Below are 72,089 nucleotides of genomic sequence, written 5' to 3' on the forward strand. Positions count from 1 at the left end.
CTTGAAAATGAGAGGTAACTCAATGTATTACTTCCTGGTAAAACATTTTTATAAATAAGTCTCACTGCTGCAAAAGTGGTGCAAAGTCTGTGCAAAATAATTGTACCCAATTTATCATATATTTATAAGGGAAAACTCCAATTGCATTCAATGGAATTCTTTACCTAGAAGAATATGGCTCCGTTTTTTATTTTGCACTGGTTTTGCAGCTAGAAGACCCCTTTGTGTCATTGTTACTGGTAACAAGTGGCAGCGCTGTTGTATAAGGACAATGTTAAGTCGGAATTGCCATATTATAGGGTTAGAGTTCCAATTGCATAATTACAAGGATTCTGGCATGTAAAGCTGGTGTAGGTATTTTGTTCTAAACTTAGGAAATCAGTGGGATTTCTTTGCTATACACATCTCCAATACAGAAAAGCTTAACACATGCACATTATAACCAACCTACTCCATTGCATCAGTTCTGGTTCTCAAAGTCACCAATATAAGTTGGTTACAGGCTTAAAAATACTTTGGCCAAAGAATTTTGACTAAATGACCCTTACTTATGAGAAAACTCAAGTATTAAACTATATAATTTATCATCATATTGGATGTAGAATTGGGGCTTATTGTATTTTGTTGTATACATTGGGTCACAATCCCAGTAGCACAAATGTATATAGTGTGGTGGGTTTGGGTTCTAAACCTGCAGGGGTTGTGTGTGTTCCGCCATTACAAATGCACAATTATAGAATGCATTGAGAATAACAGACAAGAAGCACACAGCTGAAATCTCATGATGGCATTTAGGCAGGTTGGCAATACTGCATGCATAGGTCAGTTTACAGAGAAGATTACATAAATATTTTATGTATGTAAGAAAAACAACTTAATTGTCGGAATCATGTTCATACAAAATACCTGTACATAAAGAATATATCAAACTGTACAACATAAAAATATATTTATCCAAGGGGAATACAGTTTTCATTGACAAATTCCAGCATCATAAGTCTTGTGGTCCAATGTTTGTAACTAAGCACTATACAGTGCATAGATGTTTATTTCCAACACAGATAGTTTGTGCAGAATCGCGACGTTGGTATCAACATATTTAATGTTGTCAGTTTCTTTATTAAATTATTCTCCCGAGATATACAGACTTGGGGTATTTGTCCTTGAGACGAGGCCACTGAACAATAAAGTAGTCGGAGAAGTGGTAGAGAAATCTTCCAGACAGGGACAAACTTTCCACGCGACAGATGCTTTCTACATAGACAATGATTACTTTCTTTATACCAAAGATTCCAAGGAGAAGTGCAGACAAACAAACAGGAACACACGTCCCGGGACCGTTACATAAGACCTAGGAGAAAAAAAGAAAGAAAAAACGTGTTAAGTCAAAATAGGATATAAACTCTTAAAGCTTAGTATGAGAGGTCACTTCTCTATTACCAATCAATAGTCCGGTGGGACATTCTTGTATCACATTTGTTGCGTGAGAGAGAGAGAGAGAGAGAGAGAGAGAGAGAGAGAGGGCGCGAGAGAGAGAGGGCACGAGAGAGAGAGGGCACGAGAGAGAGAGGGCGCGAGAGAGAGAAGGCACGAGAGAGAGAGAGAGAGGGCGCGAGCGAGAGAGAGAGAGGGCGCGAGAGAGAGGGCGCGAGAGAGAGAGAGAGAGGGCGCGCGAGAGAGAGAAGGCGCGCGAGAGAGAGAGAGGGCGCGCGAGAGAGAGGGCGCGCGAGAGAGAGGGCGCGCGAGAGAGAGAGAGGGCGCGCGAGAGAGAGAGAGGGCGCGCGAGAGAGAGAGATAGAGGGCGCGCGAGAGAGAGGGCGCGCGAGAGAGAGAGAGGGCGCGCGAGAGAGAGAGAGGGCGCGCGAGAGAGAGAGATAGAGGGCGCGCGAGAGAGAGAGGGCGCGCGAGAGAGAGAGGGCGCGCGAGAGAGAGAGGGCGCGAGAGAGAGAGAGGGCGCGAGAGAGAGAGAGGGCGCAAGAGAGAGAGAGGGCGCGAGAGAGAGAGAGAGGGCGCGAGAGAGAGAGAGAGAGGGCGCGAGAGAGAGAGAGAGAGGGCGCGAGAGAGAGAGAGAGAGGGCGCGAGAGAGAGAGAGAGAGGGCGCGAGAGAGAGAGAGAGAGGGCGCGAGAGAGAGAGAGAGAGGGCGCGAGAGAGAGAGAGAGAGGGCGCGAGAGAGAGAGGGCGCGAGAGAGAGAGAGAGAGGGCGCGAGAGAGAGAGAGAGAGGGCGCGAGAGAGAGGGCGCGAGAGAGAGAGAGAGAGGGCGCGAGAGAGAGAGGGCGAGACAGGGAGAGAGAGAGAGAGAGGGCGAGAGAGAGGACGAGAGAGAGGACGAGAGAGGGGGAGAGAGAGAGAGAGGGAGAGAGAGGGAGAGAGAGAGAGAGGGCGAGGGCGAGAGAGGGCGAGAGAGAGAGACGCCGATAGATATTTTTATAGCTGTACAAACTCCCCATCCAAAGCACACCAAGAAGTTCTGTTTTGTATAGAACACCTATTGTTATTGTTGGGGGTTTTAATCATGAGATCATAGCTAAATAAAATAAGAATTCTTCAGTGATTCCTAAATTGGAGTCATTTGTGTTGCGTTATAGGAAATTCAATGTGTCCATATTTCAAGGGCTCTGCAAAAATGATTCTATACCAATATTTCTGTGATATTGAAAACTATTTGAGAATTTCCATTGAAGTTTTTGCTTAGAGTAAAAATGAAAAATAATTCTGTACCAAGCTTTAAGAATTTGATAATCCCAGCCCCTTCATCAGTTTCCTATTCATCTAAATATACCCACTGGCAAAGCAGCTAATGGTAGTTCCAGGAATAAGCGAGTTAACGTGCCTATTCTAGCATTCCCCAACAAGTGGACGGTGGCTTCAAAGCATACTATATGCCAGGGGTGCGCAAAGTTTTTAACCTGCGCCCTCTCCCCCCGCCTGCTTACCTCCCGGGTCGCGCCCCTCCTCCTCGGCGTCAAATGACGTAGCGGGGTCATTGATGTCATATTGCCATAGCAACGAGACGTCACCCAACCCCGGGCGTCATTTTATGCCGTTACTACAACTACACGTCGCCAAAGACCAGGTAGGAGAAGCTGCAGAAGCCTTGCGTGGTTCCCCACCCCGCCCCAGCATTTAAATGCCTTGGGGAGAGCGCGGGACCTCTGCAGCAGCCGCGCCCCCCCACTTTACGTACCTCTGCTATATGCTGTCATAAGAGTCAATCTAGGCGTTTGTAAGAATCCTCATAAGAGAGATAGATGATCCTTATAATGAGATGTGCAAAAACATTCACTGCCTTTTAATAGATCAGGAAAATAAACTAAGCACACAGAAAAAAAACAACTATTGTGAATTTTACGCACAGAACAACATTTACCCCAAAGTTTATGAATATATAGGCAATTTCCCAACCCCAAAATTGACACATTTTGCATTATTGGCTCTCAAGCTTTTTAGATTGTAGACCCTCTGCCAGAAAAAATGTTCCATGACCAAATTAATACAGGTTATTGCCTACTCAGACTAGTGCTAACAAAACCATTTGACCAATCCCAGTTTAGTATTCTGAGCTCATGTGGGTACTGTGCACTTAGTAAGCCCCCAACGTACACATCAGTGTGTGTAGGCAATGCGAGTGGTACAACGGACAATCACCATGGGAGCTTCCAAAGTCGAACCGCACAACGTCTTGCAGAGGTATACGCAAAGCTTTGTGGGTTATGACTTTAGTTGCCAATTACGGCGATCGTTTCTGAACAACCCACGCTGAGGTGATGTTTGGTGCCTTACCAAGCGTGCAGGCCCACCACGGCCTCATAAACCCACTATACCGCTTGGGAATCCACCATTATATTTGTTTAGGGCGAGCCCCTTGCCGATACCTCGCAAAACCTTAGGAGTTTGTGAACCACCAGTAGGGAATCACTGGTCTAGAACTAGGTTATTTCAACTGCACGTTTGGGAATCCCAATATTATTGGTAAAAATGTTGTATGACAGCAGCAGCTATAAAAAAGTAGGATGTTCAAACATTTTTTTGTGCAAAACAAAAACAGAGACTGAAAGGTATGTTCATGTTTTTGTTTTCTTTAACAACCTTCTAAATAATTGGACATTACAGGTATAATGCCATTTCCCCTTGTACTTATCGGATTCTTTCAAAGTACTGTGGCCACATTACTCCTATAGCTGTATTACAACTAGGCATTTTATCCCCACGAATTATTAAACTGGTTACTTAAATTGGATGTTGAAAAACAGATCAATACGTGGAGGCTGTCTCAAACTGTCTCAAACTAGTAATTAAGATAATAGCAGCTAACCCACTTCCTTCTCCATTTTACACGCTTGCTGATTACTAACCAAGGTGTGGTTCGGAACAGTAAATCTGTGCTGAGCTAAATTCTAGCTCCCCAATAATATTATAATTATTCTGATGACAGCATTACAAAGTAGGTTGGGGAGATTAGAATCTAAAGCCCTGTAATACTTTGTCACTTTCTTGGAAGGTGATAAAAATGTCTGAGAAAGTCATAAGAGCTGCCACGGACACGGCTGTAGTACTGTACTATAATCCGGGAGCACTATTCAGGGTCCTTCATCAGTTATCTGATGAAAGGACCCAGAGAGGTTCGAAAGGTTGTAACATAACTACTTATTGGTCCAATAAAAGGTATTTATACCACCTACTCTCCCTCTCTCCTTTGTTACTACAAGGAGTGAATGCATTCTGCCGTCAATTTACAGGGTTGTTCGATAGTCTCCAAGAGTAATGTGGTTGAAAGAGAACTTTCCCCTATTTTTGGGGCAAGAGGGGAGGGATCAGGGCCACAATGCCTTGGAGCTGAAGTGTCTGTGGCACCTTGGGCACACTAGACATTTTAGCACTGAAAAAGTTAAATAATCATCATTTCAATTAGTAGGACGCTGGAGAGGCAGCTCTGTGGTAATCAGAAAGATAGATAGGGAAAAGCAGGCACCAACAGTACAGGACAAACGAAAAAATGAAAGAACATCCAAAGAGCGTGTGCCCATTAAAAAGAATTATTTAATGGATTCCAGCAAAAAACAACCACATAACGGGGTACAGAGCCCCCCACCAACGCTTTTCGAGCATGAGCTCTTATCAAGGTAATGACACTGCCTTTGAAGCAAATGAACCTGAATTCAGTTATCTTTCTTTGTAACCTTGGCAAGGCACACCATCTTCCTGCGCATAAGGCACCAAAATTAGATTGTAAACTCTACGGGGCAAAGATTTATTGTGCTTGCAAAATTCTATGTAAAGCACATACACCGTCATTTAATAAAAATAATATCTGCCATTATCATATTCCTAAAAAAAAATTCTTACAGTTATGGGTACTGTTGATAGGAGATGGCAATATATACACAAGGGTCCCCAGCACACAATTAAGAAGAAAAACAGACCAAATGTCAATGAGGAAGTCAAAGATGTATTGAAAATAGTAGCAGCTACAAAGTCAGCCCTAATACAAGGTCTGGAGAGTACATCTCATGGAGCAAAACAACAACATGGAGGGAGAGATGGGGTGGAGGGGAAACAAGGGGAATGAAACAATAAAAAACAACGAGAGGGGGAAAAAACGTACAACACACGTACAGACCAAGGTGATAAAAATATAGGGGGCGACGTTTCAGAGACTCATAAGCCCCTTCTTCATGCCCGTTCCCACAGACTGAAGCAGTCTATAGTACTTCCCTAATTTACACACTTCCAGCCAAACACCTCTCAACTAAACAGGGTAAGTATTACTGAATGGAGCTAATAGACCTAGTCTAGGCAATCGCAGTCAGCCTGTCCTATAGAGATAAGAACATATGCAGTGACTCAAAAGTATCTAAGGCCTCGTCCAGGGTGGCGCTGAGCGGGCGGGTGCGCTCATGCTGGCCGCGATTAAACACATTGCGGCAATGTGTGTGGCCAGCGTGAGCAAGCGCCTGCTCGGCGCTTAGAGCAAGCAAATTTGATTTTGCTGCTCGCAAGCGCATCATGTGAGCGGTTCGCCCAACCAGAGCGAACCAGCTCCGTGACGTCGTGGCTGCGCACCCCAGACGAGCGCGCGCCTAGCCAACTACGAAAAACCCGGCCAAGCAGGGTGCAGCGCACGGGCGCCAGCGCGCCCATTCCCTGCCTGGCCGAGGCCTTAGCATACAGCCTGTGTTAGTAGGCTACAAGCATTGCTAAATCCTATGCATCAAAGTAAATAACTAGTCACCAAATGGTAGCAAAAACTACACTGTATATTGATAGAGCATAAGGATGAACATGAGACAGCTATAAGGACGTAGATATAAGTAAACAAGGCAAAAATTGAACAATACGAATCCTCTGCTGTGGTAGAGCTGTGGCTCTATCAATATAGTGTAGTTTTTGTTACCATTTGGTGACTAGTTAGTTACTTTGATACATAGGATTTTGCAATGCTTGTAGCCTGCTAACACAGGCTGTATGCTTAACAAAAACAATACAAACCGGCGCCTACAAAGGTATCCAAAATCAGTCTGATTAAAGTCCAAGTGCAAATATATTTATAGCGTTTAATTTTTTATCAATTGTGTGTTTTATTTTGGATTAAATTAGCTCTTCTTTTTCAGCCTTGCTTTCTACTGTCTATTGTTGTTAGTGGTGTTTTGTCCTGTGTTTGTGGTACATGTTTGTTTGATCCACAGTATTACACTATTATCTCTTTTCTTTATTCCACATATCACGAGTCAAGTGGCAGTGGACTCATTCAAGTTTGGAATCACAGAAGTTCAAGTGCATCATTGAAACAGTTATTTCACTTGGACTTTAATCAGACTGATTTTGGACACCTTTGTAGGGGCCGGTTTATATTGTTTTTGTTGTGGTTTTGTTTGACTTAGTTTTGGGTCAATTATTCCTGGCAGTCTTGCCCAGTAATTACTGGGTATATTTGAGTGTTAGATTATTAGCTTTCACTACACACTATATATATTATTTAGCTTTTAGCGCTATTTGCACCAATCTTTTTCTTCAGGCTGTATGCTTAGATACTTTTGAGTCGCTGCATATGTTCTTATCTCTATAGGATAGGCTGACTGACATTGCCTAGACTAGGTCTATTAGGTTCATTCAGTAATACTTACCCTGTTTAGTTGAGAGGTGTTTAGTTGAGAGGTGTTTGGCTGGAAGTGTGTAAATTAGGGAAGTACCATAGACTGCTTCAGTCTGTGGGAACAGGCATTTGAGGCCCGAAACATCGCCCCCCCCCCCCCCCTATATTTTTATCACCTTGGACTGTATGTGCTGGGGAGATATATATATATATATATATATATATATATATCTGACTCCTCTGGGGGGTTAGAGGTTCCTCCCTGCTCCTGTGCACCTTATCACCTAGCACACAACTTTTTGTTGATTGGAGATGGAATCGGAGCTCATAAGACATTCAATAGCAAATAAGTGGTTTAATGAATCGCTGGATTAATTTTTCTGCCCACACACTGAAATGGGTAAGGAGCATTTAGAGTCTACAATAAAAACTTGAAAGAAAACAACATCTAAAGAGGGGAGCATTCCAGAAATACAGCTGTAGTTGTTGCTACAGAACGGTCAAGAGTCGAAAATCCATCATTTAACAAATTCCTTTTTATTTCTAAACTCTGTTTAACATGCTGCGTAAATGCTGCCAGAAGACATCCAAGAATTTATCTGTTTCACCAGTAATCGCACTATATTCTATATAAGGAAAAGTACATCTAATGGTGATCTCATTTTACACGCAAAACATGTGCAACTCAGACTTCAGTGTTCTGTAGTTAAATACCTCAGCAGTATTCTTATTTCCGAAATATGGGTGATTTGCCTACATATTAAAAAAAAGCCCACTACTCCAATAAAAGTCTGAGGATTGATAGACTGACGTGGTACAATATATGTGAATGTGTGCCCATGTATCTTCCTTTGCTTGTACTGTTGAGAGATATGGTCAGTGTAATTACATCCACTGTTGGTACAGTCTGTCACAGTGACTTATGCGCATTTATGTCAAATCTGCATCAGCCAGATGAATAAATGAAAGCGATCTGCACTGACTGACAGGAGTTAATAGAAAAGCGATCTGGATTTGGTTGAAAATAAAATGAATGAATGACCTGCATCAGTTAGCACGAAAGAATGGATGAAAGAGTTTAGTACATGGGGAGGGGGCAAAGGAGTGATAGCATTGCACAGTCACACGTCATTACATTTACCATGAGTGCACAATGGGTGAATGAATGCAAGGGTTTTGGATTAACCTAATAGTGCGTCTAAAACCTCTCTACAGGGAACCCCTTCCATGTCATCGTTTCAGCAACCATTCAACAATATGCTAAATGTATGCAAGTGTTCCTGCTAATTCACTGGTTATTCCCAAATCCTGGACTGGTTGGGCTTCTCTATGTCTGAGAAACACATACAGTAGGTCAGGAGTGGCCAACTCCAGTCCTAAAGGGCCACCAACAGGTCAGGAATGTTGACATGTTTTTGGAGAACGATTGCTGCAGCATAATATTGACTGACTGTATTTTGTGAGCAGGGTCCGTTGCTGAGCCAATATTGAAAATAAACCTAGTTATCTATGTAAAGCCCCTAATTTGTATTCAGCATTTCTGAACCAAAGTTGTGAGCACGTCAGACCTACCCCAACGGTTTCAGAGTCCTTACCCATAAGCTACACCAGGGGTGGCCAACTCCAGTCGTCAAGGGCCACCCACAGGCCCGGTATTAGGGATATCCCTGCTTCAGCACAGGTAGCTCAATCATTCTGACTGAGCCACCGATTGTGCCACCTGTGCTGAAGCAGGGATATCCCTAATACTTGGCCTGTTGGTGGCCATCCCCTGACGTAGGTGAACACTAGAAAGATTCTAAATAGGGTAAATGAGGTAAAAGTAATGGTAATGTGTATTAACACCTTCAATGACTTAACAGAGCACCCTGCACTTCATGGGCGAAAAAAAAATCCCAGCATTGACATCTATGGCGAGAATGAGAAATCAGGAGCCTTATGAGATATACTGCGCTGATACAGGTCACGCATAGCCAACAGGGCAGTAAACAACGATCTACTGGATGACCTAATGTCACAAAGAATTGTAAAGATCAGCTGAAATGTATCCTATACAGCGGTTTAAAGAATGCAGAAAGCATGGGAGAACTTATATTTAACTTTGTACTGATGAAACTCAATTCGGAGTATGACCTACACATTCATTATTTTTGGCACTCAAATTATACATTTATTACCCTTAATGAATGACATCTGTGGTTCTGGGAAATAAGTCAACTTTTCAGCCATGAAAAGGATTCTGTTTGCCTACCACACGGTTTTATGACTTCTATTCATTGTACAGTCTCACAGCATTTCCAAATCATGGTATTTTAAGGGCTCTATGGATTGACCAACGCTTCTATTTTAGCTCGGGCCGTGCAGCAGTCTACAAGGAGGTCTTCAAATGTATGTATGATTTGGAGCAAGTGGAAAAGTCTTGGGGGAAGGGAAATAAGAAAAAAAGGAACAACATAACACATTGGTATCATTCCAGACTGCCTGTTATTAAACCAACCGTGATGGCAAGCTGCAAGTTATTTGTACAACAAAGGCGCACGCACAATACAAAACAATAGAATATTGTGGGATTTATGTTTTCCCCATATATGTTCGCTTTTGATGTAATGCTGTATGGGTAATATTTAGGATATCAATAATTGGCTCACGTAGGTTTATGATTGCCTTAAATTGATTGTGGATTACACTGTAGACCACGGGTAGCCACCTTCAGTCATCTAGGGCCACCAACAGGTCATGTTTTAAGCATCCCAGCTTAAGCACAGGTGGCTTAAGCAGTGGCTCAGTCAAATTGACTGAGCCACTGATTAGGCCACCTGTGCTGAAGCAGGGAGATCTCCAATACCTGGCCTGCTGGTGGCTCTTGAGGACCGGAGTTGGTGACTCCTGCTGTAGACTGAACAACATGTAAAGTTAATAGGGTTATTAAAAGTTTAAAAATAAGATCTTAGCCCTGGACGGGCATTGATAATTTATAAGAATAGTAATAAAGCGTACAAAATAATAACGGGTATTGTCCCTTCTAAATATATAAAAATGGGAACATGTATAATTACTGAAATTTTGAAGTCACCGTGGAATGTAGTCGCAATGTGCACTATTTGTATTATTTTATACATTTGTGTGTGTATATCTATAAATTCCTGTGTGACTAAGTGGGATGTACTTTATGGCGTCTAAAATGATACTTGGGATTGACTTGAACAGGTGTATAATGGGAATAAGAAAGATCACTAGGTTTGCAGAGGGATGTCATTTTTTATTTACCCGACGAAGGGGTTAAACTCCCCGAAACGTTGTGGAATAGAGTTTTTTGCCAATAAATAGGCAACACAGATACTAAATGTTTGAGAATGTTTTATTTGCTGTGCGGCGGATAAAACGACACACATACACACACAACTTTGGTTTACTGCTTAAAAGGTAAACACAATTATCGTTGCCTGTTTTATTGCATTTTAGAGTCACATTTTGTCCTCAATTAAATCACAAACTTCCTTAACAATTTAGCTTAGTTCAAAGCTTTACTAGCCGCATTGATCCAGCAGAAGTGTAGAATTGTTGCGAGACTTTTCAATGCACCGACAACCAATGACAGTGTCTGGACATTTTGCAACTCTGCCGGTCTCTGCTTTGAGTACACTGATTTCATGTGTTGCCTGATAAATTTCACACGTTTGTTTAGTGCACGACACTGCAGATTTGGCATCTTCAATGACACTTCAAAAAGGGGTTAAAAGTGCATTTATGACATTATCGCATGTGTCAAGTAGCCCATGAAAACAACTTGCAGAAATAGTTTGCTTATGCAGTCATAGCAAGGCCTGAAAAAACAGGCACAAATAGCCAATATCCTGAACTGAAGAAAAGTCCATACATTTGGAGCTTAATTGCATATTTGTTGAATGTGCATATAATATATGCATGTCATCAATTAAATAAAATAGGCATTTCCTGGTTCATTCTGCATGAATGTTTCATTAGTATATATTGTGCTAAGAAGTCTGTGAATCTGCTTTTGGTTGAGTCAAGTAATTTTTTTCCCTTTTCTTTATTGTTGAATATGTCTGACTGTATGTATCTTCCCCGCCCCCCTTTTTTTTGTAATCACTACAGAGAATAAACTAATCTGCAGTTTTACTGGTAATTACACATAGCAAAGGCTTATTTACTTAAAGCAGCGATACTACTTCTCCCCCCCCCCTTCTTTTTATATGTAAAGTATGTGTCAATGTATAAGTCTACATTGTTACCTAAACTGGCGATCGTTTGGTGCTCGTTATAAATCTGTAAAAATCCTGATTGTTTGCCTAACGTAATGGCTGCCTTTTAGTTTCAATCAAACCTTCAGTGTAACTCAGCAGCGACAATCTATCCTTATATTACCAAGGTAACAATCTAATGTTACAGTTTACAGCTCAAACGGCTGAGAACATTTGCAACAAATTATCACAAACAGGAAAGTATAGCAAAGGCCTTGCATTGTTTGGGAAGTGGACTAAAACCCGCTGTAGAAATCAAAAGATGCTTTAAAAACATTAAAAATGGCATTAAGAGATGAATATGAAAAACAAACCGGTCACTATTATCCAACTACAGAACCGATTAAAAAAAACCAAAAAAACCCCATAACATTTCACATGTTTTGTTGCTTTAACACTTAATAAATGTCCTAAATGCACCGAAATGTAGTCAGTGTTTATAGCAGGTTTTAGCGGACTTCAGAAAAGAACTCCCGCAACACATACGTTTTTAAAAAAGTCAGCTACATCTTGTACTTATTTATAACACTTTGACATTTGTACATCACCTTTGCTTCAAAGACGTGAGGAACAGAAGTACAAAGTAAGGTCTGTTACATTTTTAACATTTTTTTAATAATAAGGAACATATGTTTCAGCTTTGCTCTTTTATACACGGTCTGCCAAAAGACATACAAAAATTCATTTCAGTATCACCAGTAATCTCTCTGCATTCTATATAAGGAAAAGTACATCTAATGGTGATCTCATTTTACATACAAAATATGTGCAAAATAAGACTTCCGGGGAAGTGTTTTGTAGTTTAGTAGCTCAGCAATCACTTTTAGTCTAGACCAGGGGTGACCAACTCCAGTCTTCAAGGGTCACCAACAGGTCAGGCTTTCAGGATATCCCACTTAAGCACAGGAGGCTCAATTAGTGCCTCAGTCGTTGATTGACCAACCTGTGCTGAGGCAGGGATGTCCTGAAAACCTGACATGTTGGTGGCCACACCTGGCCTAGGTAATGTCAGGATGTTGACAACTCTGCTGCAGCTCAAAGTGTATTTGGAAATTCTGATTAAAAGATTTAGTAAAGAACAGATTAAAATCCTATATTCATGCAGCTCACAATGTTGCTTAATGTAGGAAATGAACAATGTCAATGCAATCTTAACTGCTGTCTATACGTAGGAATATCAGGTAAGGTGAGTGATGTATGGCTGCCAGGGTTTTAAACCTTTTCTTCATTTGCACAGTACCACTGGAATACCATAAAATCATTCACTTTACTGATATTCCCCTACTGAAGTGGAAGGACGGGCACCTGCTGATCAAGATGGGAATTGTGAGTGCTCATATTTTCTCTCCATATATGTAGGACTAAAACAGAAGTTAGAACTACAGTGTTACACTCATCTGACATGAATGGTTTTTAGAACACAGCCTTTCAGCAGCCTTCCTGTTATTGTTACATTTAAAAACCTAGATCAGTGTTTTTCAACAGGGGTCCCTAGGAACCCTTGGGTTCCCCGGGCATCCCTAAAAAGGTTCCCAGCAATTTTCAGGTCATTTGAAAATTGTACCAAATACAGAAGAATTTTTCAATGCATCGGATTTCAGACGTGCTGTTGGAGAGGGTTGGGGTTCCTTACAATGCATCTGATCTCAGACACGCTATTAGAAAGCGTTGGGGTTCCTCAGAATTTCACACAGGTTTCCTTCACCAAAAAAAAGGTTGGAAACCACTGATCTAGATCCTAAATTATGAAAACAATACCCAACAGCAGAAGAAAGAAATACACAGATCTTAAAAATAATTAGGGCTTTTGTTATCTGAGGAAACAGTGCAGCAGGGAGTCCAAAGCTACTGTAAATCTTGGCTTCGCTATACTGTATCGCAAAGAAAAGCTTTAATGGACCTAATGTTTAACAGGCTCTGGCAGGGATAATTGGAGTAGAACCCCCGAAATGGATCAATGGAGAAGTACAAATAACCCTTTGGGTGCCCAATGCCTACATCATGGGGATTGGCACTCCAGGGGCCCCGTTACAAAGTAAGAATCTATTTGCTCAGTTTTGTAGGGGAGATCCACAGGAATGCAGAATGCGATCCATCAGGAAGAGAAATGGAAGGACTCGTCCATTCAGTCAACAGCACTCTGGTGCTACGGCTCACCCGGCACTCAAAGGGTTAAATGTATATTTTGATCTGGACCTGGTGCTCCCCTTTCCAGGGCCACGGTTTCTGGGGAACCCATCATACTCCTCCAGGAACCGCACTACCCCAACTTAGTCAATAAGGGCCAACGGGGCACAAGCATCAAGCACTGGTACTAGTTATGTCACCCATTCTGGCGTTCTCCTATTCAACTGGAACGGGCACGATAACCCGTAACTGGTGCTTGATGAATGTGGCCCTATGTCCTCTATCCAATGTAGTGTGTGTGAAGCTTTCTTCTCCATGCAAGGAAAGATTTAAGCCTCATTCTTTCAAGAACACTTCCCTAACAATGAGAAAACAGCTGCACATCATCTTCAATTGGTGCTAAAATCCCCCACTCAATATAGTGGGAAGCAAGTTAGCACACAACTAATGATTCACTAACTTCCATTCCAGTGCATTACCCTTATTGTGGTCATATAGAAGAGGGTGGGTGGGGGAGGGGGTGAAATCCAAACTGCTGCCCAAAATTCGAACTCTCCAATCAAATAAGTCGAATGCTGCAAGGTCAACTCTAGGACCGATATCATTAACCCCTTCTCTGCCACACATTGCAAAGCGAGATTAAAGAAGGTGTTTAAAATGTAACTACAGTGTTGTCACCTGGAAGGTACAATACTCATCTAAGGGTCCCGAAATTATCCAAAGATGTTTACTTAGCTCTGTTGACGGCACAATGTCTAATGCCTCTATTTAGTTTGCCATGTGGCATCCAAGGGCTGGTAGAGCGTTCAACTATTCAAATTAATGAGACTAAAATCTCCTACAGATTTGGGAACCAGCTTCATGGCATCCTGAAGGACAGATCAATGTCACTTGCAGTCTGTAGTTAATTCTGTAAAACATACTTGTGTTTGTAAAGTAATTCTAGGCAATGATATGTTTTTGCCTTCAAATAGCTAACCAACGGTGTACCTCGCTGAGTCCCACAGAGACGGTGAGTGAGCAGTATTAAGGGATGCAAATGTGCATTCTGACATCAAGATGATGCCAAGATTTAATTATGCTTCCCGCTGTGTCTATTTATTAAGGTAATTTATGTCAACTTTGCATTACTGACGAGGCATTATTGAGGCACTTAGCAGAGGAGTTGTTGGCACGATGCTAAAATAACAGGTATCAAAGTTTCCGCCTGTAACTATAGTGGATTACATTTTTTATTGCATCAGTTTCATACTGCAACATTGCAGGTGGTGCCCCAAAGAGATCAGCTTCAGATGTAAAATAAATAAACACGTTTCAAACATTTGTATGAACTGACGCTAGAAAAATCCTTTAACCACAACAAATTGCAATGCCCCACAGAGTATTTCTTAGGTACAGCAGCAATTCTTTTTAAAGCACCTAAAATAAAATGGCAGGAATTGAGTTTATTCTACATAGATTTTACTAGTGTAACCGCTCTGATGCGACCAGGACATGCATGAAGCACAGATCTGCAAACAGAAAAATAAGAGAGACATTATTTCTCCCCCATATTTAATCCAGCTATGGAAAAAGGAAGCAAAGCATCCACGTATAGTTGGAGTTTCACTTTCCATATAACCATTAAAAAAATGACTTTACTTTATTTTTAACCCTCCCGGTAATGCCTTGCTGTCTCTCGTCCCTTCTACCGCACCGTACTCTTTCCTCCATCATGCCCTGCTCCTCTTTCCACTCCCTGCCTTACTGTCTGCTCCTCTCTACACTCGTACTGAGTCTGCACACTACACTCCCTCCACTAATCGGTCTCCTCCCTCTACTCAACTTGCCGTCTCTCCTGTTTGCACTACCTCCTGCTCCATGTGCACTGCTCTCCATTCCCTACTCGTCATCATCCCTCTGTCTCCTCCCCTCCTTGCCATCTTTGTCTCCTCCTCTACTTGCTGTCTATCTCCTCTCCCCATTGCCGTCTCTCCTCCCCTCCCTCATACGCTGCTCCTCTGCGCTCCCTGCTCCTCTCTGTGCACTCTTCTCTCCTCAGCCTCCTCCTCATCTTGCTGTCTTTCCTTCCCCATGTGCACTGTTCTCCGCTGTCTGTCTCCACCCCCATCATGCTCTAAACCTCTTTGCAATCTCCTCCTCTCTCTTTGCACTCCCTGCCTAACTGTATACGCTCCTCTCTGTGCATACTACACTCCATCCTCTCCTCTTCTTGCTCTCCACTGCCATTAACATTCCCCCCGCCTGTGTTTCTTGGGCGAGTGAGAGGTTGCTCAATCTATCACGGGAGGGGGGGGGGGGGGGGGGCGGGAGATGATGCATGTCTGTAGTGTGTGTATGTGTGTCCGACAGTGTGCTTTTTCCACTTTACAAAGACAATACAGTACATGGAATTATATTAATACAATAAGCGCCAAGTTAGAAAATAGAAAAGAAAATCGCTGCCCCGGAGAGCTTACAATCTACAATCATTTAGTATTTTTTTTATATATCATTATTATTGTTGTTTATTTTCAGATGTTTCATATTACACATTAACCTATTTTCATTCATTAATATTAGCACCATATTATTTTAATTGTAACTTTTATATATTCTTATATTTACATTATTTTCACATACATTTTTCTAATTACACAGCATTCATTTAATAGATTATTAATATATTATTCATGATATATGCACGTTTTATAACATTATACCACATATATTTTGTTTGTTTGTCCTTGTTTTTTCCATCTCAGACTCTAATTTTGTTATTTTTGTGATGATTCACCATGTGTTATTTATATTTGTTTTACATTTTTGTATCTGTAATTCGTGGTATGTTACCAGTCAAAATACTAATATGAATGGTCAGTAAAGTGAATATATACAAAAGTGTCTATTAGTTCCGCGGGCCTTCTCATGATTGGCCAAATTTCATTCCCTAGTTACTTCAGTCTATTTAAAACCCACTTCCTGGCATTGCTTTCATCAATATACCCTTGAGAAAAATCACTGTACAAGCAACGAAACGTGTTGGGTAAACGTCAATGGACACAAGTGACATCAATACACCATGGAGTGTGCATCTACTCTCTCCTATAGATTTGTCCTTCGGATGTGGTGCATCCTCAAGAAAGCTTATTGAAGTATTTAAACTTTATACTTATTACTTTATATGTTTTGTCAATTGGATGTAGCATTGGGCACCACTGTCTTTTGTTTGTATACATTGGCCACGCTCAGTAGCACTCTTTTTGACAGAGACATATAGATAAAAAATATGGTGGGTGTTGGAGTTAGAGCATGCTGGTAATGTGTGTGTTCCTCAAGAAAGCTGCCAGAAGACTCCATTATTCATCTATTTGTACATTTTTATATATATTGGAGGGGATTATTGGATTTATTTTTTCTCTTACATTCCCATTCCCCACTATTTCTCTCCCGTGGCCCATTTTTCATGTTGTCATATTTGTCACTATATTTAGCATACACTTGGTTCACTCATTGACTTATGTGCTTTATTGACACCGATTTTGGCCTTTATATTAATAGTGATCTATATAGCTTATTTGCATCACAGATGCACATTTACTATTTGTGATAAATAAAAACACACATACACGTGTGTGTGTGTGTGTGTGTATGTGTGTGTGTGTGTGTGTGTATGTGTATACACAATTTTGTTTTAGGGGGAAGGGGCAACGGGGAGAGAGAGCACTGCACTTTCACACAATGTTAAAATGGATAAAGTCTGATGACATTTGCACAATAAGCCATTTTTAAAGGACAGGTTTTCAAAGTGATCAAAGAAAAGGAACAGAACACATGGAACTAAGAATCATTATGAATAATGTATCACAAGTGCTTTAGAGCCCTGTAAAACATTGCAATGAAACATGTTACAGGCACTACAGCTAACGAAGGAATGTAGCATCATAGAAGTTACCATAATGAACAGTGGTTAAAATGTATTCTCATAGGTGCATCTACAGTACTGTACTTGCTTTCCTCCCAATAGAGACAATGATATCAGTGTGTTTAGAAAGCTAGCTCCAAACAGAAATGCTTGTGGACTTGCAGGGAAAATCTAATTTTCATTCACCTGACAAAAGGAGGTGCGACCCCAGAAACAATATAAATAAAGAACATGAAGCACAGCAAAGTTTAATGTGATTACTTTGTGCGGCAAAGACCACTTTCTATTGCTGGGAAATCTAATTTTGGAAATTTGCATAGTGAAGAGAAGGAACAGCTCAATGAGTAAAGACACAGAGTTTGAAACAATGACACAGAGTTTGAATCAGGGGACCCTGGGCAAGTCACATTATCTCCCTGTGCCTCAGGCACTCAAATCATAGATTGTCAGCTCATCTGGGCAGGGACTATGTCTATAAAAACTCCTTTGTCCTGTGTACTGCGCACTGTACTATGGGAGAAAAGTGCTATATAAAAAAAAATAATCAAGTAATTATTATTACTATTTTAAGATTATAAAGCCAGTATAAATAGAAGATAAAAACAAAACCAGCTCTAATGCCCCCAACATTTTTTCATTATTTAGCATTAGAAAACAAAAGAAATACACGTGACCTACTATTTCTGAAAAAACACACGTTTTAAGTGCAGAAGTGAAGTTTTATATTCATGTAACTAGCGTAAGTCACAGCAGCAGATCTATGCTTACAAAAAGGCAGTCAACCTTGGCAGTCACATGTTTCCGTAGGCAGAGAGGAATCCAACACCTGATTCTTGGGAATGTACAACCACATATAATAAATGTGTTTGAAAAATGAAGCAACGCTTTGTAGCAAGGCAAACCGTACGAGTATTTTTGGTACGCCTAAAAGGTTGTGTGCTCAGGCACTGCTTTTTCAAAGTGCAATTCTCAAAAATACATTAAAAATAAATAAATAACAATACATTTTCTTACGCTATCTTAAAAAAAAAGAAATACAAATAGTAATCATTGTAAGCACTGTGCAATAACTAACGACTTCCAGCATTCCAGAGATAACTGCTTATAGTGCAAAGTTGTAGTAGCCGCGTTGATCCAGATGAGGTGTAGACATGTTGTATGTGTTTTTAATGGTACACTTCGCGAGTTGTCCATAGATGAAAAGGTATCAAGACCCATAGGAACATAAATCTTATGTGTATGGTCACATATGGCACCGCACATGAATAAGAGACTTGTGTTTCAAAAACTTTGTACCCTATATCTTCTCTATGAAGAACGTACTAAGAGGTATCAATTCACAACCTACAACTTCTCAAGTACAAATATGGCTACATGAACTACATCAAAACAATACTTGGCTCTTTTAAAGAAGCAATCCAAGCTGCTGCCCCCTCCCCCCCTCCATTTAAATATGTGCATCAATACAATCCACAATAAGTAATCATTGAAGATTCAGCTTGGGGGTTCACTAAATGGCTGTCAGTGCAGCAGAAGAGGACCAAAGATGCAAAGTTCTGTGGGGAAGAACATGTGACCAGGCAGTAACCAGATAAAATGTGTGCACTGCTAGAGAGAGGGCAGGGCCTGTTCCAGAAGAGGAAGGGGATGTGACTTTGTAAGTGGTTGCTATAGAAACAAAAAATGCTTGTTACATTAAAAATGTAATTCAGTTGTTAAGAAAAAAAATGCAAGTAGTTTCTCATAGTACAAAACTGATTAAAAAAAAACAAAAAAAAAAACCCGTAGGATATTGCTTGCTCTGCAGCTTTAAGGACGTAGAAATGAACAGTTTCTGTCGTTTTCAGGGTATGTGCAGCAAAAAGGACCGAGAATACAGAGACATGTCTACCAATTTATTTTGCAGTCATTATTTTACATTCAAACAAGGAGGTTCATGGAATACTACAAGCACATCCTGGCTTCACTTCATCAGGACAGCACCCCAAAGGATGTACAGTAGATGCCAGGACACACAACTAGCCATAGAGCAGCCCCATTAGTTTTACATTTAAAAAGGTGTCATTACCGGACTATTAAGAGGCATTTCCCTTAAACATTTTGGCAGCTTTGTTTAACAAGATGTGGATTTGCATTAAAAGAAACTATAGCTTGTTGCCTACCAAGTCCTTTCAGCGGCACAGAGGTTAAACAAAATTGCCTTCATTAAAAATACTACTATAAAAACTTCTGAAGCTTTTTAAAGGGGATCTGGCAAAACCTGTGAAACGGACTCTTAAGTTTTAAGTTTAAAAAGTGGGAGCGTACAATATTTAGAACATTCTGGGAAGACCAAGCTTGAAATCGCTTTGTAACAACTGTTTAACGTAATTGCTTACACCCTGAATCCACTTGGCAACCAACACAAAAATACGTAGCACTTTTATTTGTAGTAATAGCTGCAATTATTATTATTTAAAAAAAAAAGGATAAAGGCAGAAAATGGCAGCAGAGATGTAGACCGTCACACCTACTCCTCGCCCCAAAATATGAACCAATTGAAAAAGGAATTGGAGAAATATGGTATTCGCTGTGCAATTTTCCACGTTTCCTTTTCGAAACCGGACAACATTCAGAGTGAAGCTAGAAGCAGACAGACAGGCAGGTCGGGTGAAAGAGTACCTTACTACAGGATTAGGATTTAAATCTACAAGAAATAAATATGAACAAGTCGAAATTGTGTATGAATATTTACAACTTTGTATTCAAATGTTACTAGAAAATCTTGAAGAAATTGGAATTTGTTCCACAGCTCAATAAACTGCAGTTCTGTAAGCAGACTGTCATATGATAAAAAGATAGCCTTGTTACCCAGTGTTAGAAACAAAAAAAAAAAAATAGAGCAAGCCAATCACTTGATTCCCCGCGCAGTAAAGACAAAAACGCTGTCAACGTAATACACCGTGACAAATTTATTTCTCTCAAAATGTGTAGGGCAAGGTTGAATTTAGCCATAAACTGTACTTTTACTCGTGCTAAAAAGCATGTCAATTAAATCAGCAATCAACTAGTAAAGATATAGCTCAGGGGTGGCCTACTCCAGTCCTCAAGGGCCACCAACAGGTCAGGTTTTAAGGAAATCCCTGCTTCAGCACAGGTGGCTCAGCCAGTCACGATGGTTCCTATTGGCTCCCAAGTCGCAGGAGATTTAAACCCCCCATATTGCATTACCCAGCCTGGGATGCTAACGGACGCGTCTTCTGAGGTACGCATCTTGTGAATCAGAGGCCCCCCGGAGCTGAAACTAATGTGCTTCAGCTCTAGAGACCACCTGCTTCATACCTAGAACTTTTTCACCCTTAGCATGCATTTTACCAGCACATAAAAAAGGTCAAAATCTCTCAGGAACTTGAAGCTAGGAACAGCATGGTTCAGTTCCAGGGGAAGCTCCTGGTTCCGATATAAATATTTGTCCTAGAGAATAATATGGTTTCTGGGGTAAGCCTCAGTTTTCGAGCCTATAGAAAGGCATATATTTTTTTAAATTGTATTTTACTTACACGGATAAAATAAAGTTATAATGCTTGAGAACTTGGCGGTTCCAAGAGCTGAACTTCCGTATTTAACAAGTTCAGATAATATGTAAAAAAAAATAAAAAATTAAACAAAAAAAAAAAACGGCAAGATATTGCTACTTTTAGATCCATCTTGTTCTCGAAGAGGCCACGGGAAGGTGGAAAGCATCTAAATACTCTGCATCTTTCTACAATGTACCATGACCAGTTTCGAGGGCATGACCTGCGAGGCTGCTTCTAGCTTTTTATCTGCAGAAGGGTTTCATAAGACTGAAGATTAAACAGAAATGTAGTACTGTTTCAGGACAATGACTACACTTGTACTTTTTAAATAACACACACTTGTCTCCTCCAGAACACGACTGTGCTGGGAATAGCACAGTAGATAATTATTACCCACCACACCGGAGACCGAGATTTTCCAAATGTCAGTACACAGAACAAGTTGCCATTATCGCTCTGCTGCAACAACTGGATTTTTCCAGCGTGCTCTTTATGCAACAAAGGTCTCATACAGCACATAATAATCAGAATTTTATTTACTCGATCACTACAGCTAAAGAGAGACCGAAAGAAAGCCAGCCAGCTTTGATTTAGTCAGTTCTTTATACCATTATACGTACTTGATAGTATTAGTATGGGCTGAAAGAGTAGCTCAGTGGTAATGTTACTGCCTTTGCCGTGGTCCAAATCCCAGCGTCAACTCCGTGTGACCTTGGGCAAGTCATTTTATCTCCCTGGGCCTTAGGTACCAAAAGAAGAATGTAAAATTGTAGCCTAAAAAATTGTATGCACATAGGCAGGAAGACATTCAGCTCTCACTATTGGTATTTGTTATATTGCTCTCGTAGCCGGGAGTTTTTCTTCTCATGCTTTTGTATTCATGTTTTGCAGCACAGTAATCTTCACTACAGATGAAAGAAAACGTGTACCTGATGAAGGCTAACCTCAAAGTGGGGTGCTCTTTTCTCCGTGTATCACATCACTCTGCATAAAAAAAGGCAGTTTTGCCAATCTTCTTATTTTGAGTGCTGCAGGTCACTTTGTCCCTGTATACTTCTGGATGGTCTCACGGACCGCCCTCCCACCTGTACTAGCACCGCTCCTAAAATGTAGCCAGTAGGCGAGTGCCCACCAGACCCTATCCATTCCAAAATTCTAAAAATTGTCAATTTTTACCAAAACTCATATTAATAGTAAATGTCTCCTTCATTTTGCCATTTGTGGCACAACTTTTGCAAAAAAAATTACTTAAGCCAGCAAATAAAAATAAAACCTGAAATTAAGCTTTTTATTACTAATTGGACTTCAAAACCAGTTTTGCAAAACTTTTCTACTTTGTGCATATGTCAAACATTTTTTTTTTTAAAATTCAGCATAAACATTTGCAAACAGAACTGGGATAACTTCATTGACTTCAACCTTTACATTACAACCACTGCTTACTTACAATATTATTTACACATTGTCTTAAGCACATTCATGTTTTAATAAATAATTTTAAAATTTAAATTATAATTATTACAGACAAAACCAGACAAATCCTTTCCCCTAGACCAGTGTTTTTCAACGGCGGTTCCTAAGAACCATTGATGTTTCCCGGACATCCCTAAAGGGTTCCCTGCAATTTGAAAACTGTACCAAATACAGAATTATTTACAATGCATCTGATCACAGAGTCGCAATTAGAGAGGGTCGGGGTTCCTTACAATGCATCTGATCTCAGACACTATTAGAGAGGGTTAATGTTCCTCAGAATTTCACAATATAATTATACAGTTCCTTAACCAAAAAAAGGTTGGAAGCCATTGCCTTACACATACAAAAGCGAGACAGTCATGCAAACACAAATATCACAGCTGTTTTTGTTCTGTGAGCCTTTTCATGCAATATTCTGAAGTTTTGTTACATAAAACTGAAGGAATTTATTAAACGAGACAAATATGCAGGCTCTAGGTTTAACTCACCTTCTCAAACATGACCTCAGCACAGCTTCAAATCTGTGTCAGGTTTACCATAACAAGTACATATATTATAATATATTGGAAAATCCCCAGATTTGTGGAATTAGAAAGGCGTATGACACCATGAATACAAGACACTTTTAAAGTGGCCTAAACATGAAAATGTCATCAAATGTCATATTGCAGGGGAGAGGGGGGAATTACACTAATACGGAAAGGTAGTGGACACAGCTACTGTACCACACAGTCTTTGGCTTCTTACTCCATTGTTAAGGAAAGGATTACTCGGGCTGTGAGCCAGTGTCAATCTTCCCTCTGCCCAGGCAGCTATTTTCTTGCACTAGAAGCACAAGTGATTGACTTCCCTGGATTCTTATACTTGAAATTTTAGAAAGCCTCATCCCTGGATTACTGGCTTGTGCAGTCCAGTCCCACATGGCGCTCCCATTTATGACATCACTGTCAGAACCTGTGTTTGCTTTCGAAGTCAACAGAGAGCTGCAATGAGGTCAGAGGTTGCTACCACAATAAAACAAACTTCACAGCTTTAAGGAACAGTTCTAATCCTCTGTGTATGCAGATGTATGGCGTAACCAATGTCAGAGAACAGATGTCCATATGACTTCAGCAATGGAATTCACGTTAATCACATAAGTGTCCTTCTAGCACAGGGGTGGTTAACTCCAGTCCTCCAGGATATCCCTGCTTCAGCACAGGTAACTGAAGCAATGGCTCAGACGAAGATCTGGCCTCTTGGTGGCCCTAGAGGACTGGAGTAGCTCACCCCTGTCCTAGCACCAAAGGGATTCATTATCTCGAGGTGTGAATGTGCACATAAATGTTCCTCATCATTGCTGTACAGTGGAATGGTTTGTATCACCCTAGTATAATTTATGTCTATTTTTAGAGCTCTATAGAGAGGAAGCTGCTTTTTTTTTTGTATATACTATTCACAAATTCTTTGTTTACCGCTAAGCTATTCAATCTAAAAGGTAACAGGAATCCCTGTATTTCTTCTCTAAAAACACTTTTACCTTTTAAAAACAGGTGTGAGCAGACAAAAGTTGCTCAGAATAAAAAAAATATCACGAGACAACAGTCTGCTACTTGACTCAAATGTGTAAAGTACATCAGCAACACAAAACAGATGCCAAGCAGGGCTTTTAGGTGAATGCTAAATTAATTATGCTGGCTGCCTGAAACCTCACTTCCCTTCATCTTGGCCAAGAAACTCAGGAGCCCAGGATGCAGTGATTTGTCAGGGGGCTTAATCAGAGCCCACGTTAGTGCAGTTATCTCCTATCAGATATATCTAAATATAAATGAGAGAGAGAGAAGTTTTAATAAAAAAGGTAAAAATTAGAAGGCAATAGGAATCACTCTCACAAGTGGAAGACATTGCGCATTTGATATATAACCTGATAGCAGGTGTAGGCAGCAGTCAGTTCTCTACAGCAGGCCGCAGGGAGCGGATGGTTCTGAAGTTATCAATACTCTGCATCTGGTGATCCACTGGTGGTAATAATGTCAAAGAGTTTACCCCCCACGCTGAATAACCACTCAGTGTGGACTTTCACTTTGATATTCCCCGCACTTTGTGAGTGTGATTCCAATAGCCTTCTAATTTTAACCTTTATATTAAAACTGCATACTATGGAGCATGTGCTGCTTAGTATTGTAGATGGCAATTTGCATGTGGTTAGTCCAATGAGAAGCTGCTATGTCTGCAAAATTCCGTATTCCAAGGTTTCCTTTTTGGAACTTATTTACGATTTCTGACACTTTTGCTATTTGAAAGATTTTTTTATTGTATATTACCCATATTGATTTTTTTCATACCAAGGAATTATTTTAATAATTGTTTCACTCATTTGGGTTAGATTGTGTGTGTATGTGTGTGTATGTGTGTGTGTGTGTGTATGTGTATGTGTGTGTATATGTATGTGTGTGTGTATATGTATGTGTGTGTGTATATGTATGTGTGTGTGTATATGTATGTGTGTGTATGTATGTGTGTGTATGTATGTGTGTGTATGTATGTGTGTGTATGTATGTGTGTGTATGTATGTGTATGTATGTATGTGTATGTGTGTGTATGTATGTGTGTATGTACTGCTGCGGCCCCTTTTATTCTTCTACATCCCCGAATTTTTTCGGGGATGATTTCCGAATGTCACGCACTTTGCCGCGTTCATGCCGCATTCATGCCGAGACAGCGCTAATAGCGCTAATACAATGAAACCGCCCGCAGCGCCTAAAAATACCGGAACATGCCGCATCAACACTGCATCTGCTCGCAGTTTTAAAAGTCGCGCTGAAACGGCCGCACGAGGCTGAAGGCGGCCGCCACTGTATGTGTGTGTGTGTGTGTGTGTGTGTATGTGTGTATCTATTTCTGACAGCAAAAGCACTGACCCCATAAATTGTATGTTAACATTACAAATGCACAGCCTACCTCCAAACACACAAGTACAGAGGCTCATCATTTATGCCCTTTCATTTTCCAAGGTATTTTGAAGGCGATTAATGGGCTTATTCTATATAAATTGAATGGGTCGTTTTCAGCCAAAATTCCCCATTTACTTTAATGGGGAATTTCAGATTAAAAAAAGCTTGATCATCCGCTGTGGCTTATATAGAACAAAGCCCTCAGCTGTACCTTCTATATACTGTACCATGAAGACACTAAGGATTTTCATTTGTCTTTAACGAATTAGCCCCCAAGCAGCAACGCTGCTTCCACATCTTTGCTATCAGAGACCTGTGACACAATGCAGCTCCCGTAGCACCAAAAGGATACACTGTCCTCTCTCTTTATGCAACACCTTACAATGGAATCAGGGCACGGCACAAGTGTGCAGGTGCATTTGTAACATGCATCCTCCTTCGCAGCTCTCCCCACATTCACAGAAGCACTAAACTACATATTTACTTACTCTCACAATGAAAATATTTGAACAGTAATGTGTCCCACAGACACTCACTCACCCCCACAATTCCACCATTTGGTAGCATTTCTGAACACAGCCGCCAAACACGCTCCCAGAGTGCGGGATCAGAAAGTAGCGTTGAGACTTATACATACCAAATCTGGCTGCAGCCAGGCAGTCAGTGGGAGTGAGTAGAATATGGAGTGTAAGGTGGTCAGAAGGGACGAGCTCCAGGACTGTCCGACCTCACGGCTCCTCGGAATGCGGTGAATAGAATACTGCAAAGAATATATAAACGGTTAATGAGTGGACCAAGGGATAGAGTAGCAATGTAATACATTGTATTGGTGCAGCATACAGTACACTGCACAAGTCTCGGTGTAGCATACAGCAGGGGTGCGCAAACTTCTTGAGCTGCGCCCCCCCTGCCAGACAGCCGCAGCGTTCGCGCCCTCCCCCTTTCCAAGAACTCGTGACGTTACATGACCCGCGGCGCCATTTGACGACGTGACCACGACGCGTCACATGACCCCGTGGCGTCGCAATGCGTCGCCGAATACCGGGCAGAGAGCAGGTAAGGGAGTTACAGAGGTCTCACGCCTCTCCCGGCATTTCATTTAAATGCCATGGGGAAGAGCGCGGGGCCTCGGTAACCGCCACCCCCCATGAAATTCTCGCGCCCCCCAGTTTGTGCACCGCTGCCATACAGTACACTGCACATGTGTAGCATACAGTACACTGCACAGGTCTTGGTGTAGCATACAGTACACTGCACAGGTCTTGGTGTAGCATACAGTACACTGCACAGGTCTTGGTGTAGCATACAGAGCACTGCACAGGTCTTGGTGTAGCATACAGTACACTGCACAGGTCTTGGTGTAGCATACAGTACACTGCACAGGTCTTGGTGTAGCATACAGAGCACTGCACAGGTCTTGGTGTAGCATACAGTACACTGCACAGGTCTTGGTGTAGCATACAGAGCACTGCACAGGTCTTGGTGTAGCATACAGTACACTGCACGGGTCTTGGTGTAGTGCTCCACCCTGTGGTGAACAGAAGGCAGTTCTGAAATCCAAAATAACAGAAGTAGAATTTGGGTTCAGAATCTATAATAATTTCAGTAAAATAGGTAATCACAATATATGTCTTAGTAATGCAGGTCACTATCCAAAATACTGTAAGAAAAGTTTGGTTAAATTGTTCAGAAGTGATTGAAATATTAAAATAAGAGTATTTATTAGTATTTAGAGTATTAAAATAGAGTATTTTGAAAAATTAATTGTGTTAATTTCTTCAGTTATTCCAGGAAACGGGCAATTAAAAAAAAATATTTAAAATCAATTCAAACAAAGATACAGAAGAAGAGATCTAAGAAAGAGAATTCTGCAACCCAGAGGTAGTACATGTCTAGCTCCGTCCTCAAGGGTCAGTAAATGGTTTTCAGGATCCATGCAATACATAATTAATGCTAGTTTAATTAGTGAACTATTGATCACGAAGACCACTTGCTGAGGTATATATTGCTATATTGCCTTGAAAGGCTGGATTGTGCACAAAATACGAAACGTGAACACACTAGCTGTAGGAGGTATTGATGTATACAGTATATAGCGTCATTTAATACTGTACCTTCGCTCTTCAATGCATCGCTGGCTCCTTGGGAAGTGGAAGGTGTAGCATAAAATAGAAGGGGCAGATTCATGAAAATACGAGAAGAGTGATCTAAATCCCCAATGCTATTATGTTCCACACAGCACACTTGAGTGGTCTATGTATGAAGCAGTGGGTTTGCGTTTAAATATTTGCGTCTAAACAAACGATCATTTTGTCTGACTAGTAACATACGTAAGAGTATTTCTACCGTTGTAAAATTTGGCCGATACATGCTGCTATTCTTAAACTGCGCCAAAAATCTCTGCTTACACCACCTTTAAGGTGACGGAGAAAACCAACACAGAAAAGTAATGCAGAAAAGTAGTGCAAGCCACAGATTTCTTAATAAATTGTTTCAGTGGATGTTGGTGTCCAGGACTTCTGAACTACTGGAGGACACCCAGTGTCAGATTTTCCATTAGGCCCGGGCCTAGGACGGCAAAAATGTCCGCCCCCATGTGCTTTTGCCGCGCTCTGTGGCCTATCGGGCCTGATGGGAAGGCACTTACATGTGTCCTGCAGCCTCCTTTCTGCGACCCCCCTGCTTCCTTTGGAATCCCAGCGCCAAATGACGCTGCGGACGTCACCAATGTGGCGTCACATGGTGTCTTGTTGCCATGACGTCATGGGACGCTGGGATTTCAAAAAGGAGCAGGAGGGCAGCAGCAAGGACGCGGCTGTTGCACGCAAGGGCCTAGGGGTGGCGGATTTTGAAATCTGCCGCTGAGGATACTATATCCAGTGTCGGCAGCCATTTTATCTTCCCAGAACGGCTGGACTGGGTGGAGGAAGAGAACCTGAAGTGTACAAGCAGCTCTCCAATTGTATCCATACCCCCACTCTACTGGACGGGAAACAAGGAGGGTGGGGTGTGCCGTATACAAAAGGCTTATTTACAAAAGACTTCTTGCGAGTGCCAAATATAGATTTACACTACTGTGGTGTTCTGCTCCATCTTTCAGCATTCTTAATACATAGACCTACACCAACATGCAAATGTACGGCCGCGATTATAGAGGGTGCTGCAGGGCGCGCGCGAGACGTGAAACCTGCTCCATAGGCAGGAGATATCGGGAGGTGTGGCCCGTGACGTCACACGAGCGGTTTGCCATCATTGGCCGAACTGCTTCACGTGACGCTGACGTCACGCGGCCATCCCATGGAAACAAATGAATTTGTCTCTCCAGGATTCTGCCTCTCCGTTGCGCCTCCGCATGTCGCGCGCACTATGTGCCCCTTCACGAAATTCAGGTATTTGTTTTGGCGGCATGTGCCGCAGACACTATAATCGCGGCCTAACTCCCCTCCAAGATCCTCCAGTTTGCTCTATAAATTCCTCATCTTGTCGTAGACCAACGCAGATGAACATGGAACCAGTGCAGATAAGATTATTACATAGATGCTGCCTGTTGCCAATACGTTTCAGCGCCCATTGTGATTAAAAAAAAAAAAAAAAAAACTACTTCTTTGGCCTTGATACATAGATCCCATAGGTACTTTTGGTTCTACACCTCACAAAAGTATTAACACGTATCTCATATACAGGATGGGAGAGTCAGCTGATCAGGAGGCCAAACTAAGGAATAGATCATGAAAACTCAAAACAAAGTTGTAAACATGACACGTTTCCCTTGAAGGGCTGTCAGTAACAGTTCCACTAGCAGAGAAAAAATGGGTCAGCATGCAACAATAAAAATCAAGATCAATAAAATGCCATGTAGACAAGGCAGCATAGAATCTGCTATTGTAATGTGTGACCCTCACAGGGTATAAAGTAAAAAGTATAGAATAACACCAGAGTTCCCTAATATAACACCGTTTGGACACACATGCTCACAAAATGCACAGTTTCTGGGCCCTGTCTTCGGGCTTGAGAAACATTGCATTTTATGAGCATGTGTGTCCAAACGGTGTTATTCTATACTTTTTACTTGATATCCTGTGAGGGTCACACATTACAATAGCAGATTCTATGCTGCTTTGCAAAATTTGCTTTGTCTACATAGCATTTTATTGATTATTCCTTATTTATTGTTGAGTGCTGATCAATTTCTGCTTTACTATTGTATGTATGTAGCGCCATTAATGTACATAGCGCTTCACAGCAGTAATACACGTGACAATCACATAAATAACAAATAATACAGAACACAATGGGAAAAAGTGCTTCAGACAAAAATAACATTTAGGAAAAGGAGTCCTTGCTCCGAAGAACTTACAATCTAATTGGTAAGTAGGAAGAACGTACAGACAGAAGGAAGGTGTTCTGGTAAGTGCGTCTGCAAGGGGCCAATGTTTATGTATGAGGTGTAAAGTATCAGCCACGGAGCTAATCATATGCTTCGTTGAGCAGGTGTGTTTTAAGGTGGGTCTTAAAGGTGGATAGAGAGAGGGTGCTAGTCGAATATTGAGGGGATGGGCATTCCAGAGGTGTGGGGTAGCGAGGGAGAGCGGTTTAAGGCAGGAGAGAGCTTTAGATACAAAAGGGGTAGAGGGAAGACATTCTTGAGCAGAACGCAAGAGTTGGGATGGTGCATAGCGAGAAATTAGGACTGAGATGTAAGGAGGGGCAGAAGGGTGTAAAGCTTTAAAAGTGAGGAGGAGAATGGAGTGTGTGATGTGAGATTTGATAGGAAGCCAGGAGAGGTATTTCAGCAGGGGAGACGCTGAGACAAATTTAGGAAACAGTTGAGTGTACTGGTTATTCATGCCTAGCATTGGGGACATAGGATCCTAGCACCAACCAGACCCAGTTGAGGTCTTTTACGTTTATATTTTCTCCAAATGCTATACTTGGTGAGTGCATATTGTATTTTTCCTTTTTCTAAAGGCCCCGCTCCCAGAGTCAGCGCACCCGCACTGCAGACAGGCGGTGCGCTGAGATACACAGACCGCGATATGCGGTCTGTAGGGAGCGGGAGCGGGAGGTGGGCGGGAGTGGGAGGCTTGACAGGGAGGGGGGGCGTGGCTTGAGCAGAGGGACCCGCTACTCTCCCCCCCCCCCTCCCTCCACGGACTCGGGCTGGAGCTGCTGAGGGTAAGTTTAAACACACACACGCAGGCAGGCACTCATACATACACACACACACACACACACAGGCAGGCACTCACGCACTCATACACACACGCGCGCACACACAGGCAGGCACTCACGCACTCAGGCACACACACAGGCACGCACGCACTCAGACAGGCACTCACCTGCATTCACTCCACACTCCTCCCCGCTCCCCGAAGCCTCTCCTCCTCCCGAAGCCTCCCCTCCCCATTGGCTCACAGCCACACCACGTGACGCGTCAACGCTAGGAAACACCATTCTCTTGTGTCTCCTAGCGGCTGACGCGCCACAGCGTGTAGTCAGCTGTGCCGCCAGGGGGGACCGGGACCGGCTCGCGAGGATTCGCCTGCTGGTGGGGAACTCGCGACATGGCCACCCGCGCCAACGAGCGCAGCGGGACCGAGGCCTAAGAGTTCCACTAGCCTCCTTTAAGCACAGAGATAAAAAGACAAACCATATATTTGTTTTTATGTCTTAACCCTTTGGCTCCAGAGGTGTCAAGCATTTCTTTGCAAAACAATGCAAAAGCAGTATTTGTTAATAGCACCCGCCCAACACACTGATATCAACTGCTTAAAGTGAGGTTTGGTACTAAATTGAAATGTTGGTGAAAATAATTTAGATTATGTACATAGCGCTTCACAGCAGAAATATATATGTGACATAATATACATAAAAAATAACACAATGGGAAAATGCGCTTCAGACATAAAAGTAACATTTAGGAAAAGAAGTTCCTTTCCTGAAGAGCTTAACATCTAATTGGTAAATAGGAAGAACGTACAGAGACTGTAGGAGGGCAAACCACGCTCAAACCAGACACCCCCCCCCCCCACTCCCGTCCCCCTCCCGCTCCCTACAGACCGCATATCGCGATCTGTGCCTGTCAGCGAGCCGCCTGTCTGCAGTGCGGGCGCGCTGACTGAGGGAGCGGGGCCTTAGCCTAAGAATTTACAGACATAAGGCATCCCTGTCTGACAAGGTTAATGTAATTTTTGGATCATTGGGGCTTGTCCTTAGGTCTGAAGACTGGGATTAGCCAGTACAAAGACTGGGCCTTTATTACGAACACTCGTGAAATTGAAGGTCTCTGATTCAACATCTGCCAAAAGACACTGAAAGATACTGGAACACAAAAGGGTAGGGTTTTTTTTTTTTTTACTATTTCACCTTACACAGTACTGAACACACAGAACTAGGTAAGAATCAGAGATTAGAAGAACAGGATACTACATGGAATTGCCCCATCTCAATTGAACCTTACCAAGGGCTTGGAGATTACAGAAGCTTTTGTGCTTTCAAATGAATGGATTTTGTTTTCACTCATCTCATCTGTTTCAGCAACAATGTAGTGTATCGGAGAATATGATTTGGACAGACTGCTCAGCAATCTCAAGATTTCAGTTGTGTGCCCTCCTGAAAAATATAAGGAAATCATTATTCACAAGAAATCGTCACTGAAAAACAACCGCCACCATCTTTTCCTACATCGAACTGCAATAAATTACAAAACAAATTGCAAGACACTGCTGATCCATGCACATTTATGATTACATTCTAGAAGTTCAATACTATTAGGCTGCCGGTACCCAGCTGCCATTGTCAAACTATAATAAATACACCATAGCAATTTAATTTACAAAAGGATTGCTGTCAGTGAGTTTCAGAACAGACAGGAAGAATTTCAGAACAATTAATCGTTATCTGGGATGCTCAGAAAGAAAACATTATCTGAAATCATGGACCCATAACAGGTAAAAGTATCAACAAGCTATTAAAAACTGTGTTATTTACCTAGTACTCATTCTATGTTTCAAAATATTATAATATTTGCAGAGCAGATGAGATTAACAGTTTCTTGTAGATCCATAAAGAAAAACAGCACATCCCATATGCCATGTGTGTCAATGGCTATACTTATAGGTTTGATTTAACTACTTCCCCCCCTTAGATTCAGGTTATGATTGTTCATTTGAATACAGACCATGTCTGTAAATATTACAGGAAACCAGGGACACTCCAGAGCACCACAGTTCAGCTATGTGGGAACCCCCGATTCTAATATGGTAAAGGGGGGGGGGGAAAGAGTTTTGTGGGTATTGCTGCGAGTACCATAAAAATGTACGCCCACTTTTTTTTGTTTGGCAAGTACAAATTGCATCTCTAAAGTTGCCTCTGAATTGGTGTTTGTCAATCAAGTGGTTATTTTTTTTTAACCCTTCTCCCACCCTGTCCTTCTCAGAGAACCAATGTTAAGAGATGAGTGGGGACTCTGGCTGTACACGCACTTGCTGAAAACAGTGAAATCACACAAAAGGGGGAGATCAGAGGAAATCAAACCACCCTGAAGTTCAAACTCACCCTGTTTACATAACAAACACCTTATTTTAAAATACAGATACAAATTTGGGAGACAAAGGGAATTGATCACCCAGATGTGACCCCTTAAACATGTCGAGAGAAGGAGGGGTTCAATGAGTAAAGACACTGACTGGCACTGGAACCTGGTTCAATTCCCGGTGTCAGCTCCTTGTGACCTTGGGCAAGTCACTTTATCTCCCTGTGCCTCAGGCACAGGCACCAAAAACATAGATTGTAAGCTCTACGGGGCAGGGACCTGTGCCTGCAAAATGTCTCTGTAAAGCGCTACATAAAACTAGCAACGCTATACAAGAACATGCTTATTATTATTATGTCTTCAGAATGAGTTCACTCTGATCCTAGGAGGGACTGACCCATGAAGCAGTCACTTTACTTGCAGGTGTTTTGTAGCCCCCCTCCATGCACATGGATTCATCTCATTTTAACCCACGTCAGGTGACCACTTATCTCCAGGGCATCAATATGGACAAATGGAGCTCAGCCCACTCACCAGAGCCCGCAACCACCAGCAGGCTAACGGATCCTGTCCTCTTGGGCCGGCGCCTACCGGATTGCCGAAGCACCAGCCATATCCTCAGCGCCAGCAACAGGGCAGCAAGTACGCAGCCGCCGAGCAGCGAGAGCAGAAAGTCCATGAGGGGCGCGCCGCGAGAGGGAAAGCAACTGTCACACGAGTTGCTCCAGCAACACTTCCGGGTATTGTGACGTCACAATCACAGCCTGGTACCACGGAGACGCTCACACACTCTGATTGGTTGGTTGAAAGTCGCGCGCAACTTGCGTAGCCACGCCCCCTTCACGTTAATGCCAAATTGTGCTTTTACATACAGCATCAGAGTTACACGAGTAGAGGATGTCTGTGCTTGTAGGGAATTTATTGAGTGTTGTCATTTTTTTTATCCTTCGTTAAAATAATAACGTAAACACCATTACAAAACAGACATAATCCAAAAAGGTCATTGAGGGTACAAAATATCATACACTTCATTTACACACCAACATAAGAAATAGAGGCAGTGTAACAAAATAAACCAAACTGAACATATTCATCTAATAATCATCGACACGTTATAACCTTTTTTTTTATTAATACATTTATAAATTGTAGAGAAGTGGGGGTTCAATATTATTTCTGAACAAAAGGTTTACAAAGAACTTTCATGTAAATAACATTTTTCTAAAATTCTAAATAAGTCACATAACTTTGTCTGTGGAATTTGTTTACCCCCCCCCCTTTAACCCTCCCACCCCTCAATAAAATAGCACACTTTTAACATCAATAACGATATCTGCATTTAGTTATTTAATAAATAACCGATTTAAAAAAAAAAACTTTCGGTAAGAAGTGACTCATGGTAGAGCTACTGTAAATATTTTTCATCAGTAATAGGACAACATTTTGCTAACAAATGTTTTGTGGGATATACTTTGCGTATATTTTTAGAAGAGATTTTTCAAAGCAGATGGAAGGTTTCTATTGAGCAGGCAGCTACTGTTTAATAACCAAGACCTGGCCTATTTATATATTAAAAATAGAATTAGAGAAATCGGTTTATTACTCTGTAGGGGATTGAAAACGATTCTGTCAACTTCTTTAAATGTATTCTTGGGAACATTTAAGAAAAAAGAAATATAAACAGCTGGGGATAAACTCTGCAAAGATACATTTCCAGTAAGTCTTTCACACTTGAGTGTCAATGTTCTTGTACATGGTGTACATTGGGTATCAATGTGTCCAAGCTTTACTGTGAAATAGCACAAAATAAAACGTGCACATTGGACACACTCCCTGTTCTCTACTGCGAATGCACAGGTCCAAACTGAATGCATTACCAGGAAGTAATACATTGAGAGTTACCTCTCGTTTTCAAGTATGTCCTGGGCATAGAGTTAAGACAAATAATACATGGTTACAAATACAGTTACATAAGTGAACAGGGTATACATTATATACACAGGGGTGTGCAAACTGGGTGGCACTAGATTTTCTGGGGGGGGGGGCACAGCAGTTATAGAGGTCCCGCACTTTCCCCCCAGGCATTTAAATTAAATGCCGGGGGACTGCGCGAGGCCTCTATAACACACTTACCTTCCCGCAACGCGTCGTCATGGTAGCCTGTTGTCAAATGACATCACGAGGTCACGTGACATCATGTTTACATGGCAACGTGACGTCACATGACCCCGCATGTCATTTCACGTCGGGGCCGAGCAGGAGGGGGGGGGGGGGGGGGGGGAAAGGCGCAGAGGAGAGCAGGCAGGTGTGCGCATGGGGAAAAGTTTGCGCACCCCTGCATTAACACACCCCACCAACTACTTAGCATGTGCTGATTGGTTATTCAAGAATGCACACTGAACTCCCCTGTCCATTATTGTGCATTGAATTTGAAGCTCTAGGCTGTAAAGCTGATCTGGTTAACCCAGACAACAGTGGTTACCTGCAAGCTGGAAGGCACGAAAGTGTTTATTCAACGTGGCGTTGAATAAAATGGTATGTTACCTACGAGCAGGAAGGCGCAGAAAGGTTTATTCAACGTGTTGAATAAAAGGTGATTAGTTAAAGTTATTGTTCAATAAAAGTTGCTGTGGCCTTTACCACCATGTTCTTGTGTCGGGTCCAGTTATTTTAAAGTTATGTTAAGGCATGTATCCTACGCAGAACACAATGCACATATCTGCATTTTGTTATGAACTGAGCAGCAGTTTTTCTTTGCCTCTACTCCATATGCCCTGACCTCAATCTTGTGCGTGTGCACCAGGCACCTATCTACCTCTTTTTTGCGGCACATGCACAATCATTTATTTGTGTGACCACTATTGCCCATGGGCACATACTGTCCTCATATTGGCCATGACTAAGTCTTAGGCTCGGGCCATGGTGGCTTCGCCCGAGCGGAGGTGTGCGGGGCTGTGAAGTTAACCACGTGAAGCGGGTGCTTTCCCTGTCCATGGTGGGTGGGCCGTGTGGGGCGTGCCTATGGGCACCACGGAGCTGGTTCACCGTCATTGGGTGAACCGTTCACGTGACCTGCGTGTCGGGCCAAGAAATCAGTTTCAAGAAATCAATGTCAACTGATTTCATGCGCAACGCGCGCCCCCTCCTACCTCTGCCCGTGTGCGCCCGCGCAGTCTATGGGCGCAATCAATGCCTTAAGGCAATCTGATCGCGCCCTGCGCGGACCCCGCCGCGCGTTCTCCCACACCATGGACTCAGCCTTAGAATGACTCAGAGACTCCAACAATCTTGGGTTAGGCCTCGGTCCCGCTGCGCTCGTTGGCGCGGGCGGCCACACGCGAGTTCCCCACCAGCAGGGGAATCCTCGCGAGCCGGTCCCGGTCCCCCCTGGCGGCACAGCTTACTACACGCTGTGGCGCGTCAGCCGCTAGGGGACACAAGAAAATGGTGATGTCTAGCGTTGACGCGTCACGTGGTGTGGCTGTGAGCCAATGGGGAGGGGAGGTTTCGGGAGGAGGAGAGGCTTTGGGGAGCGGGGAGGAGTGTGGGGTGAAAGCGTGAGTGCCTGTCTGTGTGTGTGTGTCTGAGTGCGTGCGTGCCTGTCTGTGTGTGTGTATGTGTGTGCCTGAGTGCGTGAGTGCCTGCCTCTGTCTGTGTGTGTGTGTGTGTATGTATGAGTGCCTGCGTGTGTGTGTTTTACTTACCATCAGCAGCTCCCTCCTGCAGCCCGTGGAGGGAGGGGGGGGGGGGGAGAGTAGCGGGTCCCTCCGCTCAAGCCACGCCCCCCCTCCCTGTCAAACCTCCCACTCCCGCCCACCTCCCGCTCCGGCTCCCGATCCCTACAGACCGCATATCGCGGTATGTGTAGTGTCAGCGCACCGCCTGTCTGCAGTGCAGGCGCGCTGACTCTGGGAGCGGGGCCTTAGCCTAATCTTGGGAAACCTCCAATGGTGCTCTGTGTGTGAGTGGAGGGAGAGTCTTTCTTCTCATTTTTCTCTGCATTAACTACCACATGTGATCTGCATATATACATATGCACAAGAGAATGCATGTTTGAATCTGTTTATGTATGCCTGAGTGCAAATCCTATTATAATATCATTTCGTCTGTTATGACCCTTCACGGAGCTCCTACAATGTGCCCCCCCCCCCATCCTCAGAATCTCACAATATAATAATAGGGTTCCTTAACCAAATAGAAAGGTTAGAAACCACTGCGCTAGAGGTTCTAGTCTCCCTTACCCTATTCACGTGACCCATCTGCTGAGGAATTCTACCTGTTTTTTATGTCAACTATTTATTTGAAACTGGTTACAAACTAAAATGGAACACCTAACATCAAATTCTACAATTACATTATCATACTGACTGAATTCGTAAATGAAATAGTAAATTCCTATTTTGCTGGTCTTTTAAATATAATGCAAAATAAACCGAACACTAAAATCAGTCACACAGTACAGTAATTTGCTTTGTATTGGTGAGTCGGATGCACCCTAATTACACAAGCGCTCCTCAAACTAAAACTAAGCAGCCAATGTGGACCCGACTTACTACAATCTAGGTTCCTACGACTTGGTGCCCCAGCCATTGCCAAACCAATTGCGTCCATAGTCAACTCTATCCTGTCTGCAGGCCATATCCCTAAGACCTGGAAAACTGCCAGAGTTGTCCCAATCTTCAAAAGTGGGGACAAAAACACTGTCTCAAACTACAGGCCAATCTCACTTCTCCCAATTCTATCCAAAGTTATGGAAAAATGTGTCCACTCCCAATTAAGCGAGTTCTACACCAAGACAAATTTCCCTAGCCAATTCCAGTCTGGGTTTCGTCCCAAACACTCCACCGTAACTACCCTGCTAAAAGTTTGCAATGAAATCCAGTGTGGAATGGAACGGGGACAACTCACTGGTGCAGTATTCCTAGATTTTGCAAAGGCTTTTGACACAGTTGATCATGCTATCCTGCTTAACAAACTCCAGAGCTCTGGAATAGGGAAACATGCTTTAAACTGGTTTCAGTCCTACCTATCAGGAAGATCCCAACATGTGTCCATCTCAGGCTCTAACTCCAACCCCCTGGATATCACCTGTGGTGTCCCGCAAGGCTCTGTTCTGGGGCCCCTACTCTTCTCAGTGTTCATTAATGATCTTCCCACAGCTTGTAAGGAAGCCTCAATACACATGTATGCAGATGACACAATCCTGTATGCACACAGCCATAGCCTCTCTGACCTTCAACACATACTTCAGTCTGACTTTTTGAGACTCGAAAACTGGATTTCCCAAAACAAACTGTTTTTAAACACTGACAAGACTGTAACAATGGTATTTGGGACCAAGACTAAATTTGTAAAGCTTCCAGTGACTGAGCTCCTGATTAGAACCAACGCTAAAACCACCCTAACACCTGTCACTAGTTTTAAATACCTGGGCTTATGGTTTGACTCCCACTTAACATTCGGGATGCACATTGATACCCTGACAACCAAGACCTATGCCAAACTAGGGGTACTTTACAGGAACAAATCCTCCCTAAGTCTCCTGGTCAGAAAGCGTATTGCACAGCAGATGCTAATGCCAATTATTGACTATGGAGACATAGTATATGGCTCGGCTCCTCAAACCCACCTTAGCAAACTTGACACCCTCTACAATTCAATTTGTCGTTTTGTTCTCCAATGCAACTACAACACACATCACTGCGAAATGCTCAAAGAACTAGATTGGTCATCACTAGAGTCTAGGCGCAAAGTTCACCTTTCCTGTCTCACCCTCAAATACTTTCTGGGCAAGCTACCCAGCTACCTGAACAAGCTCCTCACCCCTACCACATGCAGTACCTATCACCTGAGATCAGACTCCAAAAGACTATTCATGGTCCCAAGACTCAACAAAGTATCCGGACGTTCCTCCTTCTCCTTCCGTGCACCCCAAAACTGGAACAACCTACCAGAGACTCTCATATCCACCACCAGCTTAAGTTCTTTCAAATCTAAGGCTGTCTCACACTTTAATCTGGTCTGTAACTGTTTCATACGCTCATAATATATATTTTCTTTAACTGTGCATGCAATGTCTTGTATATAAATGTATACCTTGTTCATTTATGTAACTGTATTTGTAACCATGTATTATTTGTTTTACTCTGTGCCCAGGACATACTTGAAAACGAGAGGTAACTCTCAATGTATTACTTCCTGGTAAAATATTTTATAAATAAATAAATAAATAAATAATAAAATACCCTGTATGTGAGATGCTGCCTTTGAGCTACAGCTAGATGGCCCTGCTATATAAATGAGCCACTGCATCTGATACCGCTGTGTCAGAGCGCATGGCAGCAGGGTCATTTTAACCCCTTCACTGCCCAAGAGGCCAGCGACACATTAAAAATGAAGGGATGCCAAGTAACATGTTTCCCACACATCCAACTCATTCCAGTAAATAAATTCATAATACATTGTTATCAGTAACCGCGTGATGGACGGACATGGTGAATTCATAAACAGAAAAGTATTAGTTAGAATAATATGAATATATAGTGCTGATCGAGTGTGAACTTGTTTTACAAAAACTATACCGGCAGTCCTCGGTTATCCAACAGAATCCGTTCTGGAAGTGGCGTTGGATAGTGACACCGTTGTAAAGTGAGTCCCATGTTAATCAGTGGCGGTGAGTGTTGGATAACGCATTCAGACGTCGGATAATGCATTCCGGCGTCGAAAAATGGCCCACAGGGTTGCATTGTAAAGCGTTGGATATGCCATTCGTTGTAAAGTGAAACTACCTGTATATGTACAGTACACACATTTAAAATACAGATAAATACATTGACTTGGATACATGAAGCCACATGTCTGTCTTTCACAGACTGTCAAACACTGACTGTCACAAAACGGTCTGCAAAACACAGATATGTCAGGTATAACTATTGACATTGTACATTTTCTATGTCATTGTATGATTTGGAGAGTTCCTGATTTATCAACCTAATACGCTGGATAATGTTTATATCTGTTTGACAGCTGAATTCCATTTCCACCACGTGAGTGGCCATATATTGTTTCATTTTTTTTTTACACACCATCATTTTTTTCTCACTATTGTGCACATATCTGCACTATATATTTACTGTATATGAGGAGAGTTTGTGCTTTGGAAGTTGTGCTGTGACTTATAATATATTCATGGCTCATATAAAACCTGCTCGGTTGAGCCTTTCCAGAAACATGGTAGCTCTATTTTTATTATAATAAATTCAGAAACTTCAGAATCAGAACCCCTTCATATTTGTCACTGATAGTCGCATGCGACAGAGAAGCCCAATGCTACATCCAATATGACAAAAATACACAGTAAAATACTTATATATTCTCTTGAAAAGGGGTAATTTAGTTTAACCCTTTGGCCAAAGCATCGTAAGCCTGCAAACCACGTCAAGCCATGACCCAGTTTGCAGGTCCTAACACTACCAGATAAAATACTAATATACCTCTATTAGAATAAGATTCTCATGTAGCTCTATTAGGAGGGAGAAAGACCAACATTGGATCTATATCCAGTAGAATAGCATACCAGAAAGCCAATTATTAATAGGTTTGATCACAGCTTAGCAATGCATTGCAAGGACTCTTCAGCAGCAAAAGCAGTTCTGCCCTCATTTCCCTCTTTAGAAGCCTTCCTCACTGTATGCAGTCTGACTCATCCTCATGGGATAACCGGAAGCCAATTATTTGCACACTGCAAGGCCAGCCTGGCACAGACAGGGTTAGCACAGCTGTAACATGATCCAGTGGCTCTGCACAGGCTATAATGCCATAGACCTAAGCACAGGCAGCTAACAGCATCTCCAACCTCCTCCTTCTCCTCCTCACTCAGCGAGGCCCGGGGAGGGGGCTGCAAGCACCGCGCTCACACACACACACACAGACACACGCATTGCCTTTGTGCACTCATTCACAGGGGCGATCTGCACACACACGAGCTGCCTACTGCATGTAAAGGCTTCCAAGGCTTCATCCATCCTGGAACTGCCCTGACTGCATCAGCCAACATGATTATCTGCAGCTAAAAGGAGCTGGAGCCTGGGAATGAGCCCACTACAGTCACACATTGGCCTGGATGTAGGACCTCTTGGTGCAGGTAATATGCTGCTAGGCCCTTCATTCTCTTGCCTGTTGTGATCATTCAATTATTACTAGTCATTTATCTACCATAATGTATAATATTTATCTTGCTTTTTTCATTCTATTTTTTTTTTATTTGTCATGTTTTTTCTTTTTATTCTTTAATAGAAATGATCTTTTAATATTGTGAAAAACAAAGAATCCCATGTAATATCTGTTACATTTTCAGGCTGATTCTATTTAACCCCTATGCTATCCACCCTAATTGTTCTATGCATTGAATTCATTAAAACAAATTGCATTTGATTCAGTTAAAACAAAAACGACATTTACAAACAGTGCTTTAGCTGTGACCGGGTTACATCTGATAATTAGTTGGCGCAACTTCTGCATGGCTGGTTTAAAGATCTGAATTTGGATGGGAAATTGTTCTGAAGGGTTAGATCCTATTGATCTTCATGGGGTCATTTATCAACATTTTGCACATGTTCTGCCACTAGGTTAAAAAAGCAGCACCAGACATCTCCATAAAAACCATGAGGAATTTGATGTAGTAAATCTGGGGCTGGTTGTTTCCTGGTCCAAAACTGGGGGGTGGGTGGGAGGAAACTATTATAAATAACTCTGGTTAGTGCTGAAGTGGGAGATTCTAATGTAAAAGGAAGTTTGGAAGCCAAAAAGTTACACACTCAGCCCATCTAGGTCCAGAATATAAATAGCTGCAGTTTAAACGTGTTACAGTATATTAGAGATTAAAACAAACCTTGGAAAATCTTCTGTGAGGCATAGGCCGCGTTCATGGATAGTGCTCGCTGGCTGAGGCGCACTTCCGCTCGGCACTGAGGCCCTACAGCCGCAATGAGAGCAGCTTTAGTAGGGGCTCGCCTACGCTTCCGCAAGCGCGCGGAAGCGTAGGTCTTAGGAAAATTTAAAATTTTCCCGCTTGCCGGAGCGCAGGGCCGGTCACGTGAGCGCTTCGGCCAATGAGGGCGAACCAGCTCCGTGACGTCACTGGCCCGCCGACACGCCCCCGGACGGCGCGCTGTCTAAAGCCAGGGAAAGCACCCGCTTTCCCTCAGCCTCAGCGCGCCTCCGCCCGCCAGCAACAACCTTCGCCGAGGCCATAAAGGAGATAATTCTATATGCATGTTTGGTCCTTTTGCTGTATATAGAATAAGGCCCTTAGGTGGATGTATTTTAAGATGCTGCAATTGGCTCCAAAACCATAGAGCAGGGGTCTCAAACTTAGTCCTCAAGGGCCACCAATAGGCCAGCTTTTATGTATATCTCTGCTTCAGCAGGGAAAAAAACCTGGCCTGTTGGTGGCCCTGAGGACTGAGTTTGTGACCCCTGCCATAGAGCAAAACATTTAATTTGCGTTAATGTGTGCCAGCAGCAGCATATGTACAGTATGAAGCTTGTTAATCTTGATCTTTTAGGAGCTGAAGTCAACGCAACCACACAGCTGGCGAATTTATTTGACACAAACAAAAAGGAAACCTGCATCAGTTCTAGGCGCAAACTTTGGTGCATGTCATTATAATACTGCACTGACTGTCTCCCATAACTGCTCCGATGGCCACTCCCCATGCACTCACTGGCACAAGCAAAGCAAAATTGGAGCAAAGCACCTTTATACATTGACGCAAAGTGATGCAATTTGCTCTGGTTTTTGGAGCGGTGCTCCAGTTTACAACAGGGTACGTATCTCCTGTTGGTGCAGTCTGGAGTTCTTTCTGTGTCACTGATCCTTGGGTGCCGGAGGGTTTTAGTCACTTTGTTTACCCACCTTAATTAAGGATTCCCGGTTTCAAGGTTTATTTATTTTTGTAAAATCTGTATTTATTTTCTATTTTTTTTGTATGATGTTTGACAGTGTTAACAATAAAAACCATGGACACACATTTGAATTTGGTGTTTATCAGTGCATTTATTTTGTAGTGTCCATACTGCTGTTGTTTGGCCTTTGTCTCGTACCTGTGGCTGGGCTGCTACAAGAGGTGAAATTCAATAGGAAATCATGCTTCACTTCTGGTTTTTAAGCGGAAATTCAAGATGAACCGTAATCCCTATCCATAACCTTACTACTGTGTGTCAAGGGCAGTGTTGCTCAACTCCAGTCCTCAAGACCTCCCCAACAGATCAGGTTTTAAGGATTTCACAGCTTCAGCACAGGTGATTGAACTGATTGAGCCACCTGTGCTGAAAGGGTTTTGAGAACTGGAGTTGAGCCGCCCTGGGCTAGGGCACAAGTCATGAAACAGCAGGTACACGGTTCACATTTTTTTCAGTGATGAAGACACATGCTCTAGTGCTTTGTGACATTGCCCAGCTCTGGGGGGTGTATGGCTGGTTTGAATTTATTTTCAACTAATCTGCACAAGTCCAACAGTTGTGAAAACAAGTGCTGTGTACAAGGAGGCTGGACGCACAGTGACAGCGCAGTGACACCAGATCCGCTTGCTGCTGACTAATATTGATATCCAACACTGACTCCACTAAAACATAAATTGCACAGCTACCTAATGAATTTAAAATTATAATCCTTGTTATGCAATTGAAATAAACACGTTTTATATATTGAAGTCATCTGTTAAACTTATTTACACGGTGACCAGTGACTCGTATCTTTCTTTTCTATGCTGCAGTTTTCTAAACATTTATTAATTAATATTTGATTCAATTTGTTTAGTTGTGTTTCGGATGGTAAAAGATCGGTTGTTTTTTTTAAAGCAGCTACACGGGTTAAAAAGTTTATATATGTGTAGCGCAGTTTCCTCCACCCTATGGGAGATGTGGCGGCTACTGTGGGTGGTGCGTTACTTGTGGCTCACAGGGGGCATGAACCTCCGCTGCTGGGAGCTTTGGGTGTACCTGATCCGTCTGGTGACAGCGCCTCGACCTGTGCGTGATCCTAACTATGTTGGATAACCCCGTCACATGACCCAATGCAATAATACACACACTGATAAAGATAACAGTTTACTGCATGTACATGAAAAGGAATAACAATACAACACCCACACCAAATAGGCCACGCACGGCCGTAACCCCACAGTGCCCTCCAACGCAGTGTTCACACCCTGATGGGATATTCCCCAAAGTACTGAGGTGCCCCTGGGCACAACCACCCTGGTGTTCACAGGAGTCAACCCACCCAAAGTGTGTGTGACAGCGCTGCCCACAACCTGTGTTAAAGTTGGTGCACTTGTAGGTGTGATACCTGCCGGGTACTCCAGAACCCGGTGGCGCCGACTGAAGATAAAGGGGTCGCCCGGTCCCACGCCGTCAGCGATGAGTCCGCCTCCACGTGGGGTGGTGTCCAGCTGGAGGGTCCCACCATGAAGAGTGTCTCATATCTGTGGGGTGGCTGGTCCCAGACCACCGGATTGCCAGTTCGCCGCCGCATCTTGGCTGTGTCCCTCACACTTGTACTACAGGGCAGTGTCCCTATCTACTGGGATGGTCCCTGCAGCAGCCACAAGCTCAAATGGGGAGTTGGGGCCTAAGGAGGTGTCTGGCCTACTGCAGGGCTCACAGACGCCCTGCACACACCCTACCCTCTTCTTGTCCCAGCTCCGACTGGCGTGGTCCCGCTGAGCGCGCCAAATGTAACTAATTCAAGCTCCCTGCCTCTGTCCTTAAGGCTCATGGGACTTGTAGTCCCTTGCAGAGCCGTTTAGAGTATTGGCCGCCGCTTTACCATGTACTGCACATGCGCAGGGTGTACCAACATGACCGCTGCAACTCACGGAGTCACTCGCATGCGCCAGCCTCCCTAACATGGCGGCGCCCTGCAGGGGTGTTTGCCGTGGGTCTCTGCCTACCCCCTCGCCCGACATCAACCTCCCTGCACCAGAGGTAAGAGGGGGGAAAGCAGAGGAACCAGGGGACCAGAGGAGAACTGGTTACATCTGTATTGATTTTATTTATTACAATTTTGAAGCAGGGGGTCTCCGGAGCTACACCCCGGTAAGTTCAGCTCCTGGGACCCCCTGCTTCCAGAGATACTAACCCCTGTAGTGGTGCCGGTATCCCTGCAAGCAGAGAAACTATGATCCTTAATGTAATGGTGGCGTTTAAATGTCCTGCGTCATGCTAGCCAATAGGAAGCCGTGACATCATCCGGTGTGGCTTCCTATTGGCCTGTGTGACCTGCACCTTTAAACGCCACAGAGATACCGGCACCACTTATGAAGGTAAGTATGTCAGTAAGCAGGGGGTTCCCGGAGCTGAAAGTAACAGGGTTCAGCTCATTAGACCCCCTTCTTCAAACCTGTAATTGGTGTTGTATCGGGTCCTACATTTTCAGAAAACCGGGTAACGGGTACCCAGGCAAAATGAATAATTTTACCCGGCCGGGTACCCGGTTACGACGGCACTTACCTGCAGGGTGAGGAAGACCGCGGCGACATATGGGAGCAGCAGCAGAGGTCCTTGTGGCGGTGGCAGCAACAGAAGTCAGTGGGAGCAGCAAGAATACAGCACACAGCTGAAACCAGTGTGAGCTGGGGAACCATGTGACCGGAGCAGGAGCGTTCCTATTGGACAGCCTGCTCCTTCCTGTCTGTCCAATAGGAACGCTCCTGCTCCGGTCACATGGTTCCCCGGCTCACCCTGGTCTTCCTCACCACTCTTCCTCACCTGGCAACGGCTGCAGGTAAGTGATAAACTATTATCAGCTACTCTGACATTACCCGGCGCCGGTTCCTACCCGGCTTTGGGCCCAGCAGGGGGTGCTGTCAGGTCAGGGTAATATCCGGGTAGCTGAAAAAGCACCGCCGGGTACCGGGTAATTACCCGGTGCTCGGTACATCACTACCTGTAATAAAAAAATGTGTGTTTGTGTGTGTTTGTGTGTGTGTGTGTGTATATATATATATATATATATATATATATATATATATATATATATATATATATATATATATATATATATATATATATATATATATATATATATATATTTATATTGTGTGTTTAAAGTTAATTCGTATTGCTGCTTTAAAAGAAATAATGACTTTACCTAATGATTCAATTTCTCGAGACAATAAATACAAACTGTGGATATTTTTGGAACTTTTATGTGACTTTACATCCACGTGTACCCAGACGCTTTCAGATATCATCAAATGAGTCTATTTCCTTCACACCTGCAAAGTGTTGATCGAGATCAAAAAGACATATGTTTTCTTTATTAAAGTGAGATTTTTTTGTGCAGCAGAGAAACGTAATCTAAAGCTGTTCCTAAATAGCAGATCACAGAAAGGTAATAAGTTATTACATTAATTTAAAAAAAAAAAAAGCTTGTAAAGGATAATCATTTTTTTTTTTTTTTTTTGGTGGCATTTACGATGCAGTTTAAACCTGAAACCGTGACCAGAATAATTGAAGTAATTGTGAAACTCCTGCCGCTTTCTGTTATGAAAACTGGAAGTGATGCAGCTTTGGCAATAAATGGGCACAAATTGATGCAAATTAAAATTTGGATTTCATTTCAACAATCATTTTTGTGCCACTGCAGTTAATAATGCAGAGCAGGAGTTTTCAGACGTTACCTTATCTTGGAACACTTCCTTGTTAATGGTTTTGTGGATGTAGCACTATGCTCACTTAGCCTTGTTCATCAATATATTATTAAATACAGAATATACACTGTGTTCAGAAAAAACTGAACCCCTTTTATTTTTTGCCGTTTCTAGCAGAAAAATCACTCCCATTTTTATGAAAATGTGAGCAATTATAGGTTTGTCACAGTAGATTATTACAGTTAAGAATGATTTGATCTAATACAGCGGTGCGCAAACTGGGGGGCACGCCCCGAGACTGACTGCGGGGGGCGCGCCCCGAGACTGACTGCGGGGGGCGCGGGGTTTACAGAGGCCCGCCCCTCTCTCTTGCACTTCCCGAAAGCACTTAAATTAAGTGCTGGGGGAGCGGCGAAGGCCTCTGTAAACCTCACTTACCTTGGCTACGGCGGCTTCTTAGACGCGTCGCCATGGCAACGCGGCGACAAATGAAGCAGCAAAGTCATGTGCAACGTGACGTCATGCCGCCGAAGCCGAGATAGGCGGGGGGGGGGGGGGGGGGCGGAGAGAGGGGAACCGCCAGCAGGGGGCCACAGGGGAAAAAGTTTGCGCTCCCCTGATCGAATAAATCATTTTTGGGTTTGGTGACGGCGTGATGACCTCATCAACTGCAAAGTTACAAAATTGTGTTTTTAGTGCAGAAGATAAGCATGTTATAAAGTTCTTGGGACAGAGCAAGAACTATGGTCCAAAACGCTTACAATAACATGTTTCCTGATAAAGGAACTGAAAAAACGAATTGGTAAAAGAACGTGTCGTTCAGGTGTGGGAGCTGCTGGATCAACGCGTTATCGATTTATCGCGTTATCGATTTATCGCGTTATCGATTTATGTACGTGCGTACATTCGTACGTGCGTTTCACCAGAAGGAGGACATTTCGGACACACACTTTGAACTCAAACGTTATAGTAATCTTAGTGTTTCATATTAGATTAATACAGTTTAACACATTTACGAGCTACGAAGGAAAAACTCCTATTTCTCACTCAATGAACATGAACCTCTCGCAGTGTATCTGGTACTTGCTGACATTGTACAGTGACATCAATTTAGTTAATTGTCTATATTGTACTTCTTATATAGTGTTAATCTACATAACAGACCTACAATTGTGCACATTTTCAAGGGGATTGAGCGAGAAATATATAAGATATGATGAAAAATGAAAGGGGTCCCTTTTTTTCCTGAACAATATGCAGTTAATCATGTATCTCCTGTTGAAATGAATAGGCTAGAGTCAGAAAAATAGCAAGTCACAATGCAACTTTCCAAACCGAGGTGCCGGAAATGAATTTAAAGGGACTCCTTGCGCCACCTTCAAAGTTATCAGGGGCCACTTTCTGAGAATATTGGGTAATGGAAACTGCCTTGAGACAGGTTCTTGCAGGACCGAAACATCGGCTTCTTTATGCTCTATACCAGGGCCACGCAAACCTTTTTTAGCTGCGCCCCCTCTTCCCATGCTGGTCCGGTGGTGCGTGCCCCGTTACTTTGACGCCGTGGGGGTCGTGTGCCGTCACGTGACCTGCGGCGTCATGTAATGTCACGTTACCGTGGCAACCGTGACGTCACATGACCCCACGGCGTCATTTGAGGTTGCAGAGGCCTCGTGTGGTCCCCCAACATTTCATTTAAATGCCTTGGGGAAGAGCGCGGGACCTCTGCATCCGCCGCACCCCCAGAAAAATCTCCTGCCCCCCAGTTTGCACAACGCATATACATTCCTTACAGTACATCTGATCTCAGACGCGCTATTAGAGAGGGTTGGGGTTCCTTACAATACATCTGATCTCAGACGCGCTATTAGAGAGGGTTGGGGTTCCTTACAATGCATCTGATCTCAGACGCGCTATTAGAGAGGGTTGGGGATCCTTACAATACATCTGATCTCAGACGCGCTATTAGAGAGGGTTGGGGTTCCTTACAATGCATCTGATCTCAGACGCGCTATTACAGAGGGTTGGGGTTCCTTACAATGCATCTGATCTCAGACGCGCTATTAGAGAGGGTTGGGGATCCTTACAATACATCTGATCTCAGACACGCTATTAGAGAGGGTTGGGGTTCCTTACAGTAGATGGCTGGGTTCCTCAGAATTTCACAATATAATTATAGGGTCCCTTAACGAAACAATGTTGACAACCACTGCCCTATACTGATCCTGCAATAAATGTAAGTTGTTCTGCTATTTTGATGATTGTCCATCATTTTTTGTTTAGTTTGATTTCCAATACCATGGGTAGAACTGGCGTCGAGCCGTGAGACACCTCACTTTTTATTGACTCTGCTCGTTCTTTTTTCATGTGAGTGCGGTTCCTAATTATCTTTTGCAAGTGGGAACATCACTTAGATTCTTGTATATAACAATACATTTGATAACATGAAGACAAAGTGAAATCAATGGCTGCATTATCAATGGAATATAAAAGTAATTTGTTACCAAGGCAGTTGTGTATCTGTTGCTTGCTTTAGTTTTCTAGGTGCTTTTATACTTTCACTTTGCAAGAATATCCTGCAAAAAAAGAAAAAACCTGCTGCACCCTCCTGTCGTGAAAGACAGGAGTAACTGCAATGTGTTTACATGCATGTAATTTACATTATAAATTAAACTCCTTTACTTGCACTTTAAGATTAGAAGAGACCTACAGTGTCAAGGAAATTAAAATCTATTTTATTGCACCAAAATTAAAGTTCTTCCAGGATGCTGCTATTTAGGAGTCTTTGGGGCCTATTCACTAAACTTCGATAAAATCAATGCATTGTCGATCGACTTTGCATTGTTTTATCGTGCTATAAAACATGTGGGTCAAAACGGTATTCACTAAGAAAAAACGCATGTTTTTTTAAAAAGTTCATTAAAAAAATGCAAGATTGACAACTTGAAAGCAGGTAGTATAGGATATTCAGCGCTCGAGCTGCGGATGTATAGTAAAGGAAAATCCCCTTGCTGCAGGTGTGTGGAGTGTCTCCCTGAACAGCTCCCAAATCAAGGTGATCCCCCCTGAAAAGGGGGGGGGGGCACCCTGAAAAACAAGAAGAAAAAGTGCACACAATGCGCACCAGGGATTTAAAAAAGTCATTTATTAATAAAAATATTACGGAGGGGATCCAACCCCACCTCAGTTACAATGGTTATACAACCAGGTACAGTTAAAATTAACATGAACCCTAGGATACATATATTTAATCTAAATCCATGAATGACATAACACACGATAAAAAACAATGAAAATAAGACAGATGTAAACAAATTGAAACGGAACAGTTGTTCCTGAGTGGTGTATGGTAAAACACCTATTGAGGACTGTCTAAGGCTGGCAGGGGGAGACGGAAACTCACACTGAAGCCAAGTGCGGGTCCACGGTAACCGTATGAAGATCCGGATCACGGCACCGCAGAGATGGAGTCACCGCATGGGCTTCTTGCAGGCGCCGTCTCAGCCCGTCAGCACTGGATGACCTGCCGAGATCCGGATCTTCATACGGTTACCGTTTCAATTTGTTTATATCTGTCTTATTTTCATTGTTTTTTATCGTGTGTTATGTCATTCATGGATTTAGATTAAATATATGTATCCTAGGGTTCATGTTAATTTTAACTGTACCCAGTTGTATAACCATTGTAACTGAGGTGGGGTTGGATCCCCTCAGTAATATTTTTATTAATAAATGACACTTTTTTAAATCCCTGGTGCGCATTGTGTGCACTTTTTCTTCAAGAATGACAACTTGTTTTTTTTCAAAGTACTATCGCGCTATAAGGCCCATCGATCGGCAACTGATTGTTTAAACTGCAGCCTGGAAGAGCTGCATGGAGACGATGCGTCTCCATGCATGGCTCGTTCAGGCGATCGTGCAGTTTAAATATTAATTTTTCATTAACGCCCTGCTCCCGCACACTAGTATTAAAACAAAAATAAAAAAATCCATTACCGTAGCGGCTAGCTATCAATGTTTAAATTTAAACGCACAGGGGATACCGGCACCCCATACCGGGGCCTATATCTCGGGAAGTAGGGGGTCCTCAAGGCTGAAATCAGCTCAGGAGACACCCTGCTCCCGTACACTATTACTCAAAACCACATTAAAGCAGCTTGATTACCTTAGTGGATAGCCACTAAGGCAATGAAGGGGTTAAGGCACCAGAGCTGGTTTATTGGGGGCAGAGGGAGTGAGTGAAGGGGGTACTTGGCCCAGGGTGGGTGGTTAGGCCTACCGGGAAGGTTGCAGGAGGAGTTAACCCCAACATTGTGGAAGGCCTAACTACCCACCTTGGGTGAAGTACCCACTTCACCCAATCCCTCTACCTCAATAAAGATTAAGATACCTACTACCTACCAATACACAACCCGCCCCCCCCCCTTCCCCTAACTCATACAGTACAGTAATTGGCAAAAGGACTATTATCCAGATATGGAAACTTGTGCATTTGCCCATTAAAAATAAAAACAGCCAGCATAAAGTAAATACAATTTGCACTTACCACTGCCAGGATGAAGGCCATCCTCATCACCATCCTTGTCCTCCATTGGCAGGAACATAACAATAAAAAATACAAACTAATGGCCACTAACCGCTTAATCACCTTAGCGGTTAGTAACCGCTATAGTAATTAAGGGGTTAACCCCATCTCCCCTGCTACCCACCCGGGAGGTCTGACCACCCTCCTCGGGGCAACTACCCCCACCCTCCACCCCCGCTACTCATTGATTGGTACAAAATAAAACACATTATATTACATGAAAAAAATTACAAATGCCAATAAACCAATTGATTGGCACAGTGTTGAACCATGCCCATATAATATGGGCACGATTTACCAGTATGGCAGTCAATCAGCCAATGGGAAATCTAAAAAAAAAAAACCGCCAAAAATAAACAACAATAAAATTAAACCAAACACCAAAAACACAAGAAATCAAACAAGCAAACACCAAACAAATCCACAAGAATTCACAAAAACAAATCACCCAAAATAAACCAGAATAAAAAATCAACAAAATAACACAATAATTAAACAAACCAATCAACAAAACTATATACAAAAGAAATAAAAACAAGCATTTGCCAAAAAATGCATTGCTTGTCACTGTTTTTATCTATAGCCCTAAAGGGGCATAGATAAACACATTGGCAGTCAATGGTCAACCAAAAAAAATAAAATTAAAAAATACATTTAAAATACCTGGAAAAACAAAAATGACATACATTCAATGTTTTTCTTACCTTTTTGATGTCTTCACCCTCCAATTCCGAATGCATCAGGAAGCTCTCCATCCTCGACGCAATGCTCCTCAGCTTCATGTAACTTTTCTTCTTTCTTCAGTCTTCTCTTCTGTATTTGTAATCCAATCCATTGGCGAATCACTCTCTTTCGATGATGTCACATCCTTTGAAAAAAGAGGAATCTGTCACATTGTTTACTCTAACCAATCAGATTGGCGATATACCATGTGAGGCATCACAAGGTATATTTCAAAATCTGATTGGTTAGAGTAACGTGATGGCAGCCATTTTGTTTTTGGTGAAATCATCTTCAAGGGAGGGAAGCAGAGCCTTCCTGATTGCCTGGCTTCCCTCCCTTTTGATGACGTCATATCCTTTACAAAAAAAAAAAAAAAACAATTCTGTCACAAGGTACACAACCATCATAATGGATTGGTGATGTATAATTTGACACTGAAATGTGACATCACAGGCCTTATGTAAGGCCTGTCCCGTCTCATTAAACCTCAAGAAGATGATAGGACCACATCCGCCAATGGATTGGATTACAAATACAAAAGAGAAGACGGAAGAAAAAGAAGTTACCTAAGCTGAGGAGCATTGCGTCGCGGATCGAGAGCTTCCTGATGCATTCGGAATCGGAGGGTGAAGACATCAAAAGGTATTAGTTTTTCAGGTATTTTGATTGTATTTTTGAATTTTAAATAATTTTAAATTTTTTGGTTGCCCATTGTCTGCCAATGTGTTTATCTATACCCCTTTAGGGCTATTGATAAATACAGTGATTAATGTTTCAATGAGAAACAACAATGTAGCATTGTGTGAAGACTACCGACAAAAAAACATGTCTCATAATGTATTATTTAACGTTGAATTTTCTATCGTTCTTTACGCAGGTGACCATGCCTAACTTCAGCACGTTGACTATTTGCATCTCTGCCTCGAGTTTTGCCGTGTTTCAGCTCCTGTTCCATGTCGGAAGTTCGTGGCTCTCCACACGTTTAACTTGTGGCTTCAGCAAGCTCGGTGCAAAGCAAAAGATTGAATGGAACTCCAGGTATAATGATCCTCTTAACAAAGCCTTCACTAACCTAATGCTAATAATCTGAACGGGGCATGGGACGTCGTTAGCAGATGCCTGTACTTTTCAGAAAACAAGTCATTTATTAGAGGGAATTATAACTTTTTTTGATTTGGACGACCTCTACTTAACCTTTATCTTGATCGCGTATTTAAATTCCGTAATGATGTGGAATCTTTCTATTCCAGGTGAATTTTGATGGTAATCTGGGGGTGTTAAAAATGATTGAAATTCTGAATTTGAAGGGCGTATCTTGTGAATATTATCATTCAGGACACTGGAAATATAAGAGAGGTTGCATTGTACAGTACTGAGCTTCATCGCTTACCCATCTGATTTTGGTCTTGGGTTTTGCAGTGTTGTTCTAGTTTGGTTTGTGACTGTTCATGCAAATGTTTTGAGAAATCGATGCAGTGGAGAGAAGGTTGATATTCAATATGCTGTGAAACTGTCTTCTCTTTGTCAGGGAAGCTTGAAGCCCCATTGAAATAGGTAGGGGGCAGCTTTAGAGGATATTCAATGTGGGGTCTCATTTTCTGAAGCTTCCTTTGCATTTTCACCTTTTTTTTTTTCAACATTATCAAATGATAATTCTCAAATGTCGTCACGGGTATTGTAAAAATCACAAAACGCTGCAAAACTCACCAACAGAAAGGCCACATTTTTCAAAAGTCATAGAAAACACTAGAGACAAATGTTTTTATATATATATATATATATATATATATATATGTATGTATGTATGTGTATATATATATATATATATATATATATAAGTCATAGAAAACACTAGAGACAAATGTTTTTATATATATATATATGTATGTATGTATGTATGTATGTATGTGTATATATATATATATATATATATATAAAATCAAAAATAAATAGATGATACCGTTCTGTGGCTAATGAAATGCTTTTATGTGTGCGAGCTTTCGAGATACACTGATCTCTTCTTCCGGCCACACCGGGGGAAGGACAAGCACAGATAACATTCCAAGAGACACTGTTTTTAAGTATACCTTTTGCTTGCTTCATTCATTGTAACATCGCCGGAAGAAGAGATCAGTGTATCTCGAAAGCTCGCACAAATAAAAGCATTTCGTTAGCCACAGAACGGTATCATCTATTTATTTTTTGATTATTGAAGATCGGCTAACACAGTTCTGATACCTCTACATGTGTGTGTATATATATATATATATATATATATATATATATATATATATATGTCATGGTATGGAGATTTGCACTCACGGTTTGGTTAGAAGGCAGATGCTTGTCCCATATGCAGCATATAGACGTGTGGTAACCAGGGGATCCTGATGACCAAAGAAGACAGCACACCGCAAAGATGATATCAAAAAAGTGTATTATGAAACACAGGGCCGCCAACGTTTCGGTCCTCGCAGAGGGACCTTCCTCAGTGCACTGCCCTGAGGAAGGTCCCACTGCGAGGACCGAAACGTTGGCGGCCCTGTGTTTCATAATACACTTTTTTGATATCATCTTTGCGGTGTGCTGTCTTCTTTGGTCATCAGGATCCCCTGGTTACCACACATCTATCTATATATATATATATATATATATATATATATATATATATAGCTTAAGCCTATAGGGAACCATGTTAAAAATGGTTATTGAGGCAAAAAGTGACAGTGTGTGCTCATTTGCATGTCATTTCCCAGAATCCCTTGCTGCAGTGGAAGTGCTGTATGGTGGGTGATAATGGGGAAAGGTGGGGTTGCAGACCTGCCTAAGACATGCAGATGAGCATGCAGTTGTATTTGCATATTTGCTTTCCTGTGGGGGGTTTTTGTCACTTTTTTTACTCACCATAACTTAACTCAGTATTATGGTAGATATTGATATATATATTGATATATATATTGATATATATATTGATATATATATTGATATATATATTGATATATATATTGATATAGAGGTATCAGTACCGTGTTATCCGAGCTTTAATAATCGAAAACGAATAGCCGATACCGTTCTGTGACTAACTAAATGCTTTTATTTGTGCGAACTTTCCAGATACACTGATCTCTTCTTCCCGCGGTGTTACATTGAATAAAGCAGGCAAGGGATTTACTCAAAAACAGTACACCTTGGAATGTGACTAGAGCCCATTCCTCCCCCTGTGTAGTGTGCGATTTATGACTTGAGGTGTTTATATATATATATATATATATATATATATATATAATCAAAAAATAAATAGATGATACCGTTCTGTGGCTAACGAAATGCTTTTATTTGTGCCAGCTTTCGAGATACACTGATCTCTTCTTCCGGCGATGTTACATATATATATATATATATATATATATATATATATATATATATATAAGAAAAAGAAGTGAAATGTATTGACTATATTTAAATTTTCTCTTTTCTTTTCATATTTTTCTGTATCTTTTTGGACAGTATGTACCCTCCTCCCTTTAGCTTTTATTTTGTTTTGTGTGTGCCCTGTTTCTGATTTTATCATTTTTTTAAATAAAATTTGATATTTTTTTGTTTTTAAATCAGGAATGTCCAAAATGTGTACATTTCCAGTGTCAAATATGACATTAGAAATCAAAGCCGGCTATTTCCTAACTGTTAAAAAAGGATTTTTAAACCATTGCATTTTAGATGTCATTTTATACAGCTCCTAAGATCTATACATTCATGATTTAACATTTTCACATTTCCGTTTTAAATAGGTTATTACCACCTTTTTAGTGAAAATGTGCAGCCTGCTTATTGCAGGGTTTTTACCCTCACCACTCCTATAATGAAGTGTAATCAACAGACAACCGTAGCAATTAAAAAGGCAATCCAAGCATCTTAAAAAAATTATATTTTGTGTTAATATATGCAGTCTTTGATTGCCTTTACTGAAAACTAATTACCTAAACTGCCAATCGATTCATTCTGCCGTGATCGATCAGCAAAATCCTGCTTCCCAGGGCCCGCTAAATGGCTGCCTTTCAGTTTCAAATCAATCCTTTAGTCTTTGTAACTCAGCAGCTACAATGTATCCTGATATTACTAAGGTAACATCATCTATTGTTACAGTTTTCAGCTCAAACTGCTGGGAATATTGGCAACAAATTATCACAAACAGGAAAGTGTTACAAAGATCTTGCACTGCTAGTGAGGTGGCCTGCAATACAAATCAAAGAATGCTCAGTACTGTATGTTGAAACTCATTAAAAATGGCATTAAGTATTAAATAAAAAAGTAGTAAGTATTATCTAATACTACAGAACTGAATTATAAAATAAAAAAAAAGAACACATACCGGTATGTAGGATATTGCTTGCATAGCTCCTTTAAGAAGTTATACAATGATGTTGCCTGCACTGATGTGTCATGCCTGCACCTAGCAATGCTATATAGATATCTCTGCATCAGTGCATAGATTAAACTTGGTCACCATCTGTGATTTGATTACTGGGTTTCAGATTATCTGTGAACTTCCCCTGCTTTGTCATAAGACTTTTCTTAGCCCTGCAGTGCACAAATGCTCTTCAGCTTTGAATTTCACTGACTTGTGTCTGGATGTGAAATCTGATGCATCTCTAGGGAATTTAAAGTGTTATTCTCCACGTTCTTTATGATTTTTTTTTTTTTTTTTACATGGAACATGGCTAAGATGGATAGTCCTTGTGTCCTTTGCCTTACTGCACTTCTGCAATTCCTAAAACCAATGTCCCCCAACTACAATTATTTACAGTTCTTCCAAAAGGCAAAACTGAGGAGCAGACCATTAAAGCGGAAAAACATAAGTATCATATAATATTAATTTAGAGTGGTGTAGCTTTAAAAAAAATGTTTAATATTTTTTACAATTATGAAGGAAGGTGAGTTTGACATTTCTCAGTAAATTTTGTTTAATAGCTCAGCATGCATTTAGGATAAACAGTACACTGTTGTCTCAGGGGGAGGAGAGCAAACACAGGGTCCAGACAGATTATCTCTCCTTAAGCACCTGAAGAAACCAGTATCTCTACTTCATTCTTACATAACCACACTCCATTTTCCCCATGCCCCAGCTGTATCTTCTTGTGAACATTTTCCTGTTGTCTCCTTTTTGTGGCTTAGTGTAGGGGGGTGGATGGTCTTTGATGTATTGTAGCAGAGTTGGGGGTAGTCAGGGTAATCATGCTGCAAAAGTCTTATCTTCAGGGGAAGGTCAATTGTAGACTTTATTCAAGTCTTCAAAGTTCCCTGCAGCTGTAATTGTCTGGAACTTGTTAAAATAATCTTGCTGAACTTCTTCAAACTAGCCCTATTCTGCATTTAAACTTTATCCCATCCCTTGTTGGTTCATGTTTACACAGTTTCATCATTTTCTTCAGTCTCTCTTTTAGTCTGTTTCGGGGGTCTTATAGTCTGTTTTGGGGGTTATAGTCCAAAGTCCAATAAATTAATGTACAATAGTCCTAAAGGTAACATTCAAAGTAAGTGTCAGGTATTGCTGAATCTCTTCCTTGTGGCTTGGGTGACAGTTTCTGCCACCTATAATAATTATTTTTTTGCATGCCACGTATGTAATCCCCTTTTTGTCTTCATTAGAAAGCTGCAGAGGTTTTGCAACTCCCTTATTTTAATGGGGGGGGGAAAAAACACGCAATGATCCTTTGTCATAGCAGACAGCTCCCAGAATGAAGAAAGACGTCTCATGGGAGTGCTTGGCCTTTGGAACATGCTTAAAGTATATGGCGTAAGACAGACTCTGGTTCTGCAGATGATATCACAAAGAAATAGGCTTTAGAAAAAAAGGAATACTCCTTAGTTGGAAATGTTAGTGTAAAACATCTGGGCATTCCAGGAAAAAGGGGGGAAACATACACACGGTAGTTTGAATCCCCTTCCAGTAGTGACCCGGATCATTGTCTTACTGAGTTCATGTTAATCTCGGTGAGTGCGGTGTCTGTGACTGTCCCGTTATTTTGAGAAGGCAGGTTTGCGCCCTTTTAGTCTGCCCTCTTTCCTCTCCTGTCCCTCCCACTGCCCTTCAGATGCTTATACTTTCTCAGGTAGCAACACAAGCAAAGTGTTGTCAGTATCACACGAACATCCCCTGATTTAGAGTGTGACATCATGGCATCTGTGACATCACGACCACCCCTCCATGTGATTCTCCACTGCCGCTCTCTGGCCTCTAGTGATCGTTGTCTTGTTGCGTGACGACATTATATAAAAAGTGACTTTCTGTATAAAATGCTGCGCGTGGGAAAAGGTTTGCATGACTATTTGCTTTGTTTCTTCAGGACAGTGTCCACTTTCCACGCGCTGGTGGTCGGGTGCTTCTGCTTGTATATTTTAGTGTATGACGATGCTGTTAATGCAGACCCTGTTTGGTAAGTAGTAATGCCTCCTGCTGACATTTTCTGTAGTGTTCTATCTAGAGGTATGTAGCCTGTAAGTTGATTTAGAGTTTTTCTTTTTCTTGTTGCAAAGCTGTGGGTGAGTAGCCGGCTGCTAGAGTCTACAAACCATCACTACCAAAGGGGGCTGCAACATATTGACCTCAAAAGCTCTTGGTGCTTTGAAGTCCACGTCCGTGTGCATTCTCAGAACATGTTCTGTATGATTTTATCCCAGGCAGTGATTTACTCACTTGTGGTATTGTTCCATAAATGTTATTTTCCACCATAGGCCAATGCCATCAGCATGCATCCCGAAATAAAACACGTTGCTGGGATATGCCACGCATGAATGGGGACCAGGGGTGGACTGTAGGTATATACCAGCCCGGGCCACTCCTTGAAGAGTGGCTCTCCTCCTGCACGTCGCGCCATCATGTGATATCCACGTTGTCATGGCAATGCGCCATCACGGGACATTACGTTGTCATGGCAATGCGGCACCATGTGACGTGGCAGCGTTATTTGATGTCGGGTCGCCACGACAACACAACGCTGCAGGAGGAGATGCTGCTCCGGAGGAGGTAGAACACCCCCCTCTGACTCATTCCAACACACAATACACACACACACTCACCTTGGGGTGAGGAACCGGTCCGGGGTCTCTGCAGCTCCCTCCTCCAGTCGGAGGAGAGCATTGCAGGCGGTCAGGGAGCAGGGGAGCCACCGGTCGCCACCGGTCGCCACTGCTGGGGAGCCTCAGCACCGGTCCAGAACAGTGGATCACCGGAGCAACCCCGTTCGCCCGGCAATCCGCCCATGGCAGGGACCCTTAGCCAGGCTACTAAGACATATCCCACTTTCTATGATAACCCTTCTACTGAATGTGGCCCTGAAGAGCAGCGCCCCTTGCACAATATTTATGTTTCACCAGATTTGGCAGTTTCACAGCCTTAAAATGTTGCTGCCTATTTACCAGATTTTGTTTCCGTTTGCTTGAATTGGTCGTAAGGTGTTTCCTGTAGGTGTCTTATGACATACACCGCATGGTAAATATGGTCATATATATTTTTACTACTTTTTTTTACCAAACTTGAAACAAAATGTCACATTCAAGTCAGAATTGAATTCCCGACTTAGGAACATTTACACATTTTTACTCTGTCAGCATCGCTCTTCTCCAGCGTTCAACACCCCTAGTTTTTAATTTGTTTGATAGAAATATAAATGAGATAGGGAGTTTTGAAGCGCGGTCTGGGATACGTAATTGCTCAAGGACTGGACAATGGTCTTCCTTGTAAGCACAGCATCAAGCGCTGTACATTATATAATTATGTGCAGTGGTGAAAGTAGATTTTTATTCTTACAGGTACTCACCCAAGCATTTAAAACACTGGAGTTTCCACAGCCCCCTTGTTTGCTTTCTGAGCCCCCCACTCTTTTTCACACCTCCTCTCTATTCCCCCCTCTCGCATGTGTTTCTCTCCCCCTTTGTCTCTTACTCTTCCCCCTGCTCTTCCTCACTCACTCTCCCCCCTCATACTCCCACCCTCCGCTATCACTCAATGAGCCCCCACTCTCTCAGGTGTGTGTCAGAGCCTGTTTCAAAAGAGGAAGTGGTTGTTACTGTCTAAATGGTTGCTGTAGCAATGAAAGGATGATCAGTACATTAAAAATAATTACTCACTCTCCCCCCTCTCTTCCTCCCTCACTTTCCCCCCTCACTCAGTATTCCTCTCTCCATCTCCTCCTCTCACTTTCCCCTCTCACTCTCAACTCCCCCTCTCTATTTCTCACCCCCACCCCCCTCATCCACACACACACACACACACCCACTCACAATAAACACACAATTCCCCCCACAATAATTAATTACCCCCTCCACAACAATACCCCCCACAATACACACAATATAATACCCCCACAATATAATACCACCACTACAATATCCCCCCACATTAATACACCCCACAATACAATACCATATCCCCCCACAATATAACGCCCACAAAACACACAATATAATACCCCCCATAATACGCACAATACCCCCCACAATACAATACCCCCCACAATACACACAATATAATACCCCCATAATCTACCCCCACACAATAATACTTCCCACATTATACCACCCCTACAATAATACCCCCCACAATACAATACCCCACATTATAATACCCCCCACAATACACACAATACCCCCCACAATATAATATCACCCTACAATATCCCCCCCACAAAATACACAACACAATACCCCCCCACAAGAGAACCCCCACAATAATACCTCCCCACAATACACATAAGATAATACACCCTACAATACGCACAATATTCCACCCGCCTCCCAATAATCAGAAGCAAAACTAACGTGTCTCTCTGCCTCTCCGTGCCTTTACCTCTCTCTCTGCCTCTCACCGCACCTTTGTGCCTCTCTCTGCCTCTCCGCGTCTTTGTGCCTCTCTCTGCTTCTCCAAATCTTTGTGCCTCTCTCCTTCTCCGCGTCTTTGTGCCTCTCTCTGCTTCTCTTTGCGTCTTTTTGCCTCTCTGCTTCTCCGCGCCTTTGTGCCTCTCTCTCTGCTTCTCCGCATCTTTGTGCCTCTCTCTGCCTCTCCGCGTCTTTGTGCCTCTCTCTGCTTCTCCGCATCTTTGTGCCTCTCTCGGCCTCTCCGCACCTTTGTGCCTCTCTCTTTCTCAGCGTCTTTGTGCCTCTCTCTGCTTCTCCGCGCCTTTGTGCCTCTCTCTCTGCTTCTCCGCGCCTTTGTGCCTCTCTCCTTCTCCGTGTCTTTGTGCCTATCTCTGCTTCTCCGCGCCTTTGTGCCTCTCTCTGCTTCTCCGCGCCTTTGTGCCTCTCTGCTTCTCCGCGCCTTTGTGCCTCTCTCTCTGCTTCTCCGTGTCTTTGTGCCTCTCTCTGCTTCTCTCTGCTTCTCCGTCTTTGTGCCTCTCTCTGCTTCTCCGCGTCTTTGTGCCTCTCTGCACCTTTGTGCCTCTCTCTCTGCTTCTCCCCGCCTTTGTGCCTCTCTCTCTGCTACTCCGCGTCTTTGTGCCTCTCTGCTTCTCTGTGTCTTTATGCCTCTCTCTGCCTCTCTCTGCGTCTTTGTGCTTCTCTGCTTCTCCGCGTCTTTGTGCCTCTCTGCTTCTCTGTGTCTTTATGCCTCTCTCTGCCTCTCTCTGCGTCTTTGTGCTTCTCTGCTTCTCCGTGTCTTTGTGCCTCTCTCTGCTTCTCTGCGTCTTTGTGCCTCTCTCTGCCTCTCTTTGCGTCTTTGTGCCTCTCTCTGCTTCTCAGCGTCTTTGTGCCTCTCTGCCTTTCCGCGTCTTTGTGCCTCTCTCTGCTTCTCCGCGTCTTTGTGCCTCTCTCTGGTTCTCCGCGCCTTTGTGCCTCTCTTTGCTTCTCCAAATCTTTGTGCCTCTCTCGGCTTCTCCGCGTCTTTGTGCCTCTCTCGGCTTCTCCGCGTCTTTTTGCCTCTCTACTTCTCCGCGCCTTTGTGCCTCTCTCTCTGCTTCTCCGCGCATTTGTGCCTCTCTTTGCTTTTCCGCGCCTTTGTGCCTCTCTGCTTCTCTGCGCCTTTGTGCCTCTCTCTGCTTCTCCGCGTCTTCATGCCTCTCTCTGCTTCTCCGCATCTTTGTGCCTCTCTCTGCCTCTCCGCGCCTTTGTGCCTCTCTCTCTGCTTCTCCGTGCCTTTGTGCCTCTCTGCTTCTCCGGGCCTTTGTGCCTCTCTCTGCTTCTCCGCGTCTTTGTGCCTCTCTGCTTCTCCGCGTCTTTGTGCCTCTCTGCTTCTCCGCGTCTTTGTACCTCTCTGCTTCTCCGTGCCTTTGTGCCTCTCTGCTTCTCCGCGTCTTTGTGCCTCTCTCTGCTTCTCCGCGTCTTTGTGCCTCTCTGCTTCTCCACATCTTTGTGCCTCTCTGCTTCTCCGCGTCTTTGTCCCTCTCTCTGCTTCTCCGCGCCTTTGTGCCTCTCTCTGCCTCTCCGCGCCTTTGTGCCTCTCTCTGCTTCTCCCCGTCTTTGTGCCTCTCTCTGTCTCTCTCCGCGTCTTTGTGCCTCTCTCCGCGTCTTTGTGCCTCTCTCTGCTTCTCCGCGTCTTTGTGCCTCTCTCTGCCTCTCTTTGCGTCTTTGTGCCTCTCTCTGCTTCTCCGCGTCTTTGTGCTTCTCTCTGCTTCTCCGTGTCTTTGTGCCTCTCTCTGCCTCTCTGCGCCTTTGTGCCTCTCTCTGCTTCTCCAAATCTTTGTGCCTCTCTCTGCTTCTCCACGTCTTTGTGCCTCTCTCTGCTTCTCCGCGTCTTTTTGCCTCTCTGCTTCTCCGCGCCTTTGTGTCTCTCTCTCTCTGCTTCTCCGCGCCTTCGTGCCTCTCTTTGCTTTTCCGCGCCTTTGTGCCTCTCTGCTTCTCCGTGTCTTTGTGCCTCTCTCTGCTTCTCTGCGTCTTTGTGCCTCTCTCTGCTTCTCCACGTCTTTGTGCCTCTCTCTGCTTCTCCGCGTCTTTTTGCCTCTCTGCTTCTCCGCGCCTTTGTGCCTCTCTCTCTCTGCTTCTCCACGCCTTTGTGCCTCTCTTTGCTTTTCCGCGCCTTTGTGCCTCTCTGCTTCTCCGCGTCTTTGTGCCTCTCTCTGCTTCTCTGCGTCTTTGTGCCTCTCTCTGCTTCTCCGCGTCTTTTTGCCTCTCTGCTTCTCCGCGCCTTTGTGTCTCTCTCTCTCTGCTTCTCCGCGCCTTCGTGCCTTTCTTTGCTTTTCCGCGCCTTTGTGCCTCTCTGCTTCTCCGTGTCTTTGTGCCTCTCTCTGCTTCTCTGCGTCTTTGTGCCTCTCTCTGCTTCTCCACGTCTTTGTGCCTCTCTCTGCTTCTCCGCGTCTTTTTGCCTCTCTGCTTCTCCGCGCCTTTGTGCCTCTCTCTCTCTGCTTCTCCACGCCTTTGTGCCTCTCTTTGCTTTTCCGCGCCTTTGTGCCTCTCTGCTTCTCCGCGTCTATGTGCCTCTCTCTGCTTCTCCACGTCTTTGTGCCTCTCTCTGCTTCTCCGCGTCTTTGTGCCTCCCTCTGCTTCTCCGCGCCTTCTCCTCGTCTTTGTGCCTCTCTCTGCTTCTCCGTGCCTTTGTGCTTCTCCGCGTCTTTGTACCTCTCTCTGCTTCTCCGCGCCTTTGTGCCTCTCTGTTTCAACATGCCTTTGTGCCTCTTTCTGCTTCTCCGCGTCTTTGTGCCTCTCTCTGCTTCTCCGCGTCTTTGTGCCTCTCTCTGCTTCTCCGCGTCTTTGTGCCTCTCTCTGCTTCTCCGCGTCTTTATGCCTCTCTCTGCTTCTCCGCGTCTTTGTGCCTCTCTCTGCTTCTCCGCGTCTTTGTGCCTCTCTCTGCTTCTCCGCGTCTTTGTGCCTCTCTCTGCTTCTCTGCGTCTTTGTGCCTCTCTCTGCTTCTCTGCGTCTTTGTGCCTCTCTCTGCTTCTCCACGTCTTTGTGCCTCTCTCTGCTTCTCCTCGTCTTTGTGCCTCTCTCTGCCTCTCTGCGTCTTTGTGCCTCTCTCTGCTTCTCCGTGTCTTTGTGCCTCTCTGCGTCTTTGTGCTTCTCTCTGCTTCTCCGCGTCTTTATGCCTCTCTCTGCTTCTCCGCGTCTTTGTGCCTCTCTCTGCTTCTCCGCGTCTTTGTGCCTCTCTCTGCTTCTCCGCGTCTTTGTGCCTCTCTCTGCTTCTCCGCGTCTTTGTGCCTCTCTCTGCTTCTCAGCGTCTTTGTGCCTCTCTCTGCTTCTCCGAGTCTTTGTGCCTCTCTCTGCCTCTCCGCGTCTTTGTGCCTCTCTCTGCCTCTCCGCGTCTTTGTGCCTCTCTCTGCCTCTCCGCGTCTTTGTGCCTCGCTCTGCCTCTCCGCGTCTTTGTGCCTCGCTCTGCCTCTCCGCGTCTTTGTGCCTCTCTCTGCTTCTCCGCGTCTTTGTGCCTCTCTCTGCTTCTCCGCGTCTTTGTGCCTCTCTCTGCTTCTCCGCGTCTTTGTGCCTCTCTCTGCTTCTCCGCGTCTTTGTGCCTCTCTCTGCTTCTCCGCGTCTTTGTGCCTCTCTCTGCTTCTCCGCGTCTTTGTGCCTCTCTCTGCTTCTCCGCGTCTTTGTGCCTCTCTCTGCTTCTCAGCGTCTTTGTGCCTCTCTCTGCTTCTCCGAGTCTTTGTGCCTCTCTCTGCCTCTCCGCGTCTTTGTGCCTCTCTCTGCCTCTCCGCGTCTTTGTGCCTCTCTCTGCCTCTCCGCGTCTTTGTGCCTCGCTCTGCCTCTCCGCGTCTTTGTGCCTCGCTCTACCTCTCCGCGTCTTTGTGCCTCTCTCTGCTTCTCCGCGTCTTTGTGCCTCTCTCTGCTTCTCCGCGTCTTTGTGCCTCTCTCTGCTTCTCCGCGTCTTTGTGCCTCTCTCTGCTTCTCCGCGTCTTTGTGCCTCTCTCTGCTTCTCCGCGTCTTTGTGCCTCTCTCTGCTTCTCTGCACCTTTATGCCTCTCAGCGTGTCTCTCCAACAGAGCCGGCTCCGGTCAGTGACGTAGATGCCCTAATATGGGCATATCCATATGGAAAGAAGGAAGAAGGGGCGCTAATGTGTATTACTAAAGTGTGATCAAATAGCCATACTCTCCTGCAGCCAACAAGAAAGGATCATCCAAACCCCAAATAGCAGTGAACAAGAAAAACTCTGGCGCATGGGGAGTAGACTTAGAATTCCTAATAAAAATAGCGATCGTGGGACTGTAGAGAAATATAAACAGCAGATACAAATATACGAAAATGTAATAAAACTTATGACCTTTATCACTGAATTGGAAAAATACATCAAATACATACATATAAAATATTGCGAATAGAATAATATTTTATATGTATGTATTTGATGTATTTTTACTGAGATAAGGCTTACACTGAATTTTCCAATTCAGTGACAAAGGTCATATGTTTTATACAATTTTCATATATTTGTATCTGCTGTTTATATTTCTCTACAGTCCCACCATCACTATTTTCATTAGGAATTCTAATTCTACTCTCCATATCCATATATGGGCATATCCAACATTAGGGCATCCTATGTCACTGACCGGCGCCGCCGGCTGTGGGAAGAGACAAGCTGAGACGCGGAGAGAGCAGAAAAGGCAAGGGGAGATAGAGAAAGAGGCAGGGAGACAGAAAGAGAGGCAGGTTAGTACTAAAATCCCAGTAATTCATACTGGTACACAGTACTGGCACTTATTGGTTTACCGATACTGCGTACCGGACTGGAACGGCCTACTTTCACCTCTGCTTATGTGCTACAGTGCTTGTTATGTCTACAGAAGCTGTGAAAAATAGTATGTTCCAACTTTACACACAATCATATACATGTAGTCTGGGCTGCTGCGGTCTTATTCATTTTGACACCAAAAGCAGATACATGACACCGTAAAAGCCAGCACAGCATCAGGTAATGTGTTAATAATTCCGGGGGCTCCGAAAACAATGATCAACTTATCACAAATGAAAAACTGGAGCAAACGCAGTGTATAGCAAAGCATCCGAATGATCCCAGGAGAAATGCCATAGAACTATGTGTATAAAGACTGTACAGCTGATGTTATGTATTGCAGGGGGGATCCCTTCATGGTCAAGCTGAATGTCGCAATAACCTCAGGCTACCTCATTTCAGGTAACTACTGTGTGTACTGTGCGTTGATTAGTATGGCTATCTTTATACCGAGTAATACAATGCACTATGAGCCCCTTCAGCAATAAAGAATTGAAATGAAAAACATCCACCAACCGGTAGTCTGAAAACTGCAATCCCCCTAAGCTCTAAATTGAACCCACGGGTAGTCCCTTATTTAAAGGATTAAATGTCTTGCCTTAAAAGATCAGGCACAACAATACATTTGGTAATTATTTTTCAATGTTTGTTACCATGGTAACTCACAGCTCTACTTCCTGTACCCGTCTCCAGTTTGATATTCTGATCTAGATGGGAGAAGCTTAATTTTGATGATGTCATTTTGGGGGAAGGTCTGACTGGGCCCAAAAGGAACAAGGAGAGGATTACAGGCACACATTACTTCCAGCAATAAGGGCAAACTGCCGGTGCACATGGAGATGGGGAAGATCCCGCACCTCCCCAATGAATCACGGAGAATGAGGAAAGCATCCAGGCACACGGTCTTGTAGAAAAGGTGATTTATTCAGCAAAAAAACCCACTAACATTTCGACTGGCACTCAGCCCTCACCTTGATAAGGACTGCGTGCCAGTTGAAACGCTGGTGTTTTTTTTTTTTTTGCTGAATAAATCACCTTTTCTACAAGACCGTGTGTGTGGATGCTTTCCTCATTCTCCGTGGGCCCAAATGAAACCATTGAAAAGAAAGATAGAATTTTCAAAAAGATCTTTGATCAAGGAAGCAAATTATATGAATAAGTTGTTTACAAAATGAATTTTTTAGGGCTTATTTTCTGAAACTTAAATTACCAGTGTATTATTTGAATTGTGTGATTCTGTATAAAAAGTATATGCAGTGTATAGCAATTTTTTTTTTAACCTCTTATGTTGTAGCACGCTATAAATGCCCGCTTGTTTTTAGATGAGAGCGCGATCCAATCTAGTAGTATATGAAGTTGTATATATAATAAATTAGGGAGACATGCCTGCGGTGAAAACACCCTGAGAGATATGCTAATGGCTACAGAAAGTATATTTAAATGAGTCCCATCTCAGACTTCCTAAAAGGGTTTCCATACCAATTATATCGAGTTGATAAGCCTAAAACACCTAGTGACTGGAATGGTGTGCAGGCGATAGACCCAATAGGACTAGAATCCAGAACCACTGCTTTTCTAAGAAGCAGCTCTAGCAGTGTGACCTAAACCAGCTGGGTAGCATCATTGTCACATCCTACTTTTGAACTGCTCAATGCTCACTGCTCACACATGTAGCTAATTCAGCTATTAACATATCTGACATGTATCCTAGGTGTGCTCCACAAGGAACATTAAACTGTGTGGTCTGCTTTTAGGGGGAGGGAGCTACTACAGGTATGAACACTCACTTGGTGCTACATGATGGATATGCACAAGGTGGCTACTGTGTAACACAATGTACAGAATTTACCCTATAATAGTCACATGTAACATGACAATAATTGGGTGTAAAAACATTATTTGTACTTTTAAGTACTTGAGCCATTCAATACCGCGGTCAGGGACAAAAAGTTTCATGGTGCCATCTGCCAGAGTGGCAGGCACATACTGAATTGAAATACTATATTTAAAAATAAATACAACTACAAACTGCATAAATGATTCCACTGGCTTCCACATCGCACAAAGCATTATTTGTTTGACAAGTTTAAGGCACCTTATGAGGAATGGGGTATGGTGTCAGATGCAACAGTATCAGAAGTTATTATTTAGGGCAACAGCTCTAGCAGTGTGAGCTAAACCATCTGGGTAGCACCGTTGTCACAGCATACTGTACTTACTTTTGAGCTCTACTTCTCATTGAGTGATCATACCTGTATAAATCACTTTACCTTCTTCTAGGATAGAGAACCATATCTAATAAGCAGTCTCTCCTGCCACGAGACACCTACTGGCGTGGGAAGACACCTTACAGTCCATTTATTTTAATAGGCTGTAATGTATTCCAGCACCGAAGGTGCCTAATGGAAAAATACTTCTTAGTAAATGTGGCCCATTGTCTTTATTCATTATAAGATTAGAAGTACTAACTCAAGTCACCAGGTCACTGTTATATTACTTTCTCTCTGCATCTGCTGTATTTGCTGTGCTTCACCGTGTTTTTACGTGTGTTTCAGAAAACCCGTGTTTTATTTCATCTCACCTGGCCTCAGTAACTCATAGCCCTCAGTACATATATCTTTGGGATTGAAGTCCTTTCAATGTTACCATCAACATAATAGATACCCCTTGGAGATATGCTAGTAGACTGTTACAGTGTTGCACTGCTAGCCACCAGCTGGTTTAGCTCACAATTCTGGCTGGAGCTGCTGCCTAGAAAAGCAGTAGTTGTGGATTTTTAGAGGAACACATTTTGTATTATCAGTAAAAATTGTCAGTTCAGATGTCATGTGGCAGAAATCACACGAGTCAAGTGAAGGCATTTCACCAGAGATCCCAATTATAGAGCAAAGACACAGATTCATTTCGTGTAACCTTATGCAGCTTGATTTAGCAGCAGGTGTGCAGTAATGCTGATGTACACATTCTCTGCAAAAATCATTGGCTATTCTGCCAAACACAGCTAATCACATGCTGCTAACTCCACCACTGCGGCCTTAGCCTGCAACTCATTGCTCTAGCACTGAAGAGCTAAATGTGCTTAAGGCAGACATTTAATAACAATTATCTTACATTGATAGATCTCTTCTTGCCCTTCCCAAAACGGTTTTTATTTTTAATCGGATGCTTCCTTCAGGAGTTTGAAATATTAAGTGTTAGTGAGGTGAAAATTAATGTCTCACTAAAGTCCATTGCCTCCTAAAGGTTACCACGTAATCTCAGAAGCTAGAGTTTAAGAAAACACATGTTTTTTAACACTAAAATTATGTTTTTTTTCTTTAGAGCAGGACAGCTTCAGGGTGCTGATACTAACATTATATGAGTTTAAGTGTCTGTCTGTGCGGCACATTGATTTTATATATGCAGCCTTTGATTACCTTTATTGAAAACTAATTAGCTAAGCTGCCGATTTTGTTCTGTTCTCCCATGATCAATCAGCAAAGATTCTGCTTCCCAGGGTTCACTAAATGGCTCCCTTCCAGTTTCAATCAATCCTTCAGTCAGTGTAACTCAGCAGCTACAATGTATTCTTTTATTACTACGGTAACATTATCTATTGTTACAATTTGCAGCTCAAACTGATGGGAATATTTCCAACAAATTATCTCAAACAGGAAAGTGTTGTAAAGATCTTGCACTGCTGGGGAGGTGGGCTAAAACCTGCTATAGAAATCAAAGGATGCTCAGTGTATTAAAACTCATTTAAACATGGCATTGAGAGTTTAATAATAGTAAAACAATTTAGAAAGTATTATACTACATAACTGATTATTACAAAAAACACACATGTAGGATATTGCATGGATTGCTTTTTTAAAATTCGTATAGGCTTCTTGGGGGGAGGAGGGGAGTTCTGCTTTAAAAAAGATCTAATGTGTCTGTTTTCTATAAGAAGATAGGAGAATAAGTAAAATATCTGCAGTTTCATTTTCAGATCTGGTATCTTTGCAGATTGTTCGGCTAATGATAGTGCTATATCAGGTATTGAAATAAGCAGGCTAAAGGTGTCATTGTGGCTTCTCCGCCTTATGCACTGTTTCTTGCAAAGATTTAAAAGCAACAGCCTGAGGTAAAATGTCAAGAGCAGAATGTGAACGTGGGAGTCACATATATGAACGCTCTTTTTGCATTGTCCCAGGGGCAGCGGCCGACATCATATCACTTCAGCAGGCCAGTATCTTTCACTGACATTCTCTGTACACATCAGCTGGAAGCAAACATTTAAAACTCCCTGTTCCTCACATAAGAGATCTGGGGATAACCATAACAAACTTCATCTGGAGAGGGGGCGAAAGCCCAGAATTAAGAAATAATTACCCCCGCCACTTCAAGTGGATTCGTCCAACCGGACCTGCTAAATTATTATAGAGCAGCCAGAATAAGCCCCCTGATTTATTGGTTGCTCCCAGAGGGGGTCAGGCCACTATGGAAGCCTCTTGGAGCCTATGGAGAGAACAGAAGCTCAGGTGAAAGATTTGGCTGTTTTACTATGGGTGGGAGTGTCAGAGAGACTCATCCAAGACAAATGTCAACCAGTTATAGATCAATTCTTAACGATCTGGGATACGGCTTTTTAAACTAAAATATATCTCCTCCCTACCTTCACCATTAGGCCGAGTCCATAGAAGGACAGGCCGCGCTGAGCCGTGCGGACGCTCAGCGCTGAGCCCCTGCATCCTCAATGAGGATGCCTTGAGAGGGGGCTCACGCGAGCGTCCGCAGGCGTGCTGAGGCTTTGGAATTTTCAGCCGACAGCCAAGCTGTTTTTCAGCGTGCTGTCGGCTGAAAACATCCAATTAGCCTGAAGCAGCGATGTCACTGCCCCGCCTCCAACCACCTCGCCTCCCGGCTCCCTTTGTCAGCGCGGCTCGGAACTCCTCACCCCTCTATGGCCCCAGCCTTATACTCCTAGACAACCCAAACGTTGAACCAGCTTATCACCCTGGTTCTTATGAAATATGTCGGGAAACAGGTATAATTAAAGTAAAGGATTTGTTGAATAGGGGTAAACGTCAAAAATTTCAGTAGATTCAAGCAGAACATACATCCTACACGACCATGTCTATCAATATTTGCAGACATTTTATCTCATCTCAGTGCTTGAAAACAACAACGCACAGATCACCGACTTCTTTTGAACTTCTTTATTCTATAGCAGAATACCATAGAGGGACAATCCTGCTATTTTATCAAATACTAATCACACATAATGCCAAAACCAAAACCAGAAGCATGAGTAGCTGGGAGAGATATATGGGTCAGGAAGTAGATAGAGGAATGGAGCAAGATATTTGAAAAGGGTAGCCAAAACGTCCAGATGCTCAGGAATTGGGTTTAAGGTTAAAGTGCTGCCACGGTGGTTCTATACACCAGCTCGTTTGCACGTTTTCTCCAAGGCAATTTCTCCACTACGCTGGCGAAACTACGGGCATCATGGTACATTTACACAAGTGGTTGGGCCCCAGGATCAAACCATTCTTGAAAAAAAAACAAAAAAAAAACCGGTAATATTTCAGGTCACAGATCAGCGCCCCTCATGGGACATTGGCTCAATGTTGACCAGCAGGCCCAGCGAGGCTATTGATAGGAATTTAGACGCTTTGATTAAGCATATTCTGTCAGCAGCACAGATCGCTATTGGAAGTCAATGAAAGCAAGCGACAGCTATGTCAATTACTGCAGTTAAAAATAATTTCTGGGACATAATGATCATGGAAAAACCCATGTGCATGTACATACCCAGATGACAAATATGTTAAATTGATGAAGATATAGAATCCATGTTTGTCCCATATTGTACCAGACTGATATATTAATCAGTTATTGAGGCAGACAAGTTGCCCATATTCCAATCCTGGGTGGAATTCACTAGACAACCCTGTTTAACTGCCTCTCCTTTCTCAAGCTGAATTAACATTACAAATGTTAATAACGTGCTTTCTTCACACTGTTTAGGAATTCTTTGTTCAGATATGTTTGTTGAGTGCTGCTCTGCACGCCTATCTGTTTTGTCCCCCTCATCCCTCCCTCTTTCCCCCTCTTTATTCTGTATCCCTTCCCTCAACCCTCTGCAAAAAAAAAAAATATCAATAAAAAAAAAAAACCAAAACCCTAAAATGTATGCTGGGGACAAAATAACCATTTGAAAGTAACAATAGTTATTATGTGAACATATAGCCCTGATTTTAAAGTATTCACTGATGCTTTAAAGAAAGAATTTTCATTGCATACTGTATTATTTCGTTTCTCTTTACATCATTTTTAGTTGGGTAACAAAGAAGAAAAAGCAAGTTGAACCTGGGATGTGGCACTGGCCAAATAACGTGCAGTACCAGTTTTTAACAAGCTGTGCTCTTTTAGCTGACTTGTGTTGATGTATTTTACTGAACATACCTCGTAACTCCTTTTTATTATGTTTTCTTGCAGACTTGTTGCTTATTACTTATTACTGGAAGGCGATTGGTGATAAATATTTTGTAACTCATCACGTGGCCGCTCTGTATGCTTACTACTATGTACTGGTGAGTGCCATGTTTGCTGAAGCAGAGCATGCA

At 42.9% G+C, this 72,089-nt stretch overlaps 2 protein-coding genes across 4 annotated transcripts in view; one reads left to right on the forward strand and one right to left on the reverse strand.

The window, feature by feature from the left end:
• Positions 1-932: 932 nt before the first annotated feature.
• Positions 933-33,622, reverse strand: ALG14 (ALG14 UDP-N-acetylglucosaminyltransferase subunit). The gene is made up of 4 exons (XM_075616456.1): positions 33,420-33,622; positions 31,812-31,963; positions 25,989-26,111; positions 933-1,351 (listed from the first exon to the last, which is right to left on the reverse strand). The coding sequence occupies exons 1-4, from the start codon at positions 33,562-33,564 to the stop codon at positions 1,121-1,123; spliced, it is 651 nt and encodes a 216-aa protein (XP_075472571.1). The 5' UTR covers positions 33,565-33,622; the 3' UTR covers positions 933-1,120.
• Positions 33,623-40,611: 6,989 nt separating this feature from the next.
• The window catches only part of TLCD4 (TLC domain containing 4), a 44,267-nt gene continuing 12,789 nt past the window's right edge, over positions 40,612-72,089 (forward strand). Inside the window, exons 1-5 of one of the 3 annotated variants that reach the window (XM_075616457.1) lie at positions 40,612-41,028; positions 52,723-52,883; positions 58,190-58,279; positions 65,840-65,898; positions 71,962-72,056. In XM_075616457.1, coding sequence (XP_075472572.1) covers positions 52,729-52,883; positions 58,190-58,279; positions 65,840-65,898; positions 71,962-72,056 — 399 coding nt within the window. In that variant the 5' untranslated portion in view covers positions 40,612-41,028; positions 52,723-52,728. Of the gene's footprint in view, positions 41,029-45,601; positions 45,673-46,221; positions 46,282-52,722; positions 52,884-58,189; positions 58,280-65,839; positions 65,899-71,961; positions 72,057-72,089 lie in introns of those variants that run through there. The other 2 variants (XM_075616458.1, XM_075616459.1) reach the window with 2 other exon arrangements.

This window comes from Ascaphus truei, chromosome 10 (genome assembly GCF_040206685.1).
Source record: "Ascaphus truei isolate aAscTru1 chromosome 10, aAscTru1.hap1, whole genome shotgun sequence".
In the NCBI taxonomy this organism is placed as follows: domain Eukaryota; kingdom Metazoa; phylum Chordata; class Amphibia; order Anura; family Ascaphidae; genus Ascaphus; species Ascaphus truei.

Coding starts and splice junctions, on each gene's coding strand:
- ALG14 (XM_075616456.1), bottom strand. CDS start 33,564: ATGGACTTTCTGCTCTCGCTGCTCGGCGGCTGCGTACTTGCTGCCCTG. Junction 31,964..33,419: donor GCTGGTGGTTGCGGGCTCTG/GTGAGTGGGCTG, acceptor TATATTTTTCAG/GAGGGCACACAACTGAAATC. Junction 26,112..31,811: donor CTGTAATCTCCAAGCCCTTG/GTAAGGTTCAAT, acceptor TATTCTTTGCAG/TATTCTATTCACCGCATTCC.